At 37.0% G+C, this 72089-nt stretch overlaps 1 pseudogene; it reads right to left on the reverse strand.

Annotated features, from left to right (window-relative positions):
• Positions 1-19810: 19810 nt before the first annotated feature.
• Positions 19811-53273, reverse strand: LOC134385702 (elongation factor 1-beta-like; annotated as a pseudogene).
• Positions 53274-72089: the final 18816 nt, after the last annotated feature.

Genomic DNA, 72089 nt, shown 5'->3' on the forward strand with positions numbered 1-72089 from the left:
AAATGGCTAAAATGGATGGTTTTACCAGGGCCAGGTGTCGTGATGATCAGCTACTGAAAAAGACATGACTGACTGAGGAGAATTCAGTGATCTAAGCACTTATGGCTCCAGCCGTGTATAAGCTAAAATTAATTAAATTGTGGCGAGGAATAGGGTACTCTTGAAGGGGCAGTCCTTTTAAATACCTCAAAACATATCCTCTAAGAGATTGGAAGGAACTTCTACAGAAAGAATCCTTTTTACAAATAAGACAATTATTAATCTAACCATCGCCTTTATGTCTTGTGTGTCAGGATCTTGATAAAGATGGCTTAAGGGTATGGAAAGTTCATCAGGATAACCTTGTAAAAAGAAAAATTTCACCTTCCTTTATAAGGTGATATTCTAAGCACACAAATAAGCTGAGTTACATATTCAACTGAGTCACTGTGAACACTAAAGTTGGAGATGACCATTAGACTTGTCCTTCCATATCCAAACTTTTCTCTCTACCTAAACAAGTCTGCATGCTCTTCGGCGAGACCTAGCTTAGTGACCATAGACATTATTTTCTGGTTTTCTTACTTGCATGAGAGATAAAGATTAAACTGCCTGTTGACCTGTAGATGGGCCTCCTATAGTCCCATGAAAAGTGGCTACAGCTGAGCACTTAAACCAATCAATCCAAGTCAAACATGGAGGTGGTCTACCAGGCCACTGGTGTACCTGTCCAGAAAAGCTGTGACAAAAATCTTGGAACCCAGCCTTCCTGATTACATCAAGGGAGGGTCTGGTGCTCCCCTCACTGTGGTAGTAGTATAGGGCTGTAAACTAGGGTTTGCCATTTGGTGATGCTCCTGATTCTGATTGTATGTGCCATGGGAAAGGCTGTTGATTTCCTAACCATGATGCTTAAAAGACTCAAGCCACTAGTCAGACTTCTGGAATGATAGACCTGTTTATCGTCCTTGAATGCCATGGTCAGCAGTGGACCATTATGGCTCTGGTTTCTGTGTTTCCCCCAACAAATGGTTTCCAGAGGGTCTGCTCTGTGTGCTGTCTTACCATTCATCTTGTTTTCCTGACTTGCGCCAGCATCTGAAGTATCATGAGCCTGTTTTTGTTTCTTGCAAGCTGAAAGTGCACAACTTAGATACCATTTTACATAGTTCAAGTAGAACCAAATTTCCAGACATTTGTGATGAAAAAACAGCTCTCACCAAGAAAACAAATATTGGCAACAGAAGAGAAAGAGTTTAAGATTTTACTGGCAAAGTTTAATTTTAAGAACCTGAAATTTCTCTGGAGAAATGCTTCATATTTAGGGTCTTTCACCAGAGAATAGTGTATATTGTCTTTTGCAAACTGAGGCAAAAAGATGCAGTCAGAAGAGCCCTGGATTAGAAGTCAATAGACATAGATTTAGATCTTGCTCTGAGAACAAATCAACTGTGTAATCTTGAGCAGGTTACTTAATCTTTCTGAAACTGTTGAAAAGGGACTTTGTAAGAGAAAGAGCAAGAATTGATAATGGTAAGTAAAATGTATCTGTCATGTGTATTCTGTGGCTTGAAACCTCAAGTCAGTAGAGAGCATGTATTAGTACAGACCTATGTAGTCAAAGAGGGGTACCCAAATATTTGCATTTTAAAAGTCCCACTAGTTCATAAATATAATGTATTTTATTATCAATAGTTTAATATCTATATATCCAGTCCTGGATGAGCAAGTGGATGAGAACTATGTTATAACCTTCCCCTAACTAGAGTATAATATCCAGGAACTTCATATAACAAAATTACTTTGGGATAAATATAATTAGTACATTTTGAAAAGCATAAATATAAAGACAACAAATAGCCACTATCTCTTTAATTATTACCTTACAGTCTTTGAGAAAATACTTAGATGCGAAAAACTTTAAAAATGTGTTCACTCAAAAGACACATTAATCTCACATGCCATTTTGGTTTTCTGAAGAACTCAAAAGTACTTTGCAAGTTCCATTCATCCTTTTGAAAGCTTTCATTTCCAGTAAAGGAAGGAAGATGTCCAGATATAAAACAGCTATGTTTATAAATGATATTAATGACTACTTCCCGAAGTCAGGATTTTAAGAATAAATCTCCCTGGAATACCCAGTCTCGGTTTGAGAATTTTTGTTTTTGTTTTGGTTTTTGGTTTCGGGGTTTTTTAAATCTGTTCTTCATTGGAAATGTTCTGTTCTTTTGAGGAGATTTTCCATCTTATTTGTTTTCCAAATCTATTGCTTGGAGTTCTTATATAGTTAATGTTTTTAAGGCTTCATAGTTAATTGTGGTAAGCACTAAGTTGTTTTTGTTTTGAACTAGGAGATTTTTTAGTTTTTTATAATTCGAGTAACTAATGTCACAGAGCACTGTCTCTCAAAAAATACATTAGGAATCTTGTTTTATTGACATCCTGTATTTCTTCACTGCTCTTTGTCCTTTTTTTGTTTTTTCAACCAAGAGGTGGAGGGTGAAAATTAGACATGGAAGTGGAAAATACCACCGTGCTGTAAGAAGGGAGGATGCCAGATATATATGTGTGTGTGTGTTCTTGCAAACCTTTGCAACTGCTAGATGTCATCTCCTTTCTTCCTCAATTTTTCTTTATCCAAATCCCAACTCTCTACTTGTCCTGGCAAGGCCACAGATGTTTCACAGACTGAGAATCATTGGGAAAGAGTGGTTTATAGAAACAAGAATGGAGGAAAACAAAAACACACCCTAAGGAGGAGGACTGCAGTCTTGTCTTGACAAGGTGGTGGCAGCAGAAATTGGTTCCATGTCTCTTCAAAGAACAATTCTAACAGTGTTCCAGAGTCATGCTCTGCCTCTTCATGGTATTAGCATAATATTTTGTAACAATGTCCATATTGGTGTTCCCGCGCTATAACTAAGTGATAGAAGTTCTAGATCTGTTTACCAAATTACATAGCATATTAGTCCATTTTCTGTTGCTCAGAGCAAAATATGCAGAACTAGATGATTTATATAGAAAAAATTTACTGCTTACAGTTTCTGAGGCTGGGAAGTCCAAAGTCCATCTGGTGATGGCAACAGTGACCCAGGGGTCTTACATTGCCACATGGTGGAAGCAAAGAGAGCAGGGAGAGAGAAAAACAGACTCTCCTCTTCTTTTAAAGCCTTCAGAACCACGTCCATGATCACCATTTTTAATCTGCTCACTACTGCATGGTCCTACACTCTAACCACCTCTTCAAGGCCCCACCTTTCAATCACCACAATAGGATTTCCCACCCTCTTAACAGTCACAGTGGGGGCTAAGTTTCTAATACATAAAGCTTGGGGAACACAATTCAAGCTTCAGGGAGTTTGGGGGGACATAATTCAATCCACTACACACAGTATTCCACAAATTTATAAAACAGTGTGAAATATATTTTCATAAGGATTAAAATGAGCAGTATCTCTCCAGTGCCTTGTTTTAGATAACTTTTTTCTTCAATAGCTTTACTTTGTTTTATCTTTAATAGAAAGGATATTTTATCCTAGGTAGACAGCTAAGAAATGAATCACAAAGCCCTCTCTATTTTGGAAGATATGACAGTCATCCCAAATTCCTGATTCTGCACAAATAAATAGCAGAGTTCTCAGAAACGTATTTATCTCTTTGGAAGCATGAACCCCTAGGTGCTAGATTTTGTTTGTTTGTTTGTTTGTTTGTTTGTTTGTTTGTTTGTTTGTTTGTTTTAATTTAGAGTTGGTTCAGAACATAATAATTTATTTAAACTGAAAGCCTCTTCCCCCTATTTCTTTATCAGTCAATTTGTTGGTTTATTATAAGAAATACTGAGCATATTTGGTTTGTACGAAGAACTGAATTAGATGCTAAAAAATAAGAAACAGACTCTGACTTTCAAAAACAGTCTTCTAGGTAGAAAGACAATAATACAGATAACTATAACATAAGATAGAATATGGAAGTATGTACTAGAAATATTTTAAGTAATATAGAAATGATTACAAAAAACATATATTCACTTGGGTGGAATCATGAAAAACTAACTGAAATAGGTCTGGAAATGTTGATAAGATTATGGTATCTACAGATAAGTGAGAGAGGCATTTCAAACAGAGAGACTTGAAAAAGCTAAATCTCCAGAGCAGTAAAGGGTTGTTCACTCTGATTCTGCTCTTGCGGGCCAGACACTGGGCTGGTCCACCAATACAGTGATGAATACAAAGGGGTTTCTACATTACAGAGTTCATAATCTGGTAACAATTTGGGAATAATAAGTAGAGCTTTGCTAGTAGACCAGTACCAGCACCAGCCAAGGAGGTCACAAAGTAAAGAATATTGAAAGCTAAGCTAAGGAGATTATTCAGTGAAATGTTGGAGTGTATGTGTGCTTGCACGTGTGTGTACTTAAAGCAAGAGGGACAATCATCGATGTGATTTAGAAAGATTAATTCGGCAGAAGTAAATGATGTGGAGTTGGGAGAATGAAAGTAACAAGGCCAGGTAGGAGTTTACTTTTGCATATCAACTTCACTCTTATTTTTAAGTCTCTCCTTTCTTTTTTTTTTTTTTTCAGGTAATGGGAGATGAATGAAGGTGAGTGAGCAGTTCTCTTGCCTTTGTTTCACCTGCCACCTGCTTGGGTTTCTCTTATCATATACTTTACACACTCTGTCTGCCGCTTCTCACTGTGTTTATTCCTGAATCCACTTTTTCAGTAACCTCCTTTGTCCCTGATGCCAATCCCAAGTACTCAAAGGCTGGTTGAATATATTACTGCCCACTTTCAAACTCTGATCTCCAAGTTCTTATATGAATGTATGTTTCATTCAGGTTGGCAGTTCAATTTATTATGAGCAGAGCTTATACTGACAGAATCATATATTCAGGTCTTTTCGTTTTAAAAGTATATATATATATATAAGAAAATAAACTGGTGCCTCAGATAAAAAGGCTGCCCAGTTACAAAGTGGAATAGGACCAGATGTATGCGTGTGGAGGAAAAGGATCAGGAATCATAGTAGATAAGATAACAATGAGTCATCAGTGTGGGACTCTAGTTAAGAAAAGGAACATGATAGTGGGATACATGAGTAGGATCATAAAATGTAAGAACCATAAGGTACTCAGCATTAATCAGTCCCTACAGATCTGGGCTTAGCACCAAAAGGAGTATGATGACAGGGTCTGCCTAAGGCACAATTGCAAGGTAAGTGAACTAGGTAGGCTTCAGCAGCTGCAGACCAATCTTTTCCACGCCCTGCTGATGCCCACACCTCCGGGCAGCTAGCGCTTAGTACTGTCACAGCTGGCCCACCAGCCAGGCACCCTCCCACATTCAAATGCCATCCGCCTCTCTTGCTATCAGGCTTAGAATTTCAGGTCTGGATCCCAGCCCTCTCAGAAACTATTTCACAAGAAGAAAGTAGTTGTGTTTTCAGAGAACTTGGAATAGCAAGACTTAAACTCAATATAATGATTCCAAAATGGTGCAATTTCTGACAATATGGCATGCCACAGAGAGGTATATTGGGATGGCGAGATATAGTAAGGAAGGTTTTATATTTTCTTGTTCTATAAAAAATACTTAAACCAAAACCAATTTATGCATGCAACTATCTACCATAATACATAAATCTGGCATAAAATATTTTAGAATGGCTTTAGGTAATTGAATGTGTAAAAACATAACACAAATCATTTAATCGCAAGCATATTGCTCTGTAATTTTTCTTATTGAATTTCAATCTGTTTGATTCTTACCAGTTCCAAAAGTTAGTAATGAACATATACATACACACACACACACACACACACACACACACACACACACACGTATATATATAAAATATTTAAAAACATTAAACCAAATTAGGCAGCTTGATCTCACTTACCCCCTTTTTCTAGACTGGTAAATAGGACTATATATATTGACACTCAAAGCCAAATCTCTCAAAACTTTTATGTGTATCTCAGAATACATAAAAGTCTTCAGAAGTATATTTTGAAAGAGGTGATCGACAGGATGATTTCCCACACATCAAAAGAAAACAACTAAGGAGTAAAGTCCTTTTAAATCAATGACTTTCACTGAAAGTTTCGTTTGAAGCAAATGATCACAAATAGTGAAATTTCATTCAATTTTCTTAGTATTTAAAGTCAAAATCTGCCCTCTAAATATGTACATTTATTCATTCATTCATCCAACAATTTTTTTTAATGTTTTCTATATGTCAGTGTAAACGAGACCAACAAAGTCTTGGGAAAGACAATGAACAAATAAAATAAATATCAGATGAGGATATGCTCTGATATGTGCTCTGAAGAAAATAAAACACAGTGGTAGGACAGTGACTGAATGATGTGACAACACTTACAATAGGAAGACAGCAAAGGACACCTGGAGAAGGTGACCTTCGAGCTGAGATTTGAACTTCTCCAAGGATCCAGCCATGTAAACAGCTGAAGAAGGAGCTTTTCAGGCACAAGAAAGAGAAAATTCCAAGGCTCTAAAGTAGTGAAGAAGCTCAGAAGATTTGAGGAACAGAAAGAAGGCTGATGTGGCTACAGTATAGTGACTGGGAAGATGAGAAAAAAGGCCATCAGGGAGAAACAGGTAAAAGCCAAATGATGTAGTGCTTTTTAGGCCTTGGTAAAGAACTCAGATTTAACTGAGTTAAAGTGGAAGCTATTGAAGAGTACTAAACAGAAGAATGAAATTACCTTATTTTTGTTTGTAAAAGATGGTTCCAGTTGCTGCATGGAGGGTAGATTACAAGGGGGCAAGAGTGTAGCAGCAGGCCTGTGGGGAGACTGTTGCAGCGGCCAGGGCAAGTGTCAAGGTAGTAGCTGGGATAGACAGGAATGAAAAACTCAGGCTACATTTTAGTGGCAGAGCTAATAGAATTTGTTTTATACTGGACGTAGGGAGAAAGGGATCCAGAGGATTCAAGTTTAACTCTAAATCTTAGTCAAGCAGTGAAATTTATATATTTGTGAAAGAAATAAAATATAAAAAATAAAAATAAAAACGCGGTGCATATTGAAGGCACTTGTTAAACTAATCCTATTGGAAACAAAAAACTCCTTTAATTTTAATACAATAAAATTCAGTTGAAAACATTTTTAAGTGCCTACTATATACAAAGCACTTTGATAAGACTTACAGATAGTACAAAAGAATGCAGTTCCTCCTCTCAGTAACTAGGAAAAAATAGAAGACGTATAATTAACCAGGGAATTAATTTTTGGATAACGCTTTCAAATCAAGAAAAACATTATCGAATGCCTACCATGAGCACAACGCTGCTAAGAATAAAAGGTGGTTATATAAAGATGAACAAAATGTGCCATTGGCAGCAAGTAATTTAAAATCAAAATGAAAAACATAATTTCTCCTGGAATTAGCTAACAGAAATTATAAAATATACATTTATTCATTTTATCTTCAATAAGTTGGGAATCATCATTACATCACTTTTGAAATTCTTCTCTGTGCTTGCCCAATGGCATCTGGTAGTCATATTCTTTTCCTCTTTTATATTATGGCTCAGCAAAACATGCTGAAGGCACTATAGCAATCAGCACATTGTGTTTTTCTTATAGTCATACTTTGCTTGGCTCATGCTGTTTTAGGTAGAGAAGCTGCACTGCTAAATTAAAAGGCTATGTACTCACAGCAAGTGGGTTCTGATGACCTAAATGATTGGAAGGAGAGTAATTTGCTTTGCCATCTGAACTCTGAGCGTACAAAGCTGAGTCGTGCATGGGGCATAGCTCTGCTTTTCTGTGCATTCATGCGCTAGGATTTCCCATTCCACATAATTAGACACTTTATATTAAAATAATTAATGAGATAGGGTTTTAGTATCTTGAATGTTGCTAATGGTCTGTTGCCACTAACATAAAAATGCTTCAAACGTGTCTTTGAATTGTGAAAGTGTTTCAACGCAGTATCGGGAGTTTTCAGGGCTGGCGAGAATAGTGACAGAGTGCTTGTATTTTTCAGAATGACTGAAACTACCTCATCTGCTACTTATAATGGCATGTGTTAAATGCCAACCGTCTGTTTTCATTTTGAAGGGAAATTTTGTATTATGTCAAAGCCAATGGTATGTTTATATTCATGAGATTTGTGGCAAAGGTTGGTAAAAATGCTTACGGCATGGAATTTCTACATGTGGGAGCAATTGAAGGGCAAAACAGAATCTTAGAGAAGAAATTGACTCTCGGGGATTCCGAGTACAGCTGACTTCTCCATGAGTTCAGACGAGTACCTAGAAGCTGAATCTGGCCCTCATAGTGATAAAAATAACATGTTCCCACACTTATGATGATAGACACCTGTTATTTAGACAAATTCCACCCAGCAAAAAAAAATAAAAAAGTAAAAATCCTCCTTGCCAGCACTTCCCCACTCCCAGCTGCTTCCTTCCCATACTAATCACGGCAAAGCAGACACCCATCTCAAAATTGACCGGAGAATGCAAATGGAATTAAAATCTTCACTACAGCATCTAAATATGAAAACTGTCTGGTGACAGTGCTAAGGGAAATTTTAAAGAAGAAACAAAACTGAAACAGAAACAAAAAGAACTAAAGACAAAGTTATAACATTACAAACTGGTACGTTCATCTTTAGATTTAAATGTCCTGTACAGATATAAAGTAAAAGATATTTGAGCACATATGTCTGCTTATCTTTTTCAAGATGACAGTACTTTATGCATTTAACATTTAGAGAGAAGCTATCATGAGAAAGGAGAAATGATTTCTTCTTGTGAGATCAGTATGGACTTCATGGGAAATTATAGCATTTGTCCTGGGTCTTAAAGAAGAATCAAATCTTTGTGTAGAAGAAAGACAGATGATAGTAGTGAACTAACAGTCTTTTCCATCTTGTGGACAAGTAATCTTCATGATACTTTGGAGAATGTCTCAACCATGCCTGGGGAAGCTGCCTTCTAGACTCAAGGTTGGTCCTTTCTGTTGGCAGAGCTGCTCCAGTACTTACATCCATTGCCAATTTTCCAGCTGCAGTTGCTCCTGAGTTATTTACAGCTGTGCCTTGTGGTTTAGGATTATACAACTCAGAATCCCATCAGCATTTTTTCCTGCCTTTCTTGAAATTGTCCCAGTGGAACTTAGAACAAAGCAGATGCTCAGATATTCCACCATCTTCCTCTTTTTACATATGCCTCATACAGCATGTGAGAATTATAAACATTACGGTTTCATTACTCAAAAATTGGCTGTGTTCTAGGACTGAGTTGTTGTTTGTATTGATCTTGATAGTCACCGATGTGTGGAGAATCTGGTGTCACGAGAATACAGATGATGGGAGAAAGTGACTACTTTGTGGATGTTTTGCCTGATATGGGGTTTATGAAATGAACGTTTGTAAAGATAACTTGGAAACTAGAAAATTCTATACAAATGTGTGACATTATGAAGCTGTTGACCTTCCAAAGGACACACTGATTTGTGTTGATTTTCTGTTTTTCAGAGATGGCATTATTAAACAATACACATAGCTCTACATGGTATTCACATGGCTCATGACTAAACCCTGCCAGCTCTGAGAAGAATTCTGTTGCTGCAACTTCTAAGCACATTTAACTCACTAAAAACTAACTTGCTAAGATTGTAGTTGATAATACCAGCATTGATGACTATCTTATCTGGACCACTCTCTAGCATCAGTGAAGTTAGAAAGAGCTATGTATTGGTCTCAGTCACAAGCTCATAGGATGCTAAAAGGACCCTAGAGAATATCTGTTTGACAGGTCTCACCCTGGGATCTATGCTCCTTCTAAAAAATTATAGAGAAATTGGATATTTTTTTGCAGGAATACCACACATGGAAACAAAAATAAATTTCTTTGATTTTAATTGGAATTATATGACGTGATAAAGAAAACAATAATAAAGGAATTTTTGGTGAATAGTTGTAATCAAGTATTCGCTAATTTGATAAAAATTGCTTTTGAAACAAATTAAGTTACTAATTAAAAAATTCCCTAGCTGTCTCCCATCTTGCCCCCTTTCTTATGCATTCTCCATGCCATTACATTGTAACATTTCTAAAGAATCAAATTTGATTAAGATCTTCATTATTTATATAACCCTTTAAAGATTTTCGTTTGCCTAAAGGACAAAACCCAAACTCCTTATCAGAGAATAGAAGACACTCAGTGTCCAAGCCCCAGCCTCCCTTTTCAACCTCATTTCTCATCTAGTTTCTCATTTCCTTCTACCCACTCATCCACCCACTCTTCCCAACCTCAAACCATACAAAACTGCATGACTTGCAGTTCCTCAAAAATGCCAAGACATTTCACATTGCCCTGCCTTTGCATACACTGCTTCTTCTGGCAGAATGCTCTTCCCACCTTTGTATGCCTAGCAAAGAAACACCTACTCATCTTTCAAAATTCAGCTCAAGCATTACCTTTTCTAAGAAGACTTCCCAGATCCCTCCCTCCTCGATGTCTTCCCAGGTAGAATTGTTGCTCCCTCACTGATGGTGTGATATTGTAGCACATTTAGCATAAGTCACACAGTCTCATTTACAAGTCTGCTCTGGTATCCCCACTCCATGCTACTCCCTTGTCACCACTCACTACCTTCATTGTTCCAATGGTCAGGAAATTTACCATAATTATCTTAGGATTTCCAATACTAGCACCCTGCCATTCAGTGTTTGTGGAAGGCAGGAAGAAGGTAGATGGGGAGGAAGGGAAGGAAACAAAGCCAGAAAGTCCAATCAACTGTACGTAAAAAACAAATGTTAAATCTAACTACTCAGCTGTTCCGGGGCATCTCTGCTGCTACCCCTAGTATCCAAGCCCCTCTCGTATGGATTCCTGCAATGGTCTCTTTCTAGTCTCTTTGCTTCTATTTTTGCCTTTCTGTGGTCCATCCTCTACACAGCTTTCAGAGTAATCTTTCGGAAAAGTAAGTCAGATCATATTACTTCTCTGCTAAAACCTTCCAAGGCTCAACATTAACAACAAAAAATCCTCTTTATCATGCCATGCCGGCTTACCTCTTCAGTCTCATCTTGCATCGTTCTTCTCCTAGTCCTGTACCATCCAGCCACACTGTTCTTATTTCTTTGCCACCAAGACATCAAAGTCTTCCTGCCCCAGGTCCTTTGCCTTTAATGTGTCAGAAATATTCTTCCCCAGATCTTCACATGGCTGCTTTCTTCACATTATTCAGCAACAGGTTCACATATAATTTTCGAAAAGAATTTCTCCCAACCACCTGGTTAATGTAGCCTCAATCTTATGCCAAATACTAGAGTTCTCTAAATAGAACTTACACTGTCTAGGGTTATCTTTCATTTGTTTACTTTTCTATTACCTGTGCCTCCCACTGGTGGAATGAAGAGGAGCTTTGTCTTATTCTTCACTCTCTTCCCAGGGTTTAGAACAGGTCAAGGTGCATACTGCATGCAGTAGGCACTTAACACATTTGTTGAAAGGATGGGAGAAAAATATGGAGAAACTGATATAGTCTTTGTTTATGTTTCCCTAGTTCATTTATTTTCCTGGATGACTATTTTACCATTTCTCTCTTCTCAAATTTACATTCTCCAGAATTGCTGGTGTCTCTGCTCCACCCCCGAGATCCATGCTCTACCCTTCCCTGGTCCTCTGCCCTCTGAGACTCGACCATTATAAATGCATCATCCAGTGTGTCTAGCTTCCCAGAGTTTGCCAATGGGAATCTTTGGTGGGATATCAAAGGGCAGAAGAAAAAAGTCATGATAGTTCCTTCCTGCTTTCTGCCTGCTGGGGACAGTGGTCCTGCCGGTCACCACATCCTTCCAAATCCACAGGTTCATAAGGGCAGCTCCTCCTCTTAACTTTCCCCATTAGGCCTAGCAGTGAAATCACTTTCTGCTGTTCTTAGTCTCCTTTGTGACTTCCTAACCCTTCCAACACATTAGTAAGGCTCTTGAACCATCTGATTTAGATTCTATTTCCTGATGTGGCCTGGACTAAGACATTCATCCTAACATGAATGAAAAGTGATGATATTACTTTCCATTTTGCTAAGAAAATTGGGACACTCAAAATAGATTCGTAATACGTGCCTCACAACATCTACCAGCATCTGTTTCAATACCTCTGCCATCTTGCCTGACACTCTAGGACTGTCTGTCCAATACTGGAGCCACTAGTCACATAGGGCCACTGAACAACTGAATGTGGCTAGTATGACTGAAAAACTAAATGATTAATTTTATTTAACTTTAATTAATAGAAATCTAATTTTAAAATTAATTCCTTGATTCATTATTGGACAATTGTAAGTATGTTTGGAACACTTGGGTATATGAATACACTTTTTGAACAGTTCATTTTTCTTGAAATCTAAATACCAATTAAGTATTTCTCATGGAAATTTGGTGACCACATTGTGATGAACTGTAAATATAAAATACACACAGGATTTTAAAGATTTAGTACAAAATAAAAATGTAAAGTAACTCATTAATAACTTTTATGTTATTACACATTAAAACGTTTTAATATATTGATAAACTATATTTTAAAATTAATTCACCTGTTTATTTTTACTCTTTCAAATGAGGCTACTGGAAAAATGTGATCTACATGTATGGCTTGTATTTTCTTTCTATTACACAGGGCTGCTCCAGGTCTATTCTCTGTGTCCCTAATTTAAGTCAATCACTCACCTGTGCATTAGCTCACATTTCTCTCACCTACTCAAACATATCACTCCAGCAATTTTTCCATTTCTTTCCAAAGTTATCAATTTCTCCTCTCAATTGGATTCTTCCCATATGCACATAGATGTGCTGTTATTTCTCCCACTCAGAAAATAAAGATCTTCACCCCATTTCAACCACAGTTTTGCTACTCCCCATAATATCAAAATTCCCTGAAATCGTTATCAATACTCACAGTCTCCAATTTCACTCTCTTATTTTCTTTTAAACCGCTTTCACCCTCCACTGAAACTGCTCTTATTGAAATTACCAAACACATTGCTCACTCCGTGGTCTATTCTAACTCCTAATGTTAGTTGATCTACCAAATAAATTTGAAAATGTTGCTAAGTCTGTCCTCCTTGATGTACTTTCTTTCTTCTAGTTTCCAGAGCATCATACTCTCTCGAATTTCCTTCTGTACCACTGGTTGCTCCTTTATGATCTTTTTTTATTAATCTTCCTCATTTCTCAGCCTCTTCACATTGGAGTGAAGGGTTTAGTCCTTGGACTCCTTTCTCTTCACTCATTTCTTTGGTGATTTTTGTCATCTTGATTCTTTATGTATTCTTTACATGCCAATGATTCTAAAATTTATTTCTCCTACCCAGAGCTCAATCTTGAATTCCAACTCATATTTCTCGCTACCTACTTGACATGTTAAACTTAATGTTTCCAAAATTGAACTTCAGTCTTCCTCATTTCCATTATTAGCGACTCTATTCGTTGAGTTGCTTGTGCCAAAAACTTTAAAGTCATCCTTGACTTCTCCCTTTCTCTATTCCACAACGCTTTTCTCAAGAAATCCTATTGCCTTCAAAATATGTCAAGAATGTGGCCACTTTTCACCTTCTCCACTGTTACTATGCTAGTCCAAGCCCCTATCATCTCTTTTGTGGATTATTGCAACAGCTTCCTATCTGTTTTCTCTACATCTTACCCCAATAGTCCATTCTCAGCACACAAGCCAGAAGCAGTGTGATATCAAGGAAAGCATATCTTGTCTTTTCTTTGCTCAGGAAAATTTAACAATTCTCCATTTCATTTGTGATAAAAACCAAACTCTTAACAATTACCAGTAAACCCTGCATGATGTGGTCAAGACAATGCTATGATCACATCTATTATTCTCCTCTTTTCTCACTCCACTTCAGAAACGCCAGCCTCCAAGTTCTTTGTAGAGCACACCAGGCATTTCCTACTGTAGACCCTTGCACTGGCTGTTGACTCTGCCTAGAACAATTTCCACCAGCTATCCATGTGATATTTTCTTCATGCCTTCCAGTCTTTGCTCAGAATTCACCGTTCCCATGAAGCCTGATCTGAGCCCCTATTTTAAATTGCAACACTCATCCCAAATCCTATTCTCCTTATCCTGCTGTTTTGTGATATTGTCTCCTTGCACTTAACCACCTTCTTACATACTATATGTCTTACTGCCTTTTATGTTTTGTTTTGTTTTGTTTTGTTTTTTTCCTGCTCCACTGGTATGTATATTCCACAAGGGCAGAGCTTGTGTCTATTTACTGTCTATTTTAAACAGTGCCTTGCACATAGGAGATATATTCAAAAAGTATCTGTTGAATAACATCATAGTTCAACTCCTTTATTCAGTCTTATCACACATTTCTTAATAACTATGTTTTTCAATACAATCAAGGGCCCGAGTTCCAGTTTAAGAAAAAATGCATTTCAGACTCATCCAACTTAACCAAGACCTAGATCCTAAATCAAGTCTTCTATGTGTCTGAATGTCCCTGTGCCCAGAGATCATGGTATGAAGAAGATGGTATTAAGAAGATAGAAGATAGGTGACCTATTGAGGAGCTTCAGCCTAACAATTATGATGAAGACTGACCAGTTTGCAACAGGATCTCTTATGAAGCCTAAGGCTCTCACTGCAGAAAGGAGTTAAAAGTTGCCTTTGATTTTTGCCACTAAAGAATTGAAGTAGAATTATAGAATGCCCCAACTAGAAGAGCCTGGGGATCATCTGGTCCAATTTCCTCCCACAGCTATTCAGTGGTAGGACTGAACTCAGGGTACTTGCCTCCCAGCCAAGGACTATTCCCATTATCCTACACTGCCTTCTCTCATATGCACTTATATATTTATATGTATGAAAAGGGATTATAAACCCAATTAAAAAATGGGCAAAAGAGCTAAGTAGGCATTTCTCTAAGGAAGATATACAAATGGCCAACAGACATATGAAAAAATGCTCAACATCACTCAGCATCCGGGAAATGCAAATCAAAACCACACTGAGATACCATCTAACCCCAGTTAGGATGGCTAAAATCCAAAAGACTCTGAACGATAAATGCTGGCGAGGTTGCAGAGAAAAAGGAACTCTCATACATTGTTGGTGGGACTGCAAAATGGTGCAGCCTCTATGGAAAATGGTATGGAGGTTCCTCAAACAATTGCAGATAAATCTACCATAGGACCCAGCTATCTCCACTGATGGGAATATACCCAGAGGAATGGAAATCATCAAGTCGAAGGTATACCTGTTCCCCAATGTTCATCGCAGCACTCTTTACAATAGCCAAGAGTTGGAACCAGCCCAAATGTCCATCATTGGATGAGTGGATACGGAAAATTTGGTACATCTACACAATGGAATACTACTCAGCTATAAAAACGAATGAAATACTGCCATTTGCAACAACATGGAAGGACCTTGAGAGAATTATATTAAGTGAAACAAGTCAGGCACAGAAAGAGAAATACCACATGTTCTCACTTATTGGTGGGAGCTCAAAATTAATATATAATTCACACACACACACACACACACAAAAAAAAAAAAAAACCGGGGGGGGGGGAGAAGATATAACAACCACAATTACTTGAAGTTGATACGACAAGCAAACAGAAAGGACATTGTTGCGGGGGAGGAGGGAGGGAGGAGGGAGGGAGGTTTTGGTGATGGTGAGCAATAATCAGCCACAATGTATATCGACAAAATAAAATTTAAAAAATAAAGAAAGAAAGAATCAGCAAACACTATAAAAAAAAAAAGAAAGAAAAGGGATTATAAATATTGGCTGTTGTTAACTGACAAGAAACTTTGTGTTTGTTTGCAATGCAGATGTAAAGAAACTGTAGCATATATTCTCCTGCAAAAAATAGTATTATGCCTCTAAGTAAGCAAGCCCACATAAGTGTATTTTAACTAGAACTTAGTTGAAATGTAATATCAATAGTATTTTAGCACCTGATCACCACTGTGGGTAAAAGTACAACTGTGGGTAAAATTACCACTATGGGAAATAGTGTACAAGGCTTCTATTCATTGTACTGAATACACTTCAGTGCCAGCTACATAAACAAGAAAGACAGCCCCAGAAAAAATTTCTGCTGTTTCTTTATGGTGAAGATGCATCATGAACAAGTGCAGGATTTCCTGATGGTTAGGAAAACAGACTTTAATGGATTTGCTGCTGGCAACATATCATCATTAAGAGAACAATAATTATTTTCATACTTAAGGTTTTAACTTATGGTTAAAATAAAGGCTAATCTGCTTAAATTAGTAAATAATACTGAGTATGTATTACACTCATTCTCTACTATTTCAGCTTTTGTATATGTGGTAGGCTTCCCCCCAGTATGTCCCTATCCCAATCCCCAGAACCTGTGATTATATTACCTTAGACTTTGCAGAAGTGACTAAGGTTAAGAACGCTGAGAAGGGAGATCATGAGTCTTTAAAAGCTGAGAGTTAGGGGCCGAGCCCGTGGCGCACTTGGTAGAGTGCTGCGCTGGGAGCACGGCGACGCTCCCGCCGCGGGTTCGGATCCTATATAGGACTGACCGGTGCACTCACTGGCTGAGTGCCGGTCACAAAGAAACGACAAAAAAAAAAAAAAAAATTCCCAGCTGTGGTCAGAGAGGGAGATGCCACTTGGGGAGAGAGAGCTGAGACGTGAAAAGGTCTCTACCCACTATTGCTGGTTTGAAGATATTGGAAGGGGGCCCTAGGCCAATGAATGTGGATGGCCTCTAGAAACTGGAAAAAGAGAGGAAACAGATTTTCCCCAGGAGCCTGAAGAAAGAAACATAGCCCTGCCAATTCCTTGGTTTTAGTTCAGTGAGACCCATGTCAGACGTCTGACCTACAGAACTGTAAGATAATAAGTGTGTATTGCTTTAAGCCACTAAATACGTGGTCATTTTTTATGGTGTGTAAAAAAACCCCATAAGGTATTCACTGAGAAGTATTTTTTTCGTATACTATATCCCAGGTAACTACTGGGATCTCCCTACTTATTAAAATCTAGATACAAATGCAAATTTCCAGCCATTGTCTGTGAAATCCAGTACTTCCATAAAATTTGAGCGGACTGCGAGGCTAGGGATGCTTCTCATGGTCTTCTTTATCTCTGTGTGTATTTAAACGATTCAGTAGAGAAGCTATTTCATCGTTTCTCTCATATGTCCCCTTTTTGAGCAACATAGACCAAGTGAAATTTTGTTGTTTTCTTGTATTTCCACTGAATTACTTTTGTGCAAAAGATTTTACAGAAGACAGAACATTAATGCTACAGAAACACAAACCACATAAAATTAAATGTTTTTCAAAAAATTTCCTTTATCTTTTCTTCACTAGATTCAGAATCTAGTCATGTTGTTCTTCCTCAAATCCTATGGCAGAGTATTTTGTGGCCTTTTCTCTACTGAACCTTACAAAGCTCATGTTTAACTGTTATCAAGGGCTTGCTTTAAACAAAGTATTTCTTTCTCTAAGGGCAACTACAAATATAATTCATTTGTCACCTTTCTATATAAACTTTGACTAATTAATATATCCTTATAACTCCTACAATCCATATAAGAAAATATTCTCCCTTCAATACTTTTCCCCATTTCTTAATATGGAATTAAAACAAATATTTTATAGCCATAAATCAAACTAGATAATCATTAAATTCTAATTCACCATGACCACCATTCTCATGAAACAGTGAATAAAAAAGAATGTTCAACTCTAAGCTTTTTATTACATTAATTTCCTATTGTTTTAACTTCACATACAAAAAAATAAAGTATCCATATTAATCTCCACTGTAAAATTATACAGCATTCTGATTCATAAAGCAAACTCATTACTGATTAACAGGAAAAAAAGAGAATTTTGTTGAATTTGCATGTATTATCTAATTTAAACAACCTGATGAATACAAATAACCAAATGGTATTTAATGCTACAGGTCAGCACAGCACATATATTTTCTCATTTATTTTTCAATAAATCCATAAAGTAGGTACTAACATCTCGTAATATGGATACAGAATGTAAGGCACAGAAAGGTTAAGAATCTTCCCAGTGACAAATAAGTGATGAAACCAAGATTTATATCCAGGGATGCCTCATCTGCAGGCTATAATACTATACAATTGAGTTACAGGTAAACAAACTGAAATTGAAGAATTCAAACAACTTTCTTAGAGTCCCACAACTAATGGGCCAAGGACTCACTTTCCAAGCTCTGTCCAGATAGCACACCAAAGTTCACGCACTTTCTACTACTCCTGTGATTTGCAGGGTTTAAGCAATTTGCAAGCCCAAGCAAAGATTTGACTGAAAAATAATCACATTGACCCATTTTTCTCCTCCACAATTTTTTACTCTAAATATTCAAAACAAACATGATATGTAAAATAATATTTCAGGAAGCATAATTAGATGAAAAGAGTAAGAACTTTGTAGTCAAAAAGGCCTGATTTCAAATGTAATGCTTCTATGGAGTACTTCTGGGAGAATGCACAATTAAATGAAGTTTCGACTCCAAAGAAACAAAAGCGTAGCTCAGAGATTGAGATAAAGAAGACTTGTCTTTCTTTATAAGTAAACTTTATAGCTTTAGAATTTTCTATGATGGATTTATATATTATTGGGGGGGGAAGATGTATGTAATATAAAGTGCCTATCATTGCAGATGGCTCAGAGTAGGCACATAAATGGCTTCTTCCTCTTTTTTATCAAAGATTTGGAAAACCTCCAATATCAACGGAATACAAATTCCTGAGAAGGAATTGTTTTAGAGCCAAGCAGTTCCCTCACTCCTCACATGATGCTACTTAGCAAAAGTATGGTCTCCCATAGTTTTCTCCCCATAATTTAAAATAGAGAGAGTTTCTTAAGAATAGGGTTAAGAAGGTAAAAGACGCACTGGATCTTTATTTAAGAAACCATACTAAACTTACTTTGGCTTAATAGAGCTAACACACAAAATCCATAGAACAAGAAATGTTTTAATTGCAGACAAATTAAATCTGGAACTTCAAGTTCTAAGATGTATATTTAGTCAATAAACTTTTACAGCTCCTATAAAAAGACTAACCAAAATAACACACAACTCTAAAATACAAATAAAGATGCAGGTTTAGTATATCCAATTATCACTAAGTTTTTGACACACAAAGTGAAAAGTTGCTATAATTTTCAGGATATTTATGAGACATTTGCTGAGTCGTTTGGTTCTTAGAACAGATTTGTACCAATCTGGTAGGAAAAACTGGCAAAGGTAGAAAAGAAGGGCAAGTATAAGGGAGCATAGGGTATCATTTGCTTCATTAAAAAGAAAAATCATTGCTTCTACTAAACTTACAGGTACTTACAGAAAGAAAACAGAAAAGACTACTAATTATCCCGATTTGAGCACTACATATTGCACACAGGTATTGATATTCAACCCTGTACCCCACAGATATATACAATCAGTTATGTTTCAATAAGAATAAATAAATAAATAAGAAAACAGGAAAAATAAAGATTAGGCTATTTTGGAAAAAATATTCAAAGAAATTAATGCCTGTAAAGTCCTTGACAAAAATAGAAAGAATAGCGAAGGGTTTAATATTTTATTAGTCATCTAGCAAGTGGTTGGCCACTCTAATTATGAAATAACCAATCCATGTTAATTCCTAAAGCAACAGTCTTTTCAAAGAGGAGGTAATATCTTGTGTTTTTGTTTATTCAACAAATGTTTATTGAATATTTTCTTTCTTTTCTTTTTTTATTCTTTTAAATCTTTTCAGCTTTTATTTAAGTGCAACGATCTAAGATAGATTTTAGATCCTGTTAAAAGCAGCCACGTCCATGGACTGCTCATAGCACTCAAAGGCACTGATCTGCTCCTCCGGCGTGTCTGCTCCAACTCGATCATCTCCTATTCACACTGCATTTGAGGTTTTTAAATTCCATATCCCACCGGAACTAGTTTAGAGAGCCTCAGACCAAGCCGTCTGCTTGAATGCTGCTGTTGCTGCTGTCCTACAGTTTTGCCATATCTGCACCATCATCCCAAAGTTTCACCTCTATTAAGAAGGATTACTTGGCAACAAGTGCAGGGTTTTGGCTTTCTTTGACTCACACTATGCAAAGCGTCCTTCCCTTCGCCTCTTCGCTGCTGCTGCTTCGATTTCCTGGTCATCATCAGATCCAAAGAGATCAATGTCGCCATCCTGTCTGTAACTCCACTTCCTGTGGTGGCTTCCACATTGGCCGAGCCATACTTGCCCGAAGCTGTCTTCACTCCAGGCAGGCTGGCTTTCTCCTTTTCGTAAGACCTAATGTGATCACACCACCGTCGGGCATGGCGCAAGGCGGCCGGCGGCCGGCCGCAGCCTGCTTCAAACACCGCGCCATCCGCTGGGCATGCGCGAACCCCGCGACGGCGCTCTGTCCGCGGAAAGCGCATGCGTCAGCGCCCGCGCTAAGAGAGCGTGAACCGCTTGTGGGCTATTTTCCAAGTGCAAGGTACTGTGCTAGGTGCTGTGAGGGCTCTACACCACATGCAGTCGCCAACCCCAATCACCAACAAAAGAAGAATAGGACAATTTTCCACTGAAGTGCAACTTAAACCCTAGTGAGGCAGGGAAGATGCTTAGAAAAATTAGAAATAAAGGCAGTGTTTGGAAAGTGCCTTGTGAGTACAACGAATATCCTTCAATAGATGCTCAGAAGAACGATGTGGCTACAGGAAGAGAGAAAGCTTAATGGAGGACAGATATGAGGCATACCATCAATCTCACCGGGCCCTTCACCGGCTAGCCCCTCTTGTGATACGATGGAAAAATCTTAGGCTTCAGAGTGTGATCTGACTGGGTTTCATTCCTGGTTCTGTCACCACTAGCTATGCAAACTGGGTAAATTTCTTATCATCTGTAAAGCAGCTTCCCAGTCTCCAAAGCAGGTTTTTAGAAATATAATATTCCTCTCTTCATGATCATTCCTCAGTCCTAGCAGTCTAGTTTCATCCCACTCCTGGTTACTGGAATCAGCACTGCAACCATCACCTCTTAATTGTCACTTTTTGATTATTAAATCCAACTGAGGCCTCTTAAACATTGTCTTATCGCTTGGCTGCACTTGACGCTCTTGATTAATCACGCCTTGAAACTCCTTCCTCCCAGGTCTCAATGATACTTCACTACTACTTTCCTCTGTAGAAGTATCCTTCAGACTGCAGGGCAGGGCTCACTACTGGACTCAGTCAGGGCATCACCACCAGAAACTGGGGGGGGGGGGGGAGTTGTTTGTTTTGTTTTAAATTTTAATAAATTTTATTTTTTAAAGCAATTTTAAGTTCACAGCAAAAATGAGCAGAAGGTATAGAGATTTCCCATATACTCCCCACCTTCACACATGCATAGCCTCCCCCATTAGGAATTTGTTTTTTCAATGAAATAAAAAATAGAATAGGCTTAGAAAAAATCAATTGCATCACACTAATTACAGTAGGCATTGTTTAGTGACATATTTGTTTCAGGGGTGTGTGTGTGTGTGTGTGTGTGTGTGTGTGTGTGTGTGTGTGTGTGTGTGTGTGTGTGTGTGTGTGTGTGTGTGTGTGTGTGTGTGTGTGTGTGTGTGTGTGTGTGTGTGTAGATGAATTACTGTGTGTTTGTAGGTATACATGGCCAAAATATGAAATATATTTCTCATTGCAAGTCATGATGAAAATTTTACAAGCCATGGTAATTAAGCTTCTCAGTTTAATTTGCTAGTTCCTATTCTTACACTCACCTCTTTGATATTGATCCTCTTCTCTTTGGCTATCTATAACCCTCAATTATCTGTTTGCCAGCTCTCTTCTGAACTTCACAATCAACTTTTCAGTATTGCCACCTGGATCTTATCATTATAAATCATCGATCATTTTAATTGAGAGACATGAAGAAAGTGATATGTTAGCATGCTTAGCTAACAACAGTAAGAAAAAAAGGTTAGAAGAAGAGAGACTGGGAAAAGGGAGATCAGTTAGAAAGTTATAACTGTGGCCCAGGTTTCAAGATGGCGGCGGCTGCAGCGGCTGGCGCGGAGTAGCTGAGGTGGAAAAGGTGGCCACTGGGCCTCAGGCAGCCGGGAAACTTGTGGACCTTCCTCTGGCCATCTCTTAAGGGAGGACTGCTGCTGCTGGCCGGTCGTGGGGGCTCAACGCCACTTTGCCCCCGGCAGGAGAGGCTGCCTCATTTACAGGCAACAGCTTTGAAGTGTGGAGCAGGAAAAGAACTGATTCTTAGCTGCAAAAGTGAGTCTTGAAACAGGGAACACGGCGCCAGGGCTGCTGTGGATGCAGCCAGGATCCCGGAGACCGGGGCCGCGCTGAAGAAGGCGGCCAGCTGCCCTATTCAGGATTCGAGGTTTCAGGCCGGCATTAAAGAAGATTCCTGGGAGCGCCCGAGCGGCGCCGCGACTGAACAGCCCGAGGCGGCAGCGCCGAGAACACGGAAGGCAACAAACCAGAGACAGAGCGAGCGCCCGACCTGGCACAGCACTGTGAGTGATCCCTGGCACAGCTCTGTTCGGGGGGGTGGATGCCCACGCGGCTTCCGCCTGCACCACCAGGCCACTCACTGCCTGCCACAGTGCTGCCTCCATTTTCCCAGGTGCGGGCAGCTCCGCCCTGCTCGGCCATCACTAAGCCCATTTGCTTGGCCTGGCGCGGGGCTTTCCGGACCCTGCGGGCCGACCTCCTCTCCCACTCCCTCCGCAGTTCTCTGGCAGGGCTGGGGGTGTGGGGCGTCCCGACCAGTGTTGGGAGGGCTAGGAAGTACGGGCGGGCCGACTGTCACTCCACCACACCCTGGACTCCGCCCCGGTAAACTTCCTGTTACTGGGAGGCAGATACCATCTCTGCGACCACCAGTTTGGAAAAAAGCCTAACGAATTTCTGGTTGGGAATAGTGTGGTAGGAGAGTTCCCAGGTCCGCTTGAACCTGCCGGAGAGCAGGCTGCAGGCGGGCACTAGACTCGGTTTATACCGGGGGGATACAAAGGTGAACAAGACCCGAGAAAGATCTACACAGTGCTACAAAGGCACCCAGAGAGACCGGTCGTCTGTGCCTAGCAGAAACCTGGTAGATTTCCTGGGCGAGGCGGTGCTGAGCAGGGTCTTGAAGGCCCAGCTGATAGACGAGGGGTGCAGAAGACACGCCCCAGCCCAGCACAGTGTGCACAGAGGGGGGAGACGTGCGGCCAGGGAGGCGGAGACTCGACAGGAACCACACACCCGGTGGGGTCGCCACTGCACGATCTAACAGCCTGGGCCAGAGCACACGGAACGGGGAGAAGTCCTGTACAGAAAGTGAAAGCTCAACAGAGATCACACACCCTGTGGTACGTGATCCACCAGCCCAGCAGAGTACAAGCTGACCAGAAAGGTGGCTCCCCAGAGAAGCCCAAGACCCGAGGCAACCACACACACAAGACACTAGAGGCCAACTGAGCAGTCACGGCGGGAGCCATACCAAATTGTCAACCACAGCAACATCCTAGTTAGTCATTAGTCTTAAACCGGTGGACTGTGAAACCCCCTGCCACAATGAATAAACACCAAAAAAAAGACACCAGAAATACAAAAAATCAAGAAAGTACACCACCAAAAGTTAATAAATCTCATACTCTAGATCCTATAGAACAAGAAGCCCTTGAAATAACTGACAAGGAATTTCGAGTGATAATTCTAAGGAAACTGAATGAGATACAAGAAAACTCAGCTAGACATCATGATGAAATGAGGAAAAGTATACAGGATCTGAAAGAGGAAATATACAAGGAAATCAATGTCCTGAAAAAAAATGTAGCAGAACTTGCTGAACTGAAGAAGTTATTCAGCGAAATAAAAAACACAACGGAGAGTTTAACCAGCAGGCTTGTCGAAGTTGAAGAGAGAACCTCTAAACTTGAAGATGGGCTGTTTGAAATAACACAAGCAGACAAAAAGAAAGAAAAAAGAATCAAGGACATGGAAGAAAATCTGAGAGAGATATCAGACAACCTCAAGCGCTCAAATATCCGAATCATGGGTATTCCAGAAGGGGAGGAAAATGGAGATTCCATTGAAAACATATTCAACAAAATAGTGGCAGAAAACTTCCCAGGTATAGGAAAAATCACTGATCTTCAGATCCAGGAAGCTCAACGATCGCCAAACGTATTCAACCCAAAAAGGCCTTCTCCAAGACATGTCATAGTCAAATTGGCAAAACTCAGAGACAAAGAGAGAATCTTAAAAGCTGCAAGAGAGAAGCATCAAATCACCTATAAGGGAGCCCCAATCAGGTTAACATCAGACTTTTCATCACAAACCCTAAAAGCTAGAAAGGAATGGGATGATATTTTCAAAATACTAAAAGACAAAGATTGCCAGCCAAGAATACTCTACCCTGCAAGGCTATCCTTCCGAAATAAGGGGCAAATAGTATATTTCTCAGACAAACAAAAACTGCGGGAGTTCACTACCACAAGACCACCCTTACAAGAAATCCTCAAGGGAGTACTGGGTTTGGTTCCTGAAAAATAACTACCACTGCCATAAAAACCCAAGAAAAATCCAAACCCGCTAGTACAATAAAAATGGCATTCATGAAGAGAAAACAAGCTAACAAAAACACTATCTACAACCTAAGGAACCAACAAACAAAGAAACCAAACAGTAAATCAGAAAGCAAGGAACAAAAGACACCTAAGACAACCAAACAACCAATAAAATGCTAGGAATAAATCAACACCTTTCAATAACAACTCTTAATGTTAAAGGCTTAAATTCCCCAATTAAAAGACACAGACTGGCTGACTGGATCAAAAAGCAGGACCCAACTATATGCTGCCTACAAGAGACCCACCTCACCCATAAAGATTCACACAGACTAAGAGTGAAAGGATGGAAAAAGATTTACCATGCAAACAGAAAAGAAAAACGAGCTGGAGTGGCTATTCTTATATCTGACAAAATAGACTTTAAACTAAAAACCATAAAAAGAGACAATGAGGGACACTACTTAATGATAAAAGGACTGATCTATCAAGAAGACATAACAATCATAAATATTTACGCACCCAATGTTGGAGCAGCCAGATTTATAAAACAAACTCTATTAGACCTAAAGAAGGAAATAGACACTAATACCATAATAGCAGGGGACCTGAACACTCCACTGTCAATATTAGACAGATCATCTAGGCAAAGAATCAGTAGAGAAACACAAGATCTAAACAAGACTCTAGACCAATTGGAATTGGCAGATATCTACAGAACATTCCACCCAACAACCTCAGAATATTCATTCTTCTCATCAGCACATGGATCATTCTCCAGGATAGATCACATATTAGGTCACAAATCAAGTCTAAATAAATTCAAAAAAATTGGAATTATCCCATGTATCTTCTCAGACCACAATGGATTAAAACTAGAAATTAATAACAAACAAAACTCTGGAAACTATACAAACACATGGAAATTAAACAGCATTCTACTTAATGACATATGGGTCCAAGAAGAAATCAAGCAGGAAATCAAAAAGTTTATTGAAACTAATGAAAACAATGATACATCATACCAAAACCTGTGGGATACTGCAAAAGCAGTGTTGAGGGGAAAATTTATTGCATTAAATGCTCACTTCAGAAGAATGGAAAGAGGCAAGTGAACAACCTAACACTTCACCTTAAAGAACTAGAAAAACAAGAACAATCCAATCCTAAAGTTAGCAGACGGAAAGAAATCATTAAGATCAGAGCAGAACTGAATGAAATTGAAAACCAAAAAACAATTCAAAAGATCAACGAATCAAAAAGTTGGTTTTTTGAAAAGATAAATAAAATTGACAAACCATTAGCATGGCTAACAAAAAAAAGAAGAGAGAAGACTCAAATAACAAAAATTAGAAATGAAAAAGGCGATATTACAACTGATTCATCTGAAGTACAAGGAATCATTCGAGACTACTATAAACAACTGTACGCCAACAAATTTGAAAATCTGGAGGAAATGGATAAATTTCTGGACACACACAAGCTCCCAAAACTGAACCGTGAAGACGTAGAAAATTTGAACAGACCAATAACAATAAAGGAGATTGAAGCTGTTATCAGAAGGCTCCCAACAAAGAAAAGCCCAGGACCAGATGGATTCACAGCAGAATTTTACCAAACATTCAAAGAGGAATTGACACCGATTCTTTACAAACTATTCCAAAAGATTGAAACGGACGCAAATCTCCCAAACTCATTCTATGAAGCAAACATCATCCTGATACCAAAACCAGGTAAAGATATAACCAAAAAAGAAAACTACAGGCCGATATCCTTGATGAATATAGATGCAAAAATCCTCACTAAAATACTAGCAAACAGAATACAGCAACACATACGAAAAATTATTCATCACGATCAAGTGGGATTCATCCCAGGGATGCAAGGTTGGTTCAACATACGCAAATCAATAAATGTGATACACCATATTAATAAACTCAAACACAAGGACCATATGATCATCTCTCTAGACGCTGAAAAAGCATTTGATAAAGTTCAGCACTCATTCATGACAAAGACCCTCTATAAGTTAGGTATAGAGGGAAAGTATCTCAACATAATTAAAGCCATATATGCCAAACCCACTGCCAATATCATCCTGAATGGGGAAAAGCTGAAAGCTTTTCCTTTAAGAACAGGCACTAGACAAGGATGCCCACTCTCACCACTCCTATTCAACATAGTGTTGGAAGTACTAGCCAGAGCAATCAGAGAAGAGAAGGAAATAAAGGGCATCCAGATTGGAAAAGATGAAGTCAAACTGTCCCTGTTTGCAGATGACATGATCCTATATATCGAACAGCCTAAAACCTCTACAAAAAAACTGTTGGAATTGATAAATGATTTTAGCACAGTAGCAGGATACAAAATCAACACACAAAAATCAGTAGCATTTATTTTCTCCAATAGTGAACATGCAGAAGAAGAAATCAAGAAAGCCTGCCCATTTACAATAGCCACCAAAAAAATAAAATACTTAGGAATTGAGTTAACCAAGGAGGTGAAAAATCTCTATAATGAGAACTACAAACCACTGCTGAGAGAAATTAGAGAGGATACAAGAAGATGGAAAGATAGTCCATGCTCTTGGATTGGAAGAATCAACATAGCGAAAATGTCCATACTACCCAAAGTGATATACAAATTCAATGCAATCCCCATCAAAATTCCAAAGACATTTTTCTGAGAAATGGAAAAAACTATTCAGACATTTATATGGAACAATAAAAGACCACGAATAGCCAAAGCAATGCTGAGCAAAAAAAATAAAGCTGGAGGCATAACACTACCTGACTTTAAGCTATACTACAAAGCTATAATAACCAAAACAGTATGGTACTGGCATAAAAACAGACACACTGACCAATGGAATAGAATAGAGAATCCAGAAATCAACCCACACACTTACTGCCATCTGATCTTTGACAAAGGCACCAAGCCTATTCACTGGGGAAGGGACTGCCTCTTCAGCAAGTGGTGCTGGGATAACTGGATATCGATATGCAGGAGAATGAAACTAGATCCATACCTCTCACCGTATACTAAAATCAACTCAAAATGGATTAAGGATTTAAATATACACCCTGAGACAATAAAACTTCTTAAAGAAAACATAGGGGAAACACTTCAGGAAATAGGACTGGGCACAGACTTCATGAATACGACCCCAAAAGCACGGGCAACCAAAGGAAAAATAAACAAATGGGATTATATCAAACTAAAAAGCTTCTGCACAGCAAAAGAAACAATTAAAAGAGTTAAAAGACAACCAACAGAGTGGGAGAAAATATTTGCAAAATATACATCTGACAAAGGATTAATATCCAGAATATATAAGGAACTCAAACAACTTTACAAGAAGAAAACAAGCAACCCAATTAAAAAATGGGCAAAAGAGCTAAGTAGGCATTTCTCTAAGGAAGATATCCAAATGGCCAACAGACATATGAAAAAATGCTCAACATCACTCAGCATCCTGGAAATGCAAATCAAAACCACATTGAGATACCATCTAACCCCAGTTAGGATGGCTAAAATCCAAAAGACTATGAACGATAAATGCTGGCGAGGCTGCGGAGAAAAAGGAACTCTCATACATTGTTGGTGGGACTGCAAAATGGTGCAGCCTCTATGGAAAATGGTATGGAGGTTCCTTAAACAATTGCAAATAGATCTACCATACGACCCAGCCATCCCACTGTTGGGAATATACCCAGAGGAATGGAAATCATCAAGTCGAAGGTATACCTGTTCCCCAATGTTCATCGCAGCACTCTTTACAATAGCCAAGAGTTGGAACCAGCCCAAATGCCCATCATCAGATGAGTGGATACGGAAAATGTGGTACATCTACACAATGGAATACTACTCAGCTATAAAAACGAATGAAATACTGCCATTTGCAACAACATGGATGGACCTTGAGAGAATTATATTAAGTGAAACAAGTCAGGCACAGAAAGAGAAATACCACATGTTCTCACTTATTGGAGGGAGCTAAAAATTAATATATAAATTCACACACACACACATACACACACACACACAAACCGGGGGGGGGGAAGAAGATATAACAACAACAATTATTTGAAGTTGATAAAACAAGCAAACAGAAAGGACATTGTTGGGGGGGAGGGGGGAGGGAGAAGGGAGGGAGGTTTTGGTGATGGGGAGCATTAATCAGCTACAATGTATATCGACAAAATAAAATTTATAAATAGCAAAAAAAAATAAAAATAAAAAAAAAATAAAAAAAATTAAAAAAATCATCTATTAAAAATAATAAAATAAATTGTGATTTATAAAGAGAAAAAAAAGAAAAAAAAAAAAGAAAGTTATAACTGTGATCCAGGTAAAGCAATTGGAGAATATGTGAGAGTTAAAGGTAATGAGGGTGTTGAGAAAAAATAAGTTTAATAGCAATTTCAGAAAGAAAAAATATATATACAGTAAGTTTAAGATTATGGGTGACAAATTTAATACCAAGTCTCAAGAATAGAAAAATTAGATTATTTCTCCAAACTTTTCAATCTAAAGAGAAAAAACAATTTTAATAATAACAATTACCAGTGATAATAGCATTAGGTTTGTTTCATTTTTTACTTGGGCCACTAGCAGTACACTAAACACAAGCAGTCTAAAGACTAAATTCTATCCAGAACTAAGCCCAGTCCATAACTTAGTTCCACAGAAATTTTGGTTTAATAAACAGTATGCATTTACATTCAGGTTTGACTTTGCACAGTTAATTAAAAAAAATATATATATATCAGCAAAACTAACTCCTCCGAAATTCCAGTACTGGTTGAACCTTTACATCTATACTTGTTTCATAATCAAATATATAAATAAATAGGTCATAATTTTGTAATTTTCCCATATTTCTTTATTCTGTAAAAATTAGAATTAAAAAGAAAGAAATTTAAGATTCAAACTATTGTTTGGATTTTTAAGTTCTAGACTTACGTGTAAAGATATTTTTCCCCAGTAGGATCACTTTACTTCCGACTAAAATGCCTCTTGCTCTTTTCTAGGAATGATGTAGCTTTAGAATTACATGTCAACAGAGAAATCTGTGATACTGTTGTGTCAATGAATACCTCATTTTCTCCTCCTCTTTAACTAAACTTCATAAAATGCCCTCTAATTATACTTTAACAGGATGAGGACAATTTAATTAGATCAGACCTCAGCAAAGAAGAATCATGATGGAATTGAAGACAGTTATGGATTACAGTTTGAGCTTTTGCTACTATCCTCAATGAGTCCAGCACCTATACAAAGTGACTACCTAAAACATCAATGAGAGCTTATAAATTCACGTTTCTACTTTCCCAAAAATAAATGAGCTGATGAGTGAATAGCCATCTACTGATGAACAGTATCACTGAAAGAGAATTGGATTCAAAATCAGAAGACCTCTTTTTAAATCTGATTTTATCATTGGCTAATGATTTGGCCTCAGGAAAGTCACTCTCTGGGGCTAAATTTTTTTCTATTTAGAAAATAAAATTCATATCTTTTATAATCTAGAAGGCACTGACACATAAAGCACCTAAATATCAATATTTCTCCAGATTTTCTGCTGAAATACTCTTTGAAAAACACCTAAGGAAAAGGAGACAAATGGACCAGCAGCTGAACTACTGCCTACAAGAAGGAAGGTAAGGGAAAGAAGGTCTAGGTCCAGAGACATTCATCTGAAAATGCCTCCTTGTGATAAAGGCAAGGAGAACATAGTCCACACAACAGCTCAAGGTACACAAGGTCAATAAACAAGAAAAAGAGAGAGAGGAAGGAAGGGAAGGAAAGAGAGAGAGGAAGGGAGGGAAGGAAAGAGAGAGAGAAAGAGAAGAAAAAGAGGAATGGGATTCACACAAATTCTTACATTCTAATATGAGAGCTCCACACAAAAGCACAAAGCAATGCACATGAGAATATAATTGGTTTCACAAATAAGAGGTGCTATCAGTGGCATTGTTTCAACCTGACTGTGCAAGACTAAGTAAGCTTATTGGGAATCATTTAGCAAAAGCATGAAAGTGTCAGTCAAAGAGTAAATAGACATAAAGTAGGAATGCTGTTGCTGTTTTTATCCGAGAGTGGCATTACAATAATGCTAATGGAATATTATAAAGGAGTTGTACAAATTGTATTCACGGCTTGCTTTCTTATGCTGCAGGTGTGTGTTGAGAAATAGAGAGTGAGCTGGACCATAAAACATTCTGTTCTCAAGAGATCTTAAAGCACAAAACAGCAAAAACTGCTCAGGAAGGGGGTAGGTAAAGGTCTGCATCAGTCTCTCAAAGACAGGAATAACCACTGGCAGGAGGTCCATCATTGTCCCAGTATAGATTTAGCTCAGAGGGAAAGATACTTTCTAGTTGCTAGGTTCTCCAACAGAATCTTTTTTTCTTCTTTTCCTGTATTTATATAGTTAAATCAATCTCATTCCACAAATGATTGGAGGTTGCTAAGTCCTGGGGAATTCTTAAAGGAGATAATCCTACCAGTCTGTCTGTGATTCAAAAACATATACTCTTCCTATAGACCCAGATACCTTTTATCACGCACAGCAACTCCAGAAAATATAACTCAACATTTCCTTTAACTATTTCAAATGTTGAATGAGTTTGGCCTAGAAAGAAGAATGACGACCAAGAAGCATGGCCAGTGGGCAAGAGGAGGAAACTAGGACCATAAAGAGAGATGAGTGAAAGCATCTCACTTTCTCTTAGGGCAGGGCTTGGAAGGGAGGCCTATTGTTCAAAGAATAGTGCTCAAAGAGGTCATGGTTGGTTTCAGCAACCACCAAGGACTGAGAAACTCTAACCAGGCAAATAGAGACACAAATCAAAGGTTCACAGAAGCAGGCAAGACTAGAAGTCAGGTCTATTACAGAGTCTTGGCATCAGGATATCGGACCATACAGAAGATACCAAACAGGTAATGACTACACAGGAACCAGCTATTGCTTCTTATGATATGGTAATACCAAAAACTCATCAGAGTCTTATGGTCCTTTTTAGGTCGGCAATACAGGACAAGGCTTACCTCCTTGAGGAAATTAGTACTTAGCAGTACAGGAAGACAGAATGGAGCCAAGTGATGAAGACAATATTGAAGGTGTAGACCAAGTAGACATGTAGATCTGAGAAATTCATTTTAGACCTATCAGATCCTGAGAAAATAGTATTAAAACTATTTCTAGACCCTACCACATCAGTGGGATTGAAATTCTAAATGTGTTGCTGGTGTTCACCAACATGAGTTCAGGAACTAAGCAAGGCTGCATCTTCCCATGAAGGGCAGGGAAGACCACAGCTGAGCAGAAATGGAAGATACATACATTGCCAGCAGCCCACAGATGTCACAAAACCTGTCTTTGTTCTGGGTCGACAAGGCCCTTCACATCACACACACCTACATTCTGATGCCCAGAGAGAGTGATAGGGTGAAAACCAGAAAGTTCAAGCTGTTCTTCTCTATATTTTTCCCCCCTAGAGATTTTTTTCCCTAGATGAACTAAATTTAGCCATTTAGATTGTGTCCTGGAACATATCAAGATCGTTCTGGGTTTTTACTAGTGATGTTATTAAGTTCTATTGCTTCTGTTTCTCTTTGTTAACAGACTAGTTTTTATTCAGGATTATTTATAACCAACAATTCAGACTTTCAACAGTGAACTCATTACATTCATACTAAACTAAGCAGCACAGTTCTCTTTTTAAAATACGAATGAATTAAATGAAATAATATTTTAATTTTATAATTTACTAATACCAGAAACCATCAAATTGCATCTATTTCTTTTATTACTAAAGATTGCCATACTTTGGGAAAAAGTAATCCAAAGATCTATAATTAAAACATTAAAGTTTGCCTTCCTTCAACATTGCAGTCAGGAGTTAACACTATTGATAGATTGGTGTTTATCTTTTTAGACATATTTTTGAAAGTCGAGAATTAAGAAGTAAAGTGGATTTTAATAGTTTTCCAATTTGTGCACTTATAAGAATCATGTAAGATGCTATTTACAATATAAATTTTTGTGATTCACTTTCAAAAATTCTGATACAGTAGATCTGGGATGTGACCTAAGAATATGCATTTCAAGCATTAAAAGGATTCTTATCATGTACTCTAAGACCACATTTGGTCAAGTATTAAACTTCCAGCTATTGGTTCGGTGTTTTTATTAATATTTCTACATATTTTAATGTTGTTCAGTTACATTCATTTTCACCATTTTTCAAAAATGTATTCATTTTGTGACTTTCATAATATATTATTTGTGTAATAGTCTCTAAACATTTATGTTTCCCTTCAGAAAAACAGAAAATCATGTTTTAATTGAGCTGTGAACTTGGAGGCAAGCCTACTAGAACTCATAGGAAAAGGTGTTTCTCTGTTTTCCTTTTTATCAGTTTACAATTACTGATTCCTCCTATATTCACACATTTTATGGTTGAACTAATTTAATCCCAGTCTCAAGACATTCATAAAGACAGAGAGATTAGACAAAGTAAAAGACAACTAAATGTGTTTTTCCCCTCTGATGAAACTTAAACGAGAGCTACTTAAGTTAATTATAAACTGTCAGTGATTAAAAAAAAAACAACTAGAAATTCATTTTATTGATGAGAAATAGACAAACAAGAAACACTGTGCTCCCTTATAGTCACCATTAACACTTTTAAAGCAATTAAAAAGTAGTCCATTAAAGACTACAGGTGATTTGTAATGTAAGTTGGACATTGTTGTCATCGGGGTCAGTCAGGATAGATTTTCATTCAATTACCTACACATCTTGCTCCCCAAGGATACCTGAAGGAGTCATCTGTACCAAACTCCTCAGTGATTTTTAACTTGAAGTTCATTAGCTCAGTGGCAGATTGATGTATTGCACTTAAAATACACTCAAATGTCATCTTTTAAAAATCTACTAACACAGCCTTATACTATGTAGTTAAATTCAATCATTCAATTTAGCTTTTGGTTCTTTAAAGAAATTACTTTCCTTTATCAAATTCAAGCTGCAAGGCTGCCAGAAAAGGTGTTAATCATGTCATTTACTACCATTAATGGAGGCTTTGTTTTCATCCAGTTCTCTCTACAACTTCCTTCTGCATCATTTTTTTTTTCTATCCAGAGTGTTCCACTGTATAATTACTTCCTGAAAGTAACTTATGTGCATTAGGAGGCATATTAAACAATCAATCAATAAATATTTATTGAATGTCTACTATAGGCCCTGAAAGAAGAAGACCTATGCCCTTTACTCAAAGAACTTATCATCTTATTGGCAAAACATGATTTATACACATGAAATGATTAAAGGGCCATAAAATAAAATAAAGTGCTAACTTCTGTGGTTCACAGAATTATATGCTACTGAAGTTCGACTATAGGAATGGAGTCAGAGGATTTAAGCTGGGCTCCAGGAATAGGCAGGGTTTTGGTAGAAGAGACAAAAAATCATCACAAAAGACTGAAAATGGTGTGAGTACAGAAGGTGGGCTCAGAAGCAAGAAAGAGCATGGCCAGTGTGAGGTAGAGAGAGCAGCCAGCCTGCCTGGACTGGGAGCTTCATGTTGAGAAACAGTAGGAGATAAAATAGACTGGATAAAAGAAGAATAACATTGATTAGACTGTCCTGCTGTAAAACAAAACAAAAAATACAAGACTGTCTCTGATCTCTAAAAGTTTACATTCCTTACAGAATGATAATATTCTAAGAGTATTTCATCTGTCTCTTCAAGTTGTTCACCTACAGAATTTTTCTGTCCTTAAATTTGATTCATTGTCCACCATCACTTGATTTGCAGGCTACCAGGGAAGAATTTAAATTCGACTTTGATTGTTAAAGCCTTTATCTTTATAGGTTCCAAAGAGATAAGGATAGATTTAACTCAGTGTAAGCAGTCACTGACTGGACATTATTACAATATCCACACACATGTTGGGGCCCAGATTCTGTATTGTTTTTCTAATAAAGAATAATTCCCTGTGAGAATTATGAATTGGGAATTATAACAATTCATAATTAACAATTGTTAAATTATTAAATTAAATTGTTAAAATTTAACAATAATTGTTATTAAATTTAATTGTTAAATTAAATTGCTATTTTTAATTAAATTACAATTAATTGAGAATATTTCAATCATACCTTAAATGGATTTACAATGCAAATGGTTTTGTTTTTTTTAAGTTTGGATTTGACCATCAATATCTCATTACCTAGGAAGTTAGAAAATCTCTTCCCCTCTTTTTTTTTTTTTTTTTTTTTTTACTGTCCTCTTTTTGAATGTGAGACTTGATTTATAGTTCTTTGCTATTCTGCTCTTCTATTTTCTTGCTCAGTGTCATGCAGGAGGTTTGCAGAGACGCTTGGCAGTGATACATAGTCTAGTTAATCCAGACATTTGGGCTTTGTGACCTGCCTGAGAATCCTATCAACCCCATTCTCACTGTCCTTCACACTTTCTCTTGTGCTGTTCTGATTATGTATATATAAGTGTTTGGTAAAAGTGTTGGTTGCCAATTTAAACTATTTATTGTCTCAACTGCTTCAGCTGCTGCTGGATTTCTGAACTCAATCTGCCAGTAACTTCCATGCAGCACATGTTCACTGAAGTTTTAATTACTGTTGCCAATTGCTGAACTCTTTGTACACATTCACAATTCATTGTGTTCCCCCCTTAGTAGTGTTTCTGGCATCTGCCCTAACTGCTGGATTTTCTGGTATGGAGAGGTTCAGCAATTCTCTTTACAAACTCTCTGCCCAGTGGGAGGTGCTATTATTTTACTTTATTTGGAGAAATTGGCTGTTCCCCCAGGAAACAAACAAAATCGCTGTCTTTTATATTTCCTCATTTTCTCACTCTGACTAAAGTCAAAAGTTATGCCTACAAGCTACAAGGGTAGCAGGAAATATTTCTGTTTTATTTTAAACCACAGTCTTTCCCTAAATGTGGCTGTAAAATCCAACTTCACAGAATTGAGAACTAGTTAATAGCTAAAGTTGCTTGAGCACTTAAATGCCAAATTGTATGGTAAATATTTTACATGATTAATTTCAACTAATTTCCACAACTAACTTATGAAATAGGTAATATTATACCCCTTATTCAGATAAGAAAACTGAAGTTTACAAAAGTTAAAGAAATCTTCCCAAGTTAACAAAACTTGGGATTTAAATATATAGAGATAGATAATAGGTAGTAAAGAAACTACCAGATGCCAATTTCTTTACTTCTATGTTACAGTCCCTGTCAGGTCATCAGTGACTTAGAGCAAAGAATCAATTTAGAGTAAAATTGAAAACTCCTTGTCCAGAACCATTATTTTTAGAAGATGTGAAACATCATGACAGCTTAGGACAAGAAGAAAATCATGCACTTTAACTTCTGCATATGTATTAATTAGAATAGGCACAACTATTGTTACTAATAGAACCAAGCCTTGCTCAAATATAATAGAAGTTCATTGCATATTAACATAACAGTCCAAGGGGAAGAGTTTAAGGCAGCAGGATGGTTCTCCCTCCATGCTGTTATTTAGGGACTCAGACTGACAGGGTTTGATCACTTATAATATATAGCTTCCAGTGTCCCTCTGGTCACCTTTGATTATCATCATTCCAACCCAAAGAAAAGTGAGAAAGAATATGGAGGGGCGTATCTGGGAGTTTTTATAGCCAGCCTCAGAAGTGGCCCATATTACTTCTATTCACTTAACCACTGGAAGAACATAGTCTCATGACTACACTTTAAATGCAAGAAAACTTAGGAAATGTCATGTAGCTGGCCAGCCATCTGCCCAAGACTTCCATTACAGTGGGTGAAAGGAATAATAGGTTCTGAAGGACAAATAGCCATCTCCAGCACAATCTAACTCTCTGACCCCCAAATATCTGTACACACATAAAACAGATTCACTCGCTCCCCAAGGAAACAATTCAAAGTCTTATCCTGTGGCTGCTTCCAGTCGGAAGCCCAGGGTCTTTGGAAAGGGAAGCTTCTCCACCAGGGCTGGATGTTTTCCTTCATGGTACAGAAACCTATAATGAAGGTCTTCTACATTAGCCCAGTCAATATGCATTAATGGAGCAGAGTAACCACAATAAAAATACCTGTTCCAAAAGGGAAAAATATGTGGAGCAACTGAAACTCTCATTTATTACTGGTGGGCATATAAAATGGTACAGCCACTTTGGAAAACCATTTGGCAGTTTTTTACAAAAGTAAACATACACTTGCCACATGATCCAGCAATCACACTCCTTGGTATTTACCCACATGAATACTTCCAAAAGCACATAGATCTGGATGCAACCAAGATGTCCTTCAAAAGCTGAATGGATAAACAAACTGTGGTACATCTATACAGTGTAATATTATTCAGTGATTTAAAAAAATGAACTATCAAGCTACAAAAAGTTATGGAGGAACATTTAATGCAGATTGCTAGGTGAAGAAAAGCTACTTACTGAATGACTATAACTATATGGCATTCAGGAAAAGGCAAAATTATGGTGACAGTAAAAAGATCAATGATTGCCGGGGGGACTGGGAAGTGGGAGGAAGGAAGGGATGAATAGAACAGAGCGCAGGGAATTTTTAAGGCAATGAAACTATTCTGTATGTTACCTGTCATACATGCATGGTGGATACATGTCATTACACATTTGTCAAAACTCATAGAATGTACAACACACAGAATGAATCCTAATGTAAACTATGGAATTTAGTCAATAATAATATATCAATATTGGCTCATTGGTTGAAACAAATGTACCACACTAGTGGAAGATCTCAATAATAGAGGAAACGGTGTAGAAGGAGTGAGGTGTATGTGGGAATTCTCTGTACTTTCTGCTCAATTTTTTCATAAAACTAAAACTGCACAGAAAATAAAATCTATTAATATTTTTTTAAAGGGGGAAAGGGGCGCTGGGAAACGTGCAGGAATCACAGTATACTGAAACAACACATTCCTGCTAGGCTGGCATGGTGCAAGCCCGTGCCCTGGGTGGTGGAGAGAGTCCCCACACTGGGTATGATTCTGCTCTCTGTGAGAAGCTTCCTTGTTTATGATCCTCAGAAGCCCTTGGACTTAACCTTCCGAGGGGTTCTTCCTTCTCTGTTGTCTTCTATGGCACGTCTATATGAGCATTGGAGTGTGTGCCCTTTTTCAGGGATGGTAGTTTCTACAACCCACTTCTTGTTCATGATAGTTGATGGTTTAAGGATTACTTTGTAGGTCAAAGAACCCAAAGCTTTCTCAGGTGAGATTTATGGTTTCTTTGAGAGTTTAATTCTGTCAAAAACTAACTAGGTTTCTGATTTACTTCTTGTCCCTTCCAATGCCAGTGACCACACCCAAAATAATTTCTTAGGTATTTTTTCAGTCTGTGGTGTTTTTTTTGTTTGTTTGTTTGGGTTTTTTTGTCTTTTTTGTGACCGGTACTCAGCCAGTGAGTGCACCAGCCATTCCTATATAGGATCCGAACCCGCAGCGGGAGCGTCGCTGCGCTCCCAGCGCCGTACTCTCCCGAGTGCACCACGGGCTCGGCCCAGTCTGTGTTTTTAATTTTAACTTCCCTGCACTGTGTGTGTGTGTGCATGCAAACTTAATGAAAGCTAACCAAAGGCCATCTAAAACAGTTGGGTGGGAAAATATCACCCTTCGTCTGATTTTTGCTGCAAGCCTAATTACCTTAATTTAACCTAGACATCTTATTGAGGCTTTGCATTTGAAAACTTCTTAAATCTTATTTCCTGTTTGGGTTTCAGAAGCAGTTAACTTTTTCAACCCTGTGAGGCCCTTCATCTCTGGATTCCCTCTCTACCCTTCAATCTCTGTGCACAAACTAGCCAATTCTTGTAATTCCTTACTTGAAGCAATGAATAACAGCCAACATGTATAAACATTCAGCTCTTTCCAACAACTACACCTATAACTATATGAGCATGTGGTCCACATTCCAAGTTATAGTTGGAGTTAGTTTTAATAAATGTCAATGTTTTGCCATAATATAATATATTTCTCCAACTTTTCAGTCTATGACACCACTGTCCAAACATTAATTTCTGGATTGTTTACAAGCGATAAATTGGTTGCACAAACATCAAAAATTCAGTGATTTTTTTTTTTAATGTGTCTTTCTTATATAAAAGTCTAGGAAGGGGGTTCCAATACAACCCTGGCTTTTCTCTATGCAGCCATTCGGGGATTAGTTTGATGGCTATTGTGTCATTTTCAACACATGAGTTCCAAGATCTCTCTGGTTATTGTCATTTTGATTAGGCCGAAGGAAAAAAAGGCACGGCAAAATACTCAGAAGGCTTGTGGGCCAGGCCTGCCAGTGAAACACATCTCTTCTACTCCCATTCCACCAGAAACAACCCAGTCACGTGGCAATATCCATCTGCAGAGGAAGCAGAAGACTGTAGTGTGGCTGGCCAAAGGTTTGCTGAGCACCTCCATTCCAATGGAAAAAGGAAGAATACATCTTAAGAGACAGCAATATTGGTCCTTAGCCCCAGCCTAACTTCACAGAATAGTGACTGATTACCTCCAGCACCACATAGGAGGGTGTCAATCCACCTCTAAGTCCAGGCACCAAAACAGTCATTTGGTCAGAATGAAAAAACAATTCCCCTTCCATTATCAGTTAAAAGTTCCCCTTCTAATTGTCTGTCTCAGCATCTTCCTCTGCTTTATCAAGACAGCTATGAGTGAGAAAGCTAACTGAAGAAAAACTGTCTTCCAGAAACAGGCAATCGCATCAGAGCATAATAGTGAACTTTGCTATATGCATCTGGGTTAATCATGTTTAGGGAATCAGCAGCCTTTCCATGTTGCACTTGCAGCTTCATACTTCAAATGATCATACTTGAAATTCATTCTGCAGTCTTCTGTCCAGCCAAAGTACCCACATCTCCAGGAAGAACAAAAATTAGGTTACTGGCACTGTGCAGTCTCAATCCAGACAAATAAAATATATCCTTTAAAAATTATTGACATTCTCAAAAACATCATTGTTACTAATATTAAACTGCTTAATAGATGTGAGACACCAATCTTAGAGGTTGCTTGCATTACCTTATTTCATCTTCACAAATATTGTCCCCATTTTACTGAGGAGAAAACTGATGCAAGGGGAAGTTCATTAACTTAGACAGGTATAGGCAAAATCACACATTAGCAAACAGAACACTTAGCTTCACAGTTCAAAATGTTTTCATTTGGGTTAACAATTACATTGTATTTTTCTCCAAGAACAATGCATAATTCATAAGTGGTTCTTGCTTTACATTTGTGCAACTAAAGACCCATTCAGGAGGTTTTCCCAGAGTGAAGTAACAATCAGCTCTGAAGGAGTATTCAAGTCATTACCCCTGCTTGTAGCTTTTATATGACAGTTTTTACATGTTCTATCTATGAAAATTTTAGGACACACGCTTAGAAAACCTCGCAGGTGTAAAGTGTTGCTCAGAAGCAGTCTTAGCCTCATCCCATTAAACACTGCTGTCATCTAAAACTACTTGTTCACATTCCACACTTACCAAGCAACCTTCTGATTGTGATTTGGTTTCCCCTGTGGTTCTGCAACAGGGAAGAATGTGCTGATCAAGAGGATTTTATAGTTTTTATGGTTTCTGTGACAACACTCTCTCATATAAAATTAATAGATGGCTTGGATTATAATGTGGCTTTCCATGCAAATCACTAAGAGAGAAAAAAATGAAACAATCATGCAAATTTGGGTGTTCTCAGCAACAATAATTAGATTTACCACTGAAAATCAATAAGTTGATATTTTGTGATCTAGGAAAGAGGACTGATCAGTGAAACTAGAAAGCTTCATTGGCCATGTTGTTTGGTTCAAAGTTAGTAGGATAATAGTGAAAGGTGAGAAGATGATAGGGAAAAAAAAGAAAAGCAATGAAAAGACTGGAAATTAAATTGTGCAAAATTCAAATTTGACACAGGTGTTGATAAGGAGAAACTAGGATTTTGAGGAAGATGGGCATTTGGTCAAACTAAGGGAGTATATGTTACATTTTTATAGAGCAAAAAGAAACTTTTAGAAGACAATCCATAAGAAATTAGTTTGAAATTTCCTGTATGATATTGTTTCAGCTCAGGCACTAACAGGAATGAAGAAATTGAATTCAACTAAAATCAGTGTAGGGGGGGAAACTGAAAAAGCAATGGCTAATACAATATTTCATATTTGAAAGCAATGGGAAATGGGTGTGTTTCCAACAGTGATGAAAAAGTCAAGTGGAAAAGTTTTTGTTTTCTGAAAAGTTGTTCCTCTCTCTGTTCAGGTATTGATGCAATTCATTCTGACAGATATTTGTTGAACACCCCATGAGCCCAGTGCTATACTAAGTGCTGGATAAAATATAAGAGAAAAATAAAAATGGTTCCAGTCTATATGAAGTTTAAAATATTATTGAACAAATACGACAAATGCAGATAAAACAGTTTCACAACAAAAAATCTATAAAAATGAGTGATAAACATTGCAAGCTCGATAGGTACTCAGAGAAGAAAGACAACAAGGCAGACTAGAGTTGGGAGAAAAATTCTTGTAGGAAAGAACATTGGGTATGAGTACTTCATGAATGCTTTTAGGCATCAGCATCACAGGACACAACAAAATAGCTACATCGTATAAAGGTTGCAGGAGAAACCTTTGGAAACATTATAGTCTGCCTTCCCTCATGCCCAAAATTATGTCTTATATAAAATTATGTCTTCTCAAAATCATTTTAAATTGGACAGTTCTATGTCTAAAAGGGGAAGATAAGTGACCGGAGAATTCATCTATTAGATATGCTCAGGTGACCCTCAATGATTAAAACTTTGAGGATGGGTGACAAATTTCGAACACACACACACACACACACATACACAAACTTAGGAAAATTAAATACATTGAAAACCCTAGAGCACAGGTGGTACTCTAGCAGTTCTCCTTGGTATGTTTTGATTGCCTGCCAAAAGGGGATCCACAGAATTACTAAACATTTTTAATTGGTTTCTAACATCTGAAAATCAAAATGTCTCAGCTAAAAATTTGGATTCCTAACTCACATATTTAAAAAATCTGAAGATCTGATAACACTATGGCTGCATTCTTACATACAAACAATTTAGTCTTTCTTTTAACAAATATTCATTGAGCTCTGACTATGGGCCAGGTACCACTGAGAATATATCAGAGAACAGCAGCAAAAATAGAAAGAAAAAGGGAAATGTAGAAATAAAGGCAGAAACACAGAAGGAAGGAAGAAGGAAGAAAGGAAGGAACTGGAAAAAGAAAAGAGAAGAAAAAAAGTTCATGGAGATTCAGTAGAATCTACTGGAGCTGAGTAGCAGCTGCCCATTTTAAACAGATATCCAGCCTCCAAGATACCACAACCTCCATGGCTTCTATTTGTCTTGGAAATAGAGACAGAGATTTTGCAGAAAAGTTTTTTAAGAACTAACTCATGTCTGTAACAATGAAACATTGAAATATCGTGGTTTTTTGCTTGCTTGTTTGTTTGTTTGTTTTGTTTTTAAGCTGCTTCACTTATTACTTGTCTGATTCACGGGCTTGCCTAATTTTGGGATTTGTGGGATTTGTTGATTAGAGTCAAGATCTCTCGCCTTTCAGAGAGTTGACCAAATTTGCATCTGAACTCCTGTCTTTTAGCCTGTGACAGTTTAAAGCCTTCTCAATGATTTCTACCAGTTACTGCAACTTATTTTGTCATGGTTTTCTCTGTCTCCACCATGAAAATTCAATCTTCTTCCTTAAGACACCCTGGAAACAATTTAGCATCTTCATCAATTGCCACATAATATCCCCGCACAGTAAGCACATCATGATTTCAATAGGCTTTACTCAAGACTGGGGGTGGAGGGGGAGGCAGGTAGGACGCAGGTGTTAGAGGCTTCTGTAGAGTCCCTGCCACCAAGGAGCTTGCTCCTGCTACCCACAGGTACAACCCAGAAGCACAGGCAACTCTAAACCAATGGAGCGTGGGTTACAGGAGATGCTCCAGCCTGCCCAGAAAACTTGCCCTCCAGTGAGACATTCTTAAGACTTGTTATTATTTCTAAGCACATGGAATTCCACAGGAGTAACAAATTAATGTATCTTTTATTGCCTTTTTCCCTTCCTTGTCTCACTTCCCTACTTCTTTACTTTTCACTGCTAAAATCACTTCCCAATAACAACATTGACCCAAGGCTATGTCTCAGGACCTTGTGGTTAGTGTTTCTGTTCTTCTCTCTGCTTTTGTTTGTTTGTTATGTTTTGTTTTCTTTTTCATTTTGTTTTGGTTGTGTTGGAGGAGGAGGAGGGAGTACTGACACTAGGAACCACTATAATTAGAGGTTATATGACTTTGCAGTAACTTAATGATTCCCCTTTTCTTTTTTTTTTTTTTTCTCTTTCTGTCTTTTCCATGCCTTCTCTGAGGTAATAAATCCTTTATTCCCTAATTTGCATTTATTCCCTAATGGTTCCATTCACATCCTAAATATTCAGAGTCCCGTTCTACCAACAATATTTACTTCACTTTTCTCAAACAAATGTAAGTGCTTTCCTAAGAGGACTTTGGATGTCAATTGTTAACTAAATATTTTTACAAATAGTAATTGCATAAAGAAAGAAGGAAAGAGAAAAATATATATAGATTGAAGCTGGAGCTAAAGGCTTGAATTTCAAGAAAAGTAGATTTTCAACTAGAAAACTTTGTGGGTGATACTGAGGGAGTCCATCAAGGCAGATTTCCATCAACTTTTTTATTAGAATTAGCTTCTAAATGAAAATGAGGGGTAGAATTAGGACTCAAGCTTGAAAAAAGCTTACTTGAACATTGACCAAAACTAGAAAATAAATTAGCTCAGCCTTTTGGTAGGTAGAAATGAAGCATAGAGAATTATTGCATGGTTCAAATTACCAGATAAACCAGCCTTTCTAAGAAAAATAAAGGACTTAAAAGAACCTGAAAAATGCTGGACTGAGCTCATTGAATGAAGTCACACAGTATAATCCTAACCTACCATTTCCTTTCTATTCAACAATTGTGAGTGGACCTTGAGATTCCCCAAATTAGGGTGAAAACAATAGTTTATTCATTGTCAATAGTTTGCTAGAAATGTTAAATTGCAGAGGTTATTGATAGGAAAGGAATTTCTGTGAAAAAAAAGGTAAAGGGGAGTTATGATTCCTCCTCCAACCTTACCTACATTGCCTGCCCTGCTCCTATTCCTTTCCGGGTGGCCAGAGAACAAAAGTGTTTAAACAAGAGATGGCTCAGTAATCTACTGAGACCCGTTTTTTATTGGTTCTGGGGCCGGGAGGGAGGTGTGCACAGTGGGCAAGGAAAAGGAGTTACTTTTAAAGATAAGACTCACCTACCAATGTCAAGAGCATTAAAATTAATGCTACTAAAAATGCAGTTTATGTCCTTGCTCTGAAAACACTTTAACTACTTGACAAGAAATAACTTTCTATCTATGTCTAGGGATAATCTTCTGAACTTCATTTTAGGCATTAAAAACAGTGCAATAACAAAGAATGGATAAGATTTTTTTGCCATTTCTAGAAAGATTACTAAGCCTCAGTGAAGATAAACAGCCAGTACTTTGATGAAAAGAAAAAAAAAAAAAATCAACATCATTATCTTCCCAGACTAACCCAGTGAGTTCCATTTTAAAAAGGTAGATTTGGAAACTCCCTAAGTACAACCTACAAATTTCTCATTTATGATAATAGTAATTCAGGTGTATTTTGAAAACTTAGCCAAAACAGAATAAATATTAAAAGCCACTCTTACTTTTTTGTTAGATCCTTCCCGAGTTCTTCTTAATAAAAGTAAAGAAGCCCAGTCTTTGGACTGGGCCCTAAATCCCATGTTTTAGCTGGCAACACAGCAGCCACATCTCAATGACTAACATGATCAGTAACCCAGCAATACCAGACAAAAGCTTTGGAGAAATTCCTGAGCATCTCTTTCTTCTCTCATATCAAATCTGTTTCCAAATTCTGTCCATTTTACTTCCTAAGGAACCTATTTACTACACATTCACTGCCACCATCCTGGCCCAAGTTGTTGTCATCCCCTACCTGGAATACTGCCATAGTTTTTAAATTTGTCTTCCCCACACACTCCCATCTTTTAATTGCTTCTTCATACAACTTCAGAGCAATCTTTTAAAAATGTCAATCTGCTCAGATTGAAAACAAAATTTCTTAGAATAGCCTACAAGACTTTGCAAGGTCTGTCCACCAACTGTGACTAGCCACATCTGGAATTGTATTCTCTTTTGCTCCATAATGCCAACTACACTGGAGGTAACGTTCAGTAAGAACAATGTGGCATGCAAACTCCAAACAGATTCAGACACTGCTATTCTCAAGAGTCCCTTTTTTTGTTACCATCTTAATTGTTATATTTGGGAGTGCAGAAAATCCTCAACTTACAGTAGTTCCAAGTTGAATGATCCTTCTAGAATTAATTAGTACAAAGCATTTGATCAAGACTGAACTAACATCTCAGAAATATTCCACTTTTATCTGAAAACAAAGAAACTTTACAATAAGTAGTACTCAAATCAAAATCACAACATCTTAGATTTTTTTCTTTTCATTGATTAAAGTTTTATATCTATAATAAATAAACTTCAAACCATATCACTGACTTTATGGTGGTAAGCAGTAGTCAAAAGTCATAAAATAGAGTAACTTACAATGCATTTGAAGCCACTTTAAACTTCCAATTTCTTCAATTAAGAAGAAATATTTAGACATTTTATCATCAATAAACTTATACCAATGTAGATAAAAATTAGAATCATCCAAACATCCTAAAATCATGCTCTAAAAATACTAATATTCTGACTGGAAATGAAATCAAGTTTAAAACTCAAATCAAAGCACAACTTGAATGCTCTTTGAAAAAAATAAAATGCCTTTTGAAATTTGAATTTGTACACGAAGGCAAGTAATCATATACAACCTTGGAAAATCAAAGCTATCAAGAAAGAAAAAGCTTCCATTTAGAAATAATACTTCAGAATGTAGTAGACTTTAAAACGAACACTTTTAAGGGTGTTAGGCCATTTTTGTGTCCTCCTCAAAGAGCTGTCTTATTGTGAGACTCTTTCCTGAAGAAATACAGATATTTTATTCCCAATTTATCCTTCCTCTAATAGGAGAACAGAGAGGGAAGAAAAGCCAGATTGTCCTGCAATTTTTCCCAGAAACACTCCATCACACATTCTCTATTTCCTTCTTACAATAGAGAGATCTGGCAAGTAAGCTGCCATTGTTTTAAATCTAAAGGCAGTCTTCATGGTGGATTCTTGCAACAAAACTAAATTAGAAAAAGGAGGAATCGAGTGATGGAAGGAATTATCAGTGTACTTGTTCAATGTACTTGTAAAACTAAAGTAACATATTTGTTAATGTTTGTTGGCATTTTTTATTTAATGTACATAGCAAGACCACACATTTCTGTGTGTTATTTATAAATTAGATACATGAAATAAAGAGCAACATTCATTAAGAAATGGGACATAAACAATGTAAGTCCAAGAAATAATGTCTTTTGTAAATAAAGGTGCAACATTTTATGGCCTAGTTATCCTCCTGAATCTCTTTTTTTTTTTTTTTTTCAGCCAGCCTGTATGGTGATCCAAACCTGTGACCTTGTGCTCTAACCCACTGAGCTAACTGGCCAGCTCCTGAATCTCTACATAAGCCAAAAATAAAAATTATTTGTATGATAGGAACTAAGAAATAATACTGCTAATAGAGGAGTGAAAACAACTCAGAGTCAGAAACCATTCATTCTAGTGCTAGTCCTGGCTTAGCTGGTCATTATTGAAGACACTTGCATCCTGAATCTCAGATATCTAAACCCAAAAATGAAGGACTATAATAAAATTCTGAAATTTTATAATAATATTTTAATATACTATTTTTTATAATCATTTTTATGGGTGGCAAGAATTCTAAATGTATCCAAACTAATTGAGAAAATTTTAAATTAGAAATATTTATAACTAAAAAGGGACACTATCATATCTGAAAACTTCATAAAGTTATCTTTGTTGTTATATTTTTTACTCATTTAGAATAAAACATATGTATTTGAGAGTAAAAATAAATCACCCTCCCAAACTTAAAAATGCAGATTTAAGCATGGTACATCAGTTTTATCAATTTTGTTTTTGTTTGCTTGTACTATAAAATTATAGCAAATGATCAATTACTCAGACAACTGACAACTAGTTACATCTTTCTTTCATAAGCTTCACAAATAAAAGTGTGAAGGCTTTATGGCCCATGCTACTCAGTTCTTTCTATTGCTTAGATTTCCTTTTTTTAATCAATACATATAAGTCAGAAAATACAGTTATGTTATGTTTTCTTTAAAATATAGTTATGTTTTCTTTAAAAAATACTAGAGATAAGTCAAAAGGTAGACACTACATCCTGTAGTTTCAACATTCTTATATATAAAAAAAAATTCCTCAATCATGTGAATGTTTGACAATACTATGCACTTTTCACAGATGAATAGTTATTTTACAATGTGAGGAAATGAGAGCTGTGTACCATTCATTTAGGCAGTGTAGCCTGATGAGTCTTTTGTGTAACCTAGCCTGGTTTAGGACTGATCATTCCTTTTCTTGTCTCAGCAGAGCAATTTAATCTAGTAGACCAACACGGAGCATCTTAAGTCTAGGTGAAAATGGATAACCTGCTGATGTAAAAGATCTTAAGCCTCTGTTAAATCCTTTATACCTACTTTGACTATCAGCTTCTAAGATGGTCCCAAAGGATCCCCACGTCCTGGTTTTCATGGCTTTGTATAGCTCCCATCACACTGGATAGAGCTGATTTATGTATCCACAGGATACTGAGGATCTGGAGTGTGACTTTCAGGATTAGGACATAAAAGACATTGTGGCTTCTGTGTTACTCCGTCTACCAGATTGCTTAGTCTGGGAGAAGATAGCTGTCATGTTGTAAGAACCTGTATGTGGCACTATGAAGAGGTCCATTTGGAAAGACAGTAAAGCCTCCTGCCAATAATCAATGGTGACAACAGCGAGACAGCAGCTATGGTGAATGAGCCACCTTAGAATTGGATTCCCAAGCTTTCAGATGAATACAACCCTTTCTGATGCCTTGATTGCAACCTCCTGAGAGACTCATTGCGAGAATCACCCAACTAAACTGCCCCCAGCTTCCTGACCCTCAGAACTGTGTGAGATAATGTTTATGGTTTTAGTTAGGTAATTGGAGTAATTCGTTATGCAGCAATAGGTAACTAATACACTTACTAAGGGCCTTTGATTACTTTTAAAAAAAATATCTTGGGCTGGCCAGTTAGGTCAGTTGGTTTGAGCTAGATGTTGTAACACTGAGGTCAAGGGCTCAGATCTCTGTACTGGCCAGCTGCAAAAAAAAAAAAAAAAAAAAAATCTTGTCATCACTACCCCACTATACATGCATGCGTGTGCATACACACTCACATGTGCTTGCACATATACCAATGGAAAATATATTTTAAAAATCATTTTTCTACCCCAAATGCACTCAATCAGAAATATTCACCTTCTTTACCTAATTTCCTCTAAGTTACTTTCATTACATAATAAAAAATTGCTATAATTTTAAAATATCTTTAAATTATTGCATCTAAAAAGTCAGGAATTAATTTTACCTTTTAAATATTTGTGTATTATTACCAAAATGAATTCAATCTAATAGTTACAAGCTACTTACCAAGAAAAATAAGCCTGAACTCTGTTATACAATATATCATTAAAAAATAAGCCACTTTTCACTCTCTCAGACATTTGGTATTCCCATAACTAACAGTTTATGCTACCAAGAGACTTTCTTATTTTGACATATACAAAGGCAGTCTCAGGAACCACAATAAGCTGTGTAGCTGACACTAAATACGAAGTAAGTTTGCCATCACCACACAATGATTCTTGGCTAATGCCTTTAAAATAGCACATAACAAATTCATAAGGTTGATTGTTTTGCTTCTTCAGCTGGTTGCCTGCTTGCCAGATAGAACTAAGTGCAACTTCTTGAAGACATTCCTTATATTTAACACCACAGGAAACCACTTTTTCACTCCCAATTTGCTGTGTGTGTGTGTTTGGTTTTTGTTTTTGGTTTTTTTGGTTCTTTCATTTCTTTGAAGTGGGGGCACTACAGATTGGAAAGGTATGCAAGGGTTGTTTATTTCCCACAAACTAGTCATCTTGCTGTGAGAAAAAGGGAAGCTCCCATCTCAAGCTTCTGCAGAAATGCACTGATTGGCACTCCGCTGACTCGTTGATCTTAAGCACAGCTAGTAGAAGTCTGATTGTAATTATTCTTTTTCCTGCTCTCTCTGTATATATCAGGTGCAGCAGGGCTCTCAGGGATGTGCTGTTTAGTATCAAAACCCAACAGAGTTGGAGAGTTCCCATTCCACATTCACCGGTAGGCAGAGAAACGCATTTAACATGGCTAAGTTGTTTGCAAGCCAAGTCAAACATAGCAGGGATCGTGATCGGAGCCTAGCCAAGTGCTCATTGTGGGTGGTCGATGCACATTTGTCTCATTTAATTGAATGATCACAGAGAGCTTTAAACTAAACTGGAGCTTTAAAAAGTTTCCATTATAAGTGCCAGCTTTTAACATTTAAATATGGTGGCAGATTCATATTCTCAGAATATGACTACCAGAGTCTTTCTGGAAACTTCCTGTGGTACAGGCTATAATTACTGTACATGACCAGTAGAGTGACAATGGAAGCTTCCTGCCGTAATTTTCTAGGCCCCCACTCACCTCCCCCCACAGAGTTAATGAACTATCCAGTATCCTTTCTTTTAATGAATTAATTCTTTTTTTCTGTTATCCATAGTTATTTTCTGTTTTTTTGAACTATAAACCTTGACTGACACAGAGGTTCTTTAAAAAATAGGCTCCAGAATTTGAAGCTTTTAATTAAGCCACTTAAAAGAGGAAATATAAACTTTTTAAACCAATATAGAGTTGGCAAACACATCATGAAATTAAAATATGCCATTTCAACATAATATTATTTTTAAATGACATCATAACACTAAAAAGTAAGAAAAATGTAATTTCCAAGTAAAAAAGTCCTTAGGTTTACCAATTTAGCTTCATGTTTAAAATAAATTTTTTTTAACACTGCAAACAGTGATCCACAAGCATTTGGGATGCACTGCTGTAGAACATTCAGCTGAAAATGTGTTCATAACCATCCATTCCACCATGCCTCATAAATTACCATTTTATTTTATTTATATTACCCCTCAACTTATCTCCTTTCATTCCTATGTAATAACATTGTAATTAATTTAAATAACCTATCAGTCTATGAAATAAATTGGGTTGGAAAAAATGCTGAAAAAGAAGTAGATCCCTGAATTTATCTGCAGAGTCAACACAATCCTACAGTAAGAAATACTTACTACTTATTAACGTAAGTATATATGTACAAATTAGTGAAATAAAAATGATACTCCAGAAATAAACATATACTTATGGTCAATTAATTTTTTATGAAGCAATTCAGGGGAAAGAATAGTTTTTCCAGCAAATGATTCTGGGACAGCTAAATAGACATAGAATAGCAAAAGAATGAAATTGGACACCTACCTCACACCATATACACAAATAACTCAACATGGATCAAAAACCTAAATGTAAGAGCTAAAACTATATAACTCCTAGAAAAACAAACAAACAAAAAAACAGGTGTAAATCATTGTGACCTTGGATTAGCAATGGTGTTCATGGATAGGATGCCAAAATTTTTTTAAAAAAAAGGATAAATTGGATTTCATCAAAAAAATTTTTAAAAGCATTTGTGTTTCAAAGGATACTGTGAAAAAAATAAAAAGACAATACACAGAATGGGAGAAAAACCTTGCATGTTATATATACGATAATGACCTATTATCCAGAATACATTTTAAAAAACTATTACAATTCAAAAATAAAAAAATCAAATAATCCTGTTTAAAAATTGGGCAAAGGATTTGAATAGACATTTCTCCAAAGATATACAAATGGCCAATATGCACATGAAAAGAGACATAACCTCATTAGCCAATGGGGAAATGCAAATCAAAACTAAAGTGAGACACCACACATACCCAGTAGCACGACTATAATACAAATGACAGACAATACAAGTGTTGGTGAAGATGTGGAGAAATTGGAATCCCAATACACTGTTGATGAGAATGTCAAATGGTGGAGTCCCTTTGGAAAACAGTTGGCCAGTTTCTCGAAAGATTAAATGTAGATTTACCACATGACCCAGCAATTCCACTCCTCAATATATACTCAAGAGATTGAATATATATGTTCACACAAAAGCTTTCATACAATTGTTTATAGCAGCATTATTCATAATAGCTAAATAGTGGAAACAATTCAAATGTTCATCAACAAATGAATGGATAAATAAAATGTTGTATATCTATACAATGGGATATCATTCAGCCATAAAAATAAATGGAGTACTGATTTATGCTGTAACACACATGACTCTTGAAAACATTATGCTCAGTGGAAGAAGCCAAACACAAAATGCCAAATATTGTATGATTTTATTTATATGAATTGGCACAATAAATTAACAGAAAAGAGATTAGTGTATACCAGAAAATGCAGGGAGAGAGGGATGGGAGGCAGGGGAGCATGGGGAGGGACTGCTAATGGATATGGGGTTTTTTTTAGAGCTAATGAAAATGTTTGTAATTTTGCTGATAGTTGCACAATATTGTATACATACCAAAAACCATTGCATTGTATACTTTAGAAAGATTGGTTTAATGGTATGTGAATTATATTTCAGTAAAAAAAAAATGAAAACATCAAGTTTAAGTTCAGAGATGTAGAGAGATATGAAGAGCATCACACCTGCACTCACAAGAATAAAAAAGCAGGAAAAAAAGGAAATTATCAAATTTTCTTGGACTCATCATAGAACCAAAGTCAAAGGGCAAACAACCTACTCAAAATATGGGCAAAGGAAGACCTGATAATTTGCTTACAGGAGCACATGATGGCAGACACCAAGTAAACTGATAAGAAAATTCATTAAGAAAAAATTTTTAACAAATTGCTAAAGGCCCAGTTTGGCAAGCAGGAAAGTAAGAAGCCCTAGCAATCTCAGACATGGGGGGAATAGGGGAAGATGTTTGTTTTCCATTAAACCCACCAGGATCTCAAAGAGGAGGTTGGGAAGGATCCTGAGAAAGCTTCCCTTGTGGTTCTGGCTGGGGACGAGAAAGGCAGCTACTGCTGTAACTCCACCCAGAACCATCTCCTCTATCAATTCTGTGAAACAAAAGCCTAAATCTGCATATTAAAGAGCAGTCACCTTAGGCACTTCTGCAAACTCATTACAGGTGGAGGAAAAAAAATATCCAGACAATAAATCTTTGTCTCTGAGGGTAGAGTAGGAATATGCACTACGTGTGGATGAGGAGCAAGAGAACCTTAGAAACACAAGTGCTGAAAATGTCTCCTTCCCTACCACACCAACGTCAGGTAATAATTACATTGAAATACAACTGGGAGAGCTCCAAGAGAAAGATATTACATGGAAAGCAGGGTGAAGAGCAGTCCCAAAGTCAAGTAAGAAGAATATTTTGAGAAAAAAATCTTCTTACACACTAGGTCACCCCATACACACAAATCATCACTAAAAGAATCTTAAAGCTGGTGGTGCACTGAGATAACCACAGCAACAACGAACATCAAATCCAGCCCAACTCCTAGCTAGATTAACACAAACCCCATACAAAAGTCCTAGCAGAAGGAAAAGCATACACATCTAGAGATATAAGAAATATAAGAAATACTTAACACAGTATCTACTGTCCTGCACAACATTTATGAATTTCAGTCAAAAATTTCAAAGCATGCAACAAAGAAAAAAAAAATCAGTCAAATAAGACAAAGCTTTCATTAGAATCAGTTTAACATATGACAGAAATATTAGATCTGTCAGAATGGGAATTTTAAATAATTATGATTATTAGGTTAAAGGATTATGAAGATAGAGTAGATAAGAAAAAATAAAATCGAAATGAACAATAACAAGGGTGAAAAATACTTTCAATGAACTCATAAGTAGACTTGAAACTTTCAAGGAAAACATTGATGAACTTAAAGACACATGCAAAAAAATTACCTATACTGAAATTAAAAGAGAAAGAGGGAAAGAAAAGAGAGACAAAAAAACAAAGAAACAAAAGAACATTTGAGAGCTATGAGACAATATCAAATGGTATAATATATGTGTAATCTGTAACATGGAAAGAGAAGAGAGAAAAGGAACAGGCAGAAGAAATATTTAAAGAAATACTGGCCAAAATTTTTCCAAAATTAATAGCAGAAACCAAACCACAGATACAGCTGCTGCCAAGAACACTGAGGAAGTGAGAAAGACAACTGCAGCTGCTGGTGCCACTGCCACAACCATGAGGTATCCCCACTGCTACCAAGGACTCTGCAGATGCAAGAGAAGCAGGTGCAGCTGCCAGTGCCACTGCTGCCCCACGAGGTAACCCTGCTGCCACTGCAAACACCACAGACGGTAAGGAGACAGTTGCAGCCACTGGCACCCCTGCCACCCCCATGAGGTACTCCCACTGCCAACAAGGACATCATCAAGGACACCACAGATGTGAGGGAGGCAGTTGCAGCCACCAGCACCCCTCAACCTCCACAAAGTATCTCCACTGCTGCCACAGACACAGAAAATGCAAGGGAGGCAGTTGCAGCTGCTGGCACCACAGCTGTCCCCATGAGGTAAACTCGCCGCCACCGCAGACACTGTAGATGGCAGGGAGGTGGTTGCAGCAGTGGCACTGCTGCCACCCCACCAGGTAACCCTGGTGATGCCAAGGTCACAAACTTGGTAGATCACAAATCAAGCCTCAACAAATTTTTAAAAATTGAAATCATTTCAAGTCTCTTCTCAGACCACAGTGGATTAAAACTAGAAATCAATAACAAGCAAAACTCTGGAAACTATATAAACACATGGAAATTAAACAACATGCTCCTGAAAGACATATGGGTCCAAGAAGAAATTAAACATGAAATCAAAAAATCTTGAAATTAATGATAATGAAGACACATCATACCAAAACCTGTGGGATACTGCAGAAGCAATACAATGAAGGAAGTTTATTGCAATAAATGCTTGCACCAAAAGAATAGAAAGATTTCAAATTAACAACCTAATGCTACACCTCAAAGAACTAGAAAAACAAGAACAACCCAAGCCCAAAATTAGTAAATGGAGAGAAATAATTAAGATCAGAGCAGAACTAAATGAAATAGAAAAACAAAAAATGACACAAAAGATCAATTACACAAAAAGTTAGCTTTTTGAGAAGATAAACAAAATAGACAAACAATGGCTAGGCTAACTAAAAAAAAAAGAGAAGACCCAAATAACAAAAACTAAAAGTGAAAATGTAGATATTAAAGGAATAAAAAAATCATCAGGGACTATTATAAACAACTATATGCCAACAAATTTGAATACCTGGAGGAAATGGACAAATTTTTGGACACATACAAAATATTAAGACCGAACCAAGAAGAAACAGAAAACCTGAACAGACAAATAGGAAGCAATGAGATTGAAGCAGTAATCAGCAGTCTCCCAACAAAGAAAAGCCCAGGACCAGAGGGCTTTATTGCTGAACTCTTCTAAACCTTTAAAGAGGAATAAATACCAATTCTCTTCAAATTATTTCAAAATATTGAAATAGAGGCCATTCTCCAGAACTTATTCTAGGGAGCCAGCCATCCCTGACAGCAAAACCAGACAAAGATACAACAAAAAAGAAAGCTATAGGCCAATATCATCATGAACACAGACAAAAAAATCCTTAATGAAATATTAGCAAATAGATTATAGTAACACATTAAAAATATATATACACCATGATCAAGTGGGATTCACCGCAGGGATGCAAGGATGGTTCAACATATGCAAATCAATAAATGTGATACACCACAACAACAAAATCAAGGACAAAAACCATATAATTATCTCAATAAAAACAGAAGAAAAAAATTTACAAAATTCAACATTCTTCATGATAAAGACTCTCAGAAAATTAGATATGGAAGGAAAATATCTCAAAACAATAAAAGCTATAAATGACAAATCCATTGCCAGTATCATCCTGAATAGGGAAAAGCTTTTCAGAAAGGGAACAAGACAAGGATGCCAACTCTCACCATGCCTATTTAACATAGTATTAGAAGTACTAGCCAGAGCAATCACGAAAGAGAGAGAAATAAAAGCATCCAGATTGGAAAAGATGTGGTCAATTTGTCTCTGTTTACAGATGACATGATCCTGTGTATAGAAAAACCTAAAAACTCTCCAAAAAACTCTTAGAGTTGATAAGCAATTTCAATAAAGTTACAAGATACAAAATCAATACACAAAAATCAGTGGTGTTTTTATACTCCAATAATGAGCTAGCAGAAAAAGAAATCAAGAAAGCTAGTCTATTTACAATAGTCACCAAAAAAACCCAAAATATCTAGGAATCAATTTAACCAAGGAGGAGAAAGATCTCTACAATAAGAACTACAAATCACTGTTGATAGAAATTAAAAAGGACATAGAAAGACCATCCTTGCACTTGTATTGAAAGAATTAAATTGTGCAAATGTCCATACTACCCAAAGCTATCTACAGATTTAATGCAATCCCCATCAAAATACCAATGACATTCTTCACTGAAATAGAAAAAAACAATCCTAACATTCATGTGGAACAACAAAAGATCTCGAATAGCCAAAGCAATCCTGACCAAAAAAAGTAAAGTTGGAGGCATAACACTACCTGACTTCAAACAATACTACAAAACTATAGTATCCAAAACGGCATGGTACTGGCATAAAAACAGACAGTGGGACCAAAGGAACAGAATAGAGAACCCAGAAACCAACCCAGATATTTACAGCCAACTGATCTTCGACAAAGGCACCAAGAAAATCCATTTGGGAAAAGACTGCCTCTTCAATAAATGGTGGGGGATAAATGGACATCTTTATGTAGAAGAATGAAAGTATACCCATACCTCTCACCATATACCAAAATCAACTCAAAAATGGATTAAAGACAAATCTAAGACCCGAAACTATAAAACTCCTAAAAGAACACACAGGGAAAACACTTTAGATAGCAGGAATGGGCAAAGACTTTATGAATATGATACCCAAAGCACAGGCAACAGAAGGAAAAATAAACAAAAAATATCAAACTAAAAAGCTTCCGCACAGGAAAAGAAACGAGAGAGAAAATAAAACCTATAGAATGGGAGAAAATATTTGCAAGCTATGCATCCAACAAAGGATTAATATCTAGAATACACAAGAAACACAAAAAACTTAGCAGTGAAAAAACCAAATAACCCAATTTTTAAAAAATGGGCAAAGGTGCTGATAGGCATTTCTCAAAGGAAGAATGGCCAACAGAAAATGGCCATACCAATGGCCAACAGACACATGAAAAATGCTCAAAATCATTCAGCATCAAGGAAATGCAAATCAAAACCACTTTGTGATATCATCTTACCCCCGTTAGACTACCCAGTATCAAAAAGACTTGAGAATAACAAATGCTGGTAAGGATGTGAGAAAAGAGAACCCTCCTATACTGTTGGTGGGACTGTAAATTGGTGCAGCCATTATGGAAAATGGTATGGAGTTTCCTCAAACAATTACAGAGAGGACTGCTATGCTCTCCAGCAATTCCATTGCTGAGTATGTACCCAAAGGAATTGAAATCATCATGTCAAAGGGGCTACCTGCACCCCCACATTCACTGCAGCTCTATTTAATAGCCAAGAGTTGGAACCAACCTAAATAAATGTCCATTGTCAGATGACTGAATAAGGAAAATGTGGTATATATTCACAATGGAATTCTACTCTGCTAAAAAAAAAAATGAAATACTGCCATTCGCAGCAACAACAATGATGTTAAGCGAAATAAGCCAGGCACAGAAAGAGAAATACCACATGTCCTCACTCATAGGTGGGAGCTAAAAAATAAACAAATAATAAAAAAAGGAAGACACAACAATCACAATACATTGAACTTTCAAAAGGAGAGAACAGAATTGAAGTTACCAGATGTGGGGAGGGGGGGGGCGGTAAGGTAGGAATTGGTAAAGGGTCATGAAAAATGATTACATTGTATGATGTTGAATATACTAATTATCCTGATTTGAGCATCAGTTACACACAAGTAATGATAGTCAACTCTATACTCCACAGAAATGCACGATCAACTATGTTATAATAAATAAATAAATAGAAATAAAAAACTAAAAAGAGGAAAAAAAGTGCATACTTTAAGGTGTAAAGGAAACTATTTACAAACAAACAACATTTGAGTGGTATGTGAACATCCTGGTCAAAATTTAAATGCACAAAGAGATAAAAGGGCACTGTCACTTTATGAAAAAGCTCAAAATATAATGAAGTAAGTTATAACTAAATTTTACAACTTCATTATAAGAAGAGATATTAGAAATTGCATTTGGTTTCTTACTTTGCTGCTGGCAATTGAATCTACAGTTTAGAGATTTGAATACATTCATATTTTAAACAATGGATTATTTCAGCTTGTTTCTGTCTCAATTCAAAAGGAAGCAGAGATACTCAGTAGTGAGATAATCAGGTCAATTATATTTTAATGTGCAATTAGGAGAAAGATCCCAATATGACACTTCAAAACTATTAAGGACATCAATATCAAATGCCAGTTTTCATGCAAACTAACCATGACAATGCTTAGAGGCAGTACCAAATAATTTGTTCGTCAAGAAGTGCTCTCAGATGTTTCCATTATTCAAGTAGGGAATGCTAAAGCATCAATCAAAACTTATCTGGGAAGTCAAAGATAGCAGCACAGGGGCCCTATGTACAACGTAAAAAAAAAATAATAACGTAGCCACCAACCAATATTTTCTTTCTAAAAATAATTTCTTGGATTTTCAAGATGGCGGCGGCTGCAGCGGCTGGCGCGGACTAGCTGAGGTGGAAAAGGTGGCCACTGGGCTTCAGACAGCCGGGAAACTTGTGGACCTTCCTCTCGCCATCTCTTAAGGGAGGACTGCTGCTGCTGGCCGGTCGTGGGGGGTGACCGCCACTTTACCCCCGGCAGGAAAGGCTGCCTCATTTATAGGCAACAGCTTTGAAGTGTGGAGCAGGAAAAGAACTGTTTCTTAGCTGCAAAAGCGAGTCTTGAAACAGGGAACGCGGCGCCAGGGCTGATGTGGATGCAGACAGGATCCCGGAGGCCGGGGCAGCGCTGAAGGCGGCCAGCGGCCCTATTCAGGATTCGAGGTTTCAGGCCGGCATTAAAGAAGATTCCTGGGAGCGCCCGAGCCGTGCCGCGACTGAACAGCCCGAGGCGGCAGCGGCCGAGAACTGGGAAAGGCGGCAAACCAGAGACAGAGCGAGCACCCGACCTGGCACAGCACTGTGAGTGATCCCTGGCACAACTCTGTTCGGGGGGTGGATGCCCACGCGGCTCCCGCCTGCACCACCAGGCCACTCACCGCCCCGGTGCAGCCTCCATTTTCCCAGGTGCGGGCAGCTCCGCCCTGCTCCGCCAACACTGAGCCCTCCCACTTGCAGGGCCTGGCGCGGGGCTTTCCGGAACCTGCAGACCGGCCTCCGCTCCCACTCCCTCCGCGGTTCTCTGGCGGGGATGGTGGCGTGGGGCGTCCCTGGCCAGTCTCGGGAGGGCAAGGAAGTACGGGCGGGCCGACTGTCACTCCACCACACCCTGGTCTCCGGCCCCAGGTAAACTCCCTGTTATTGGGAGGCAGATACCATCTCTGCGGCCACCAGTTTGGAAAAAAGCCTAACGAATTTCTGGTTGGGAATAGTGTGGTAGGAGAGTTCCCAGGTCCGCTTGAACCTGCCGGAGAGCTGGCTGCAGGTGGGTACTAGACTCGGTTTATACTGGGGAGATACAAAGGTGAACAAGACCCGAAAAAGATCTACATAGTACTACAAAGGCACCCAGAGAGACCGGTCATCTGTGCCTAGCAGAAACCTGGTAGACTTCCTGGGCGAGGCGGTGCCGAGCAGGGTCTAGAAGGCCCAGCTGATAGACGAGGGGTGCAGAAGACACGCCCCAGCCCAGCACAGTGCGCACAGAGTGGGGAAACGTGCGGCCAGGGAGGCGCAGACTCGACAGAAACCACACAGCCGGTGGGGTTGCCACTGCACGATCTAACAGCCTGGGCCAGAGCACACGGAACAGGGAGAAGTCCTGCACAGGAAGTGAAAGCTCAACAGAGATCACACACCCTGTGGTACGTGATCCACCAGCCCAGCAGAGTCCAAGCTGACCAGAAAGGTGGCTCCCCGGAGAAGCCCAAGACCCGAGGCAACCACACACACAAGGCACTAGAGGCCAACTGAGCAGTCACGGAGGGAGCCATACGAAATTGGCAACCACAGCAACATCCTAGTTAGTCATTAGTCTCAAACCGGTGGACTGTGAAACCCCCTGCCACAATGAATAAACACCAAAAAAAAGATACCAGAAATACAAAAAATCAAGAAAGTACACCACTAAAAGTTAATAAATCTCAAACTCTAGATCCTATAAAACAAGAAGCCCTTGAAATAACTGATAAGGAATTTCGAGTGATAATTCTAAGGAAACTGAATGAGATACAAGAAAAATCAGCTAGACATCATGATGAAATGAGGAAAAGTATACAGGATCTGAAAGAGGAAATGTACAAGGAAATCAATGTCCTGAAAAAAAATGTAGCAGAACTTGCTGAACTGAAGAAGTCATTCAATGAAATAAAAAACACAACGGAGAGTTTAACCAGCAGGCTTGTCGAAGTTGAAGAGAGAACCTCTGAACTTGAAGATGGGCTGTTTGAAATAACACAAGCAGACAAAAAGAAAGAAAAAAGAATCAAGGACATGGAAGAAAATCTGAGAGAGATATCAGACAACCTCAAGCGCTCAAATATCCGAGTCATGGGTATTCCAGAAGGGGAGGAAAATGGAGATTCCATTGAAAACATATTCAACAAAATAGTGGCAGAAAACTTCCCAGGTATAGGAAAAATCACAGATCTTCAGATCCAAGAAGCTCAACGATCTCCAAATGTATTCAACCCAAAAAGACCTTCTCCAAGACATGTCATAGTCAAATTGGCAAAACTCAGAGACAAAGAGAGAATCTTAAAAGCTGCAAGAGAGAAGCGTCAAATGACCTATAAGGGAGCCCCAATCAGGTTAACATCAGACTTTTCATCACAAACCCTAAAAGCTAGAAAGGAATGGGATGATATTTTCAAAATACTAAATGACAAAGATTGCCAGCCAAGAATACTCTACCCTGCAAGGCTATCCTTCCGAAATAAGGGGCAAATAGTATATTTCTCAGACAAACAAAAACTGCGGGAGTTCACTACCACACGACCACCCTTACAAGAAATCCTCAAGGGAGTACTGGGTTTGGTTCCTGAAAAATAACTACCACTGCCATAAAAACCCAAGAAAAATCTAAACCCGGTAGTATAATAAAAATGGCATTCATGAAGAGAAAACAAGCTAACAAAAGCACTATCTACAACCTAAGGAACCAACAAACACAGAAAACAAACAGTAAATCAGAAAGCAAGGAACAAAAGACACCTAAGACAACCAAACAACCAATAAAATGCTAGGAATAAATCAACACCTTTCAATAACAACTCTTAATGGAAAAGGCTTAAATTCCCCAATCAAAAGACACAGACTGGCTGACTGGATCAAAAAGCAGGACCCAACTATATGCAGCCTACAAGAGACCCACCTCACCCATAAAGATTCACACAGACTAAGAGTGAAAGGATGGAAAAAGATTTACCATGCAAACAGAAAAGAAAAACGAGCTGGAGTAGCTATTCTTATATCGGACAAAATAGACTTTAAACTAAAAACCATAAAAAGAGACAATGAGGGACACTACTTAATGATAAAAGGACTGATCCATCAAGTAGACATAACAATCATAAATATGTATGTACCCAATGTTGGAGCAGCCAGATTAATAAACAAACTCTATTAGACCTTAAGAAGGAAATTGACACTAATACCATAATAGCAGGGGACCTGAACACCCCACTGTCAATATTAGACAGATCATCTAGGCAAAGAATCAGTAGAGAAACACAAGATCTAAACAAGACTCTAGACCAATTGGAATTGGCAGATATCTACAGAACATTCCACCCAACAACCTCAGAATATTCATTTTTCTCATCAGCACATGGATCATTCTCCAGGATAGATCACATATTAGGTCACAAATCAAGTCTCAATAAATTCAAAAAAATTGGAATTATCCCATGTATCTTCTCAGACCACAGTGGATTAAAACTAGAAATTAATAACAAACGAAACTCAGGAAACTATACAAACACATGGAAATTAAACAGCATTCTACTTAATGACATATGGGTCCAAGAAGAAATCAAGCAGGAAATCAAAAAATTTATTGAAACTAATGAAAACAATGATACATCATACCACAACCTGTGGGATACTGCAAAAGCAGTATTGAGGGTAAATTTATTGCATTAAACGCTCACTTCAGAAGAATAGAAAGATGGCAAGTGAACAACCTAACACTTCACCTTAAAGAACTAGAAAAACAAGAACAATCCAAACCTAAAGTTAGCAGACGGAAAGAAATCATTAAGATCAGAGCAGAACTGAATGAAATTGAAAACCAAAAAACAATTCAAAAGATCAACGAATCAAAAAGTTGGTTTTTTGAAAAGATAAATAAAATTGACAAACCATTAGCATGGCTAACAAAAAAAAGAAGAGAGAAGACTCAAATAACAAAAATTAGAAATGAAAAAGGCGATATTACAACTGATTCATCTGAAATACAAGGAATCATTCGAGACTACTATAAACAACTATACGCCAACAAATTTGAAAATCTGGAGGAAATGGATAAATTTCTGGACACACACAAGCTCCCAAAACTGAACCATGAAGACATAGAAAATTTGAACAGACCAATAACAATAAAGGAGATTGAAGCTGTTATCAGAAGGCTCCCAACAAAGAAAAGCCCAGGACCAGATGGATTCACAGCAGAATTTTACCAAACATTCAAAGAGGAATTGACACCGATTCTTTACAAACTATTCCAAAAGATTGAAATGGACGCAAATCTCCCAAACTCTTTCTATGAAACAAACATCATCCTGATACCAAAACCAGGTAAAGATATAACCAAAAAAGAAAACTACAGACCAATATCCTTGATGAATATAGATGCAAAAATCCTCACTAAAATACTAGCAAACAGAATACAGCAACACATACGTAAAATTATTCATCACGATCAAGTGGGATTCATCCCAGGGATGCAAGGTTGGTTCAATATACGCAAATCAATAAATGTGATACACCATATTAATAAACTCAAACACAAGGACCATATGATCATCTCTATAGATGCTGAAAAAGCATTTGATAAAGTTCAGCACTCATTCATGACAAAGACCCTCTATAAGTTAGGTATAGAGGGAAAGTATCTCAACATAATTAAAGCCATATATGCCAAACCCACAGCCAATATCATCCTGAATGGGGAAAAGCTGAAAGCTTTTCCTTTAAGAACAGGAACTAGACAAGGATGCCCACTCTCACCACTCCTATTCAACATAGTGTTGGAAGTACTAGCTAGAGCAATCAGAGAAGGGAAGGAAATAAAGGGCATCCAGATTGGAAAAGATGAAGTTAAACTGTCCCTATTTGCAGATGACATGATCCTATATATCAAACAGCCTAAAACCTCTACAAAAAAACTGTTGGAATTGATAAATGATTTCAGCACAGTAGCAGGATACAAAATCAACACACAAAAATCAGTAGCATTTCTTTTCTCCAATAGTGAACATGCAGAACGAGAAATCAAGAAAGCCTGCCCATTTACAATAGCCACCAAAAAAATAAAATACTTAGGAATTGAGTTAATCAAGGAGGTGAAAAATCTCTATAATGAGAACTACAAACCACTGCTGAGGATACAAGAAGATGGAAAGATATCCCATGCTCTTGGATTGGAAGAATCAACATAGTGAAAATGTCCATACTACCCAAAGTGATATACAAATTCAATGCAATCCCCATCAAAATTCCAAAGACATTTTTCTCAGAAATGGAAAAAACTATCCAGACATTTATATGGAACAATAAAAGACCACGCATAGCCAAAGCAATGCTGAGCAAAAAAAATAAAGCTGGAGGCATAACACTACCTGACTTTAAGCTATACTACAAAGCGATAATAACCAAAACAGTATGGTACTGGCATAAAAACAGACACACTGACCAATGGAATAGAATAGAGAATCCAGAAATCAACCCACACACTTACTGTCAGCTGATCTTTGACAAAGCCACCAAGCCTATTCACTGGGGAAGGGACTGCCTCTTCAGCAAATGGTGCTGGAATAACTGGATATCCATATGCAGGAGAATGAAACTAGATCCATACCTCTCGCCGTATACTAAAATCAACTCAAAATGGATTAAGGATTTAAATATACACCCTGAAACAATAAAACTTCTTAAAGAAAACATAGGAGAAACACTTCAGGAAATAGGACTGGGCACAGACTTCATGAATACGACCCCAAAAGCACAGGCAACCAAAGGAAAAATAAACAAATGGGATTATATCAAACTAAAAAGCTTCTGCACAGCAAAAGAAACAATTCACAGAGTTAAAAGACAACCAACAGAATGGGAGAAAATATTTGCAAAATATATATCTGACAAAGGATTAATATCCAGAATATATAAGGAACTCAAACAACTGTACAAGAAGAAAACAAGCAACCCAATTAAAAACTGGGCAAAAGAGCTAAATAGGCATTTCTCTAAGGAAGATATCCAAATGGCTAACAGACATATGAAAAAATGCTCAACATCACTCTGCATCCGGGAATTGCAAATCAAAACCACATTGAGATACCATCTAACTCCAGTTAGGATGGTTAAAATCCAAAAGACTGTGAACGATAAATGCTGGCGAGGCTGCAGAGAAAAAGGAACTCTCATACATTGTTGGTGGGACTGCAAAATGGTGCAGCCTCTATGGAAAATGGTATGGAGGTTCCTCAAACAATTGCAGATAGATCTACCATACGACCCAGCTATCCCACTGTTGGGAATATACCCAGAGGAATGGAAATCATCAAGTCGAAGGTATACCTGTTTCCCAATGTTTATTGCAGCACTCTTTACAATAGCCAAGAGTTGGAACCAGCCCAAATGCCCATCATCAGATGAGTGGATACGGAAAATGTGGTACATCTACACAATGGAATACTACTCAGCTATAAAAACGAATGAAATACTGCCATTTGCAACAACATGGATGGACCTTGAGAGAATTATATTAAGTGAAACAAGTCAGGCACAGAAAGAGAAATACCACATGTTCTCACTTATTGGTGGGAGCTAAAAATTAATATATAAATTCACACACACACACACACACACACAAAAAAAAAAACCGGGGGGGGGGGAGAAGAAGATATAACAACCACAATTATTTGAAGTTGATACAACAAGCAAACAGAAAGGACATTGTTGGGGGGGAGGGGGGAGGGAGAAGGGAGGGAGGTTTTGGTGATGGGGAGCAATAATCAGCCACAAAGTATATCGACAAAATATAATTTAAAATAAAATAAAATAAAATAAAAATAAAAAAATAGAAATACTTTCTTGGAGTTTATACAGATCATAAGTTTATACAGATGATACACTTTGTATTTTTTCTCTCCTATTCTTTTTGATAAATCATTAATCCCAAGTACAGTAAAATAGACATAGCCTTTCACATACCAAAACCTCACATACAACATCAAATAGAGTCAATTTAGTCCAATTCAACCCATATAACATAATAAAATATATGATTATTTCCCCAAGAAAAGCTATTGTCGAGAGTGACTAAAAATAAAATCTGTGTTTTATATTTTCTTTCCTAGTCACTCTAACGTGTGCTATCCTACTTTTGCAACAACATCTAGGCAGAGCTAGTAAGCAAAATTAATATAGCATAAGAGAAAATCAATAATTTATCATTTTCTTCATCATCACCACCACCTACCCCTCCCCACACAAGCATTAATAACTGTAGCAGCAAAAATGAGCATAGTCAATCTGGAACAGAACTACTATGGTTCAAAAACCACATGAAATCTATTCTGCAGTAGTTTTCTGCGGAGAAACTCAAGCAATACCAAACTTTTTTTTTTTGTTAATGAGCCTATGCCAGCCATTCCTCAAAATTAGAAATAAAAAGCAAAAATAGACTTGTCTTATCTTGCCTTTGACATTTGTAATATTTGTGGATATCAAAAAGATATTTTTATTAAAAAGGGGGGGGACTTTGAAAATATGCAAAGGCCCACATGGGCAGATAGAATGTAATTTTTTTAGACAATTTTAGTTTCTGAATATTGCTAGCAATTGGACCTACCCAATCCAGTAGTCAGAATCTGCATGTAGCCATTGGGCACTTGAAATGCAGCTAGTCCAAACTGAGATGTACTGTAAGTATAAAATATGCACCAGATACTGAAGGCTTAAAAAAAGATTGAAAAATATTGTATAATTTTATATTAATTATATATTAAAATAGTAATATTGTGGATATATTAAAATTATTTCAAAAAAAAAAAACAGATCCAAAAATTTAGAGAACATCAAACTGGTTAAATGAAACAGAATAAATAAAACAACAACCAAATAATACTAATAACAACATCTGAGCATATATAATATGCAAAGTGCTGAAACCAAAAACAGAGATCGTGGGTCTGGCCAGTTAGCTCAGTTGGTTAGAGCATAGTGTTATGACCCTAGTCAAGAGTTCAGATCCCCATACTGGCTAACGGGCCAAAACAAAAACAAAAACAACAACAACGATCGTGCAGGTAGCCAGAGGAAAAAAAGGAACATTACTTATACAGGAATAAGAATAATAAACATAGCAGAATTCTCTTCAGAAACTACGCAATCAAGAAAACAATTCACCGGCATCTTTAATGTGCTTAATGATAAAAACTTGCGACCAAAATTTTACTCAGTAAAAATGGCTTCAATTATGAAAGAGAAATTAGAGCTCTCCCAGACATATAAAATCTGGGAGTATTTAATGCCAGGAAATCTATTCTAAAAGAAATGTTTAAGGAGATTCATTGGGAAAAAATAATATGTTAGAAACCTGGATCTACACAAAGTTAAAATGTCAGTAATGGAATCAATAAAATCAATTAAATTCAGTTTTTATATTAACTGCTGTGAAATATAATTGACTGTGTAAAGCAAAAAAAAAAATGTGTGTTATAGGATAGATGGATATATATAATAGCATCAAAAATATTCTATAAAATATGTATGCTGCCCACTACAAAACTCTGATGAAAGAAATGAATGGGGAAAGGTACCATTTTCATGGAATGGAAAACTCAATATTATTAAAATGTCAATTCTCCTAATTTAATTGATAGATTCAAAATAATCTCAATCCAAAATCCACCAAGTATATTTGCAGGTGTCAACAATTTGTTTCTAAAAATTATATGAAAAACCCATAGTAATTAGAACAGCTCAAGCAATTATGAAAAAAAAAAGTTGGATTACTCATATTACCTCATTTCAAGACTTACTACAAAGCTATAATTTAATGACAAAATGTATTAACAGAAAGTTAGACACATAGATTGTTGAAACAGAATAGAGAGCCCAGAAATATACCCATTCAATGTAGTTAACTGATTTTTAATAAAGATGAAATGGTAATTCAATAAAGGATAGTGTTTTAAATAGACAGTGCTAGAACAATTGAATGTCCATACAATGAATCTTGACACATATTTCATACCTTTTGTAAAAATTGACTCCAAATGGAACAGTGACCTAAATGTAAAAACAAACTACAAAGTCTAGAAGTAAATATAAATGGAGGTCTGCATAACCTTTAGTTTGGCAATGTTTAAAAAAAAAATCACACCAGACGAAGGACTTGTAACCACAACATTTCTCACAGTCCTGGAGGCTAGAAATCTGAAATCAAGGTATAAGCAAGACCATGGTTCCACTGAAGTCTCTAGAAAAAAATTGTTCCTTGCCTCTTCTATGGTTGCCAGCAATATTTGGCATTCTTTGGTTTATAAAGGAATCACTCAAATATCTGCCTCTGTTTCCCATGCCGTTCTCCCCTATGTGTCTGACTTATTTCCAAATTTTCCTTTCTTTAAAAACAACAATAGTCGTACTGGAGTTAGGGCCCACAGTCATGTGGATTTAGGGCCCATGGATGTATTAGCAGAAGGCTGTGAGGGAAAGAATCAGGATGTCTTCAAGCTTTAGGAGTAAGCAACTAGAAGAATGCATTTGCTGTGTACTGATCAGAGAAAGACTGAAGAAGAAGCGGGTTTGGGAAGTATATCAGTCCTTTTTTTCCCCTGTACTTTATTGCTTAAACAAAAATATCATTTATGGGGTTAGCCAGTTAGCCTAGTTAGTTAGACGGTGGTCCTGGTACCACCAAGGTCCAGGGTTCAATCCCTGTACCTGCCAGCTGCCAAATACATATATATATTCATTTACACAACCATCAACAGGATACATGCTTTGATTAACGTATTATAACAAGTGATATGGAAGAGATGTTATATGCATAAGTGGTACTTTATTAGTTCAATATAGTTTTGTTTACCACATGAGACAGAAAAGGATTAACATTTTATTGCTTATATAAATAAAGAATAATCTCGTTAAAGGATGGGTCATTTCGTCATTCATCCCAGTGGTGAGGGAATGTCTAAGAGGAAATCCATGTGGAAGTGGTAGAATATAGGACATAATAGTACAATCTTTATGATTATTTCCTACCATTATTTCAATCCATTCATAAAACAATTATCAGAAACATCCCAAGCCTTTTCCTTCTTTCTCTTTTTCTTTCTTTCTTCTCTTCTCTTCTCTTCTCTTCTCTTCTCTTCTCTTCTCTTCTCTATCTCTCTCTCCAAAAACTCTTAACATACTTGCGAAAATCTAAAATATTTTTGTTGTGACTGTATAACTTGGCCCAACATAAAAAAAATACCTAGGTTTTCACTAATAGCTTCTTTTCCCTTCTATTCAACCTAAGTTGCTGGGAAAATTACTTCTTGTAGGTTTGAAAATGTTGCAAATATGAACAACTGACTCAGTAACTACTGAAATGATAGTTTAATTTAAATCTAAATTATTTTATTGGTTCCAAGTGAATCTAGGATATTAACAGTTTTATAATACTAGAGACTTCTAAATATAATAATTCCATACCTTTATGGCCTAAAACGATCCTGAAGAAACTTCCAATAAAGGTGCTTAATCCCTGTTATATGCCCCTTTCTATAAATGAAGGAGTGAGTCTTTGTAATATAAACAAAGGGGAAACATGTAATAAGACTTGAGCAATGTATTAAAAAGGAAACTGCCCTTTAGAGATAATGGATCTATTCTCTACTCCATGCATGAATGCCACTCTCATTAAGGCTAATGGAAGTTACTCATGAGCATCAAGAAAATATACCTGGTATAACGGATTTCCAAAATGGATAACGGCATCTAATCTATTCCTGGCATAGTTTTGTCTTTATGCAGCCAGAAAAAAGTACTCCTGAAATTTGGGGTTAGAGATAAGCATTTAAGTAAAGAATTTTAAAGAACTAAGAAACTCAGAGAACACAGCTGTCCTTTTGCATTTTTTTTTTTCTCATTAAAAAAAACTCTGTCTCATCACATTGATGTGACTATGTCCTGCCATTGTGGGGGTTTTAAGAGACTAGTTTCAAAGCAATGAGGTCATCTAATCAATTAAATAAGATAACCTATAATGTACTACCACAATGACTGACACAAAATTAGTGCTCAAAGAAGTTTAGCTGTTTTCCCAATCTCATTTGGATTTTCTGTATTGAAAATTGTCTTGATAATAGCTATCAATAAAGGGCTTTTATCTCTGGAAGTATTTCTTTTCTCTGTATCAAAAGGTTCTTGATTATAGACTGTCTTTTGTTATTTTTGGTAGTGTTGGGTAGCAGCCTGCAGCTTTTTGATGGTAAAATTATTTTTAAATCAGATGATCACAACATTCAAGCAATTTGAATATATTAAGCAAATTGTATATAAATAATTATAATTTAAATAATTTATTGAAAAGAGCCAAGTTAGAAATTAATATAATATTCCAAAAAACATGAAACTACAGGTCAAGAACCAAGGCAGTTTTATTGACCCTTCACCTAGTTATCTTCATTGATTTCTCTCGGAGATGTAATGTCACTGTCAACACCAGTACTTATATTCAGAAATGCTCCAGAACAGCCTCTCTGAATACAGCTGGTCTGTATTCAACCATATGACAGAGAATAATTAATTATTTTGAAATGAACTACTTCACAGATGATGGTCTTGGTTTTTGTTTAAGTAATTAATTACTTGTTTTATCTAAATGAAGAGTTCTTATCCATGTTATATAATGATATCTTAGGAATTTTCTGTGCTCTTTCCTCTGCAATTTTTTCCTACTGAAATTAAGTCTCAGATGGTTCCCAGTCACATTTCTTGCTTCTTGTTAAATTACAGGTATTGCTGCTGGTCAGTTTATACATCTCTTTTTCTCTCCCATCAATCTTAATATCTCTCTCTCTCTCTCTCTCTCCCTCCCTCTCTCCCTCCCTCCCTCCCTCCCCCTCTCCCTTTTCCCTTTTGCTTTCCTCTCTATCAATTCTAAATATTGGGCAAGTATTTCTCCTTCACTCCCCCCGTCTAACAGGGTGGAACAAGTTAATTCTATTGAAATTATCAAGAATAGTGTGCGAAATAGAAACCAAACTGGTCTACTGCTGACATAAATATCTTCATATTTTCCATGATAATCACATATATAAATATACTATTGCAGTGTTTTCAGAAACATTGAATCCATGCCTACTGAGATCTAAAATTGGAGAGGGGGAAAAATAGAGATTCTGACAAAGAGTCTGGAAATAGTATATTTAAAGCAAGTAGGGAGGGAGCAGGCAAGAATAAAACTAATATGGTTGAAAATTTTCTGTATGCCTGACATATAGAACTATTATTAATTTTTTTTGTTATTACTTCCATACATTGAGTATCATTCAAAAAGACTGAATTCAGAGAGATTTAGTAAATTTCCTGAAGTTACACATCTTGTAAATATTATATACATACATATTTGATTCTAAAGCTCCCAAAATTTCCACAGGTAGATGAGGCTGCCTCATTAATAAAATGTCATTTAGGCAATATTCCCTGTCCCCTGAGTAGGTCACCAGAGCCATCAAATTACACAGTTTTTGGTCTCTTACAAAACTTCCAACTATATGTACTCCAAACCATAGGATCTATGTACTGTAACTAGAATCTTCTCATTTTCAAAAGTCTATAGTGACCAAATTATCTCATATTTCTTATAGTATGTATATTGCTTTTAATCTTAAATATAATATCTCTTAAAAAGCTGTTTTTTCATTCTGATTCAAAAGAACACTATCTGAACCCCAATATCATAATGACCTTTGATACTTGCTTCCAAATACTGCATCATACAAGATTCTGTAAATCATTACCTATTATATTACAATTAAAAGAACCCATTTTTAGTGTTCTAAAAACAATATGCTTTAGGCAAGTTAACTATCATTCTCTTTACCATTTTCTTCATTTACAACTGCTAATTTTGCTCTTAAAGAGGCAATCTGGTACAGCAGATAAAGTATAGTAAAACATTGTTCAAGTCCCCAAAAATACTTCTTACAATGTTTATGATCTTTATGAAAGGTTAAATGACTTGTTTGAGCTTCAACCTCCACAACTGCAAAATTGGAGATTAATATTTACCTTACTGATTTGTTATTTGTTGAAGAGTCACTGTACCTGTTACATATTGCACACAAAATAAATTATTATACTGTATTATCATCACTATCAACAGTATTCAAGTCAATACAATGAGGTTAGAAAGAAGTACTTGTAACCTAGCATTTACATACCCAATTTACTGAAATCTGCTTTTTAGGTTGTGAACAATACCTGCTCATTGATGGGCATTAAGTTAATTAGAGTACACAAAGCACTAATTGCAGGGAACAAAAGATTCCCTAACACAAATGCCTTAATTCCTTTCAAAAGGGAGAATGACTATGATACCGTCTATCATACTGCATGAGTTCTATCAGCACGACACTACACTTTTTTCTGAAAAATCTAAATTTATACAGCAAATAAATGACAAATTTGTGTCCTTGGAAGCTAAGACTAACAACTAACAACTCTTCTCTGTTTTTTCTTTTTTTCTTCTTTCTTCGTTTCCAGAAATTTGAAATTCATTCAATGCTCCAAAAAAGCAATTTGCTAATCTTTTCCCCATCATTTTATTTTTTTTCTTTCATTCCTTTCTCTTAACTCTATTTCCCAGTCCCTTTTTTACAAAAAATTCTCAGAAACACATTCACCCTAAAATGTAAAGATAAAGACCACATTAAAATTATTCGTGGAAAGAAGAAAAGTGTTATTTTACATTTTACTTAAACCAAAGTACTAAATCATTTAATAAGCACTTCCAAGTGTAAAAATTCTGGGAAAAAGCCACCTATGAGTTCGTCATATCTCTGGGAGCTAGTGACCCTCTGTATCTCTCACAGTCCCCAAATATTGACTCAGCTCTTAGAAAATACAGATGTATAACTGTCAGAGGCAAAGCAGAAGTGTCAAATACACAGGAAATCAGCTATAAAATTTGTAAAAGACAAATGATGAGTTTATCCCAAACATCTTGTCAAGATAGAGCATTGGATACTAATAATGGGTAAAAATGTTCCAAATACTATCATGTAGAAAGATCTACAACTATACCCAAGCTGTTTACGTCTCCTCTCCAACATTTTCTTTTTGTTCACATTATACCTATGTCACCTGAAAACAGGAAGACTACTAGCTATACCTGCGTAGGATCGGGAAAGGAAAATACTCATTCTTCCATGGCGTTCCATATTTACCAAGGTATTTCACCTTTGCATGTCCATTATCAAACAATATTCTAGTCAATACCTCAGCCATATGCCCTCCAATCTTTGATTAGTGCAATGGAATTTCAAGTAGGCCTTACAGAATTGCCTTCAGGTCTATTCTGAACCCTCCTCTTATTATGCCATGTTTCTTTTCAGGTCTTAATAACTAAAACTTAAATTTGATAGATTAAAGCATTTTTTTTATTAAAAACACGTACTGAGAAAGAAAAACTTAAAAAACAATATTGACAGAAAATTGTAACACATAAAA

This window comes from Cynocephalus volans, chromosome 9, assembly GCF_027409185.1.
Source record: "Cynocephalus volans isolate mCynVol1 chromosome 9, mCynVol1.pri, whole genome shotgun sequence".
In the NCBI taxonomy this organism is placed as follows: Eukaryota; Metazoa; Chordata; class Mammalia; order Dermoptera; family Cynocephalidae; genus Cynocephalus; species Cynocephalus volans.